The sequence below is a fragment of the Thermobia domestica genome, chromosome 9 (genome assembly GCF_964235325.1).
Source record: "Thermobia domestica chromosome 9, izTheDome1.hap1.1, whole genome shotgun sequence".
Classification (NCBI taxonomy): Eukaryota; Metazoa; Arthropoda; class Insecta; order Zygentoma; family Lepismatidae; genus Thermobia; species Thermobia domestica.
Genome location: NC_137462.1, coordinates 123570010 through 123642098, shown reverse-complemented (window position 1 = coordinate 123642098; position 72089 = coordinate 123570010). Strand labels below are relative to the sequence as shown.

Here is a 72089-nt window from a genome sequence, read left to right as displayed (position 1 = left end):
TAAGCATTACATCATCATGGCAGATATAAATCATCATAGTCGTTCAGATAACGAACGTACCATGTTCACGCAATTTGTTGGTTCAAATACAACAGGCATCATTCATGCTTTACCATCCCCATCTCGCCCTGTTTCTCAGACAACTCCTAATATAGTAATCATATCCAATACTCTTGCTTCCCATTGCACCGTTGACGTTCTATCACTACTTGGCAGTGATCACGCACCTATTAAGCTGACGTATCGTCATACCCAGGCCACTAAATCTGCTCATCTACCACCTCCACGGCCAACACTTCGATACGATAAAGCTGATTGGCACAAATACCGCGACTACATCTCTCAGTCTTTACAACATCACACACCACCTGCTACAGAAGAGCAACTTTACGACAGCATCACTACTATAAACTCGACTCTTAGCCGTGCCTCCGAACTGTATATTCCGACTACTTACTCTACTCCCTATAAACCACATCTTCCACCTCAATACTTATGCATGATTCGTCGCTCCCGTCAGCTATACCGTGATAACCTCCGTACTAGGAACCCTGAAACCCTCCATCATCACACTCAACTACAACGCACTGTTCGCAATTACATCAAAGCGTACAAACTGCGAAATTGGGTTAAGACCTGCAATGATCTCAACGAAACCAGTCACCCAACCAAATTCTGGAAACGATTCAATGCTCTCTGTGGCAAGTACACCAAGCCTTCTTAGCCTCTTCTTCATAATAATGTACCACTCCAAACTGATCTGGAGAAAGCTAACGCCTTTGCAGACTATTTGCAAGATATTTTTACACCTGCGGCATCCTCCACTCTCATCACTCCACATCCAATAGATCGCCTGAATCTCGCATCTCCTCACTTACAGCCCGACGTCACTCATTCCCTTCCGCATCATCCTCTTACTACATCTATTACTACCGCTGAAATCCTGGCTGTTTTTACTCGTAAAAGAAATTCCGCCCCAGGCTTTGATAATATTACATATCGCCACATTAAAGAAGGTCCATTAATGCTTCTCAATCTTCTTGCACTCATCTACACATTCATCCTTCGAACCGGCTTTTTCCCGACAGACTGGAAAACTTCCAAAACACTCATGTTTCTGAAGCCTAACAAGCCTCCTAGTGATACATCCTCTTACCGTCCTATTCAGCTGACATCCACTTTTAGTAAAGTCTTGGAGCGCATCATCGTTAAAAGATTACATCCATATCTCGAAACTAAACATCTTCTTCCCATTCACCAAGCAGGATTTCGCCCTTCATATTCAATTAACGATCAGCTTCTTCGCCTCACCAGTCTCATCACCTCACATTATAATTCCATCAAACCATCTTGCCTTCTGTTGTTTGACCTGGAAAAAGCCTTAGACAAAGTTTGGCACCTGGCACTTCTTTACAAGCTCAATCATCTTAAACTTCCCGTTGCTTATATTCGTTTCATCTATCACTTTCTGGTTGGTCGCATCTCTTACGTCTCCATTAATGGGCAGTTATCTCATCCCATTTTTCTTTTGTCGGGTGTACCTCAAGGTTCAGCTCTCTCACCTCTTTTATATATACTTTTTGTAGCAGATTTTCCTCCACTTCCTGCTGATATATATCTTTTTCAATATGCAGATGACACAGCATTGCTGGCCTTAGGAAAGACTATTCGCCAGATAAATCAGGACCTGCAGGAAGCTATTAACCGTTTCACTCGCTGGTGCACTAAGTGGAGTCTCTCTATAAACGCGAATAAAAAAACACAAGCCATCACTTTCATTCCACCCCGCAAACGCTCCAAAGTCCACAGAAACCCATCATTGCTTTCTCTTCACGTTCATGATACTCTCATTGCTCCTACTCGCAAAGTTACCTATCTTGGCATAATCTATGATACACATCTCACATGCAAACCATATCTTCAGAAGGTCGCGGCCAAACCTTACAAACGTTTGAATCTTCTCAAGCGCCTCACCGGCACTACCTGGGGCCTTAAACCACATACAGTTCTCAATACGTACAAAGCTTTCCTGCGCCCGGTTCTTACGTACGGTTTTCCTGCTTGGATTGCTGCACCACCAACCTTTTACGAAAAACTGCGCATACTAGAACGTCATGCATTCCGAATCGCACACCGCATACAGCTCCCCAGTCCGACTCGAGCACTATATGATCTTATCACTTTTCCAAGCATCACACACCATATTGAATCTCTTAGGCTGAAATTCATCACTGTCCGATATACCTCTCACCATCCTTTACTCATGGATACTATGCGCCATCATGAACTCCACCCTGTCCGTACTCGCTATACCCATTCTCCACTCAGTCTGCTTTTCACTTTATACCGCTACACTCTACCACCTGACCATCCGGATTTGTATCTGCTCAAAGACTACCAAGTCCATGCTCATCTACCTCAAATCTTTCCATCCTTCACTGCACAGTGACACCTCTTGTTTCTAACAGGGCTCCCTCCGTCTTCATCAGCCTCGAGATGCCCCTAGGCAGAAGATAACACACATTTGTCTTACTAACGTACCCTGTGTTGTCCTGTGTATCGCACATCGCTCCATCTCTCATTCTCAATTCCATCAATTTGGTAGTCTAACTTTCCAGGATCATTTCACTTAATCAATAATCATCTACCTGTATAGTAACGTTTTACTTTGTCTACTTATATACTTTATCTCATCCTAATTTTTGTACTTAAATTTTGTCGTGATTTGCTCTATTATCTCATTTATGTATATTTCTATGATTTCCTTATTTATGTTCAGTCCAATAACATGCTATGTTCTTTATGTTATGTTCTTTACGTTATGTTCATATATTATTGTAAAACTCCTCCTACCATTTACATATGATTATGATCGCAAAGGTCATAATGTCCTAGTTCTGGAACCAAAATAAATAAAATTAATAAATTCCTCTTAGCCCAGCCATGCCTTATTCCTCTACCACAATTCCTCCACTTCTCTCACCTCAGAGAGGGTGTAGCCCTCTAAAAGGACGCTAGCCTATGGCTAGCACAAAAAAAAAACAGGTCCCTGATTTCGCGGCGCTGCCCTAACATTCGCTCAAAACTTATATTGCATCGTCGTACCTAATTGGAATTGCTGGAATACTGTCTTTTCAATACTTGAGACATAAAAATTTTTCCTGTAATGTGTAGTGAGAAAAAATATAAATTAATGAAAAGTGCGCATTTTATAGTACTTTTTGGAATATCAATGTTTATAGGACTCGGAAACGAGAGTTTTTTGAAATAATTTCTTGTGTACGACATATACAGTACATGCATCGTACACTATTCATCTCTTAATACTTTTTGTGTAGTTAAAAGAAATGTATTAAGCTCTAATCTTTACCGTGGTAGGTAGAGAAACGTACAAAGACAGTGAAAATTTGGCACTCAAATGTTCCAAATATTTGAAACTTTTAACGAAAAACGTATTTGTGTAGAGTATTTATCTTTTTTTAAAATGTTTATTTCAACATATTCTGTGCGTAAGTATAGAACCATTTTGCGGTCCGGCCTTTGAATTTCCCGCGCTTGTATAAAGAAACAGCATACAGTAACTGGAAGTGCAGCAACGCTATACAGATTATCTAGTGCTGTGTTGTCGCGTTAAGGAAGCTTGCAGCGTGGAGTCTACTTCATAAGAATGTAACAGAAAACAACTACTTAATATCTCATAATCTTTCACATCTTAAAAATAATAATAATGAATGTACGTATGTACATTCAATGTATCGAACTAAAACATGTTGAAGTAACACATCCAAAAATCTATGGATCTGTTTATCTCATTCGCTTTCGTCACTTGTTGACTCATCGCTGCTGCTGCTGCTATTTTCCGGACATTTATTAACAATGGCTCTATTTGTACCTAGTGATAGTGAGCTCTATCACTATGTAATATGACTAAAGCATTTTGGTGAAGGGTGATTAATATTTCATTGGTTTTGGCTCAATATTTTGTAAACCTTGTTATATTAAATGCAAATAAAATTCAATCCCCAGTCTGGTGCTGTAGGTCATTCACACATGCAAAGAAATCAAGGAAGTCTCATAATAATTTAAAACTATGTCTAGTTAAAACATTCTTCTAAATAGGAAATATAAAAATATGTTACGTAGCAATGTATCAAGGAAATAATAAGACTTCCTACTTCACGTTATGAACTAACTCTAAAAATGTAATGGTAAGCGGAAGAAATGACGCTACCAGAACTAGGAAGAAAAGGTAGGTGGACGAAAAAGAGTTGAAAACTAAAGAGAGTTCTGAAGTGACCGTCTGACTGTAAGGATCGACATCTCAAAAATTTTACTCGTCAAGATCTGGGTGAGTACAATGCTGGTTATTAATTGATACCACACTTTATTTATTCGACCTTGTCTCAAAATTCGTTTAATTCTTATCCTATCTTCAAAATTCATTATGACAGCTATTATAAATTTTAACGTAAGGCCTCAGCACCAGATTTTGGGTAATATTCTGATCTGATATCTCAACTTTTATTTCTACAATCTAATTTATCCATCTTAACTAATTATTTGCTCTACCTAAATTTAATGGTTAAGTTTATTATAAGAAAACTCTTCAAATTGCCCCCTTGCTATTATGGTTATTAATACATTGAGTTATGTGTGGATAAAATTGTATATGTCAACGTTCGGATTCTCGGTCCAATATGTTGGCATATGTTATGGTGGAATAAGCCCCGAATTTTGTGGCTAGCGCCCGTGTTAGAAACACGTTATAGGACAATTTTCCGTTTAAAATATAGATATCGATCCCGAAGCCACACATATATGAGTAAGGAATTAAATCATGCAGAGAAAAATTACATGGGATATCAGATTTGTTATTATCCAGGATGGTGCTGATATATATGTTTGAATATGTGCATACCATTTCCTATAGAGAATTCTGTGGTAACTTACAACAAAGAAATATTACATATACATATAGATACGTTTTGCGTTCATGTTTGAGTTGTTTTTCATATGTCAGGCATTCTTAGGATATCGTATTGCAGTGCATTGAAACAGGAAATGCTTATGTAGACATTAGCGTGTGCGAAGGTTATCTTGAAAAACGAAGTTAGTTTCAGTACAGAAATCACGTTCAAGAATTAAATATTATTCTTATAAAACTTATGAGCAGACGTAGGGTGAAATTAAGATCAGACGTGGCGACCCCTCTATCTCCCTCCCATAATGTTTCTCAATCTAGTTCTCAGTCTGGAACACCCAACCAAAATTCACGACCTATTGTAAATGTGTATAGCAATGCTTTTCCTTTTCCTAAATATGATCCGAAAGAAATGACTATTCAGCAATTCTTTTCTGCATTTGACGATACTATAATGCTAAACAAATTATCCCCGGATGAGGCTAAAGATTTAGTAATTACGTGTTTTTCAGGAAAAGATAAAGAAAGATTACGTGTTTTTATAAATAGAAAGCAGTTAAATTCTAAGTCATATGACACATTTAAGGAAGAAGTAAAAAAGTGTTTTAAAACACCGAAAGAGAATGTAGATATCTTTGCCAAAATTCAAAACTAATTGAGAAAGGAGCACCTACATTAACGGAAGCTCAGATTATTTCTATTTTGACAAACGGTTTGAGGCCATACTTTTTAGAAAGAGTAGGTGTGCAGCAATTTAATTCATTGGATGAGTTTATTCAAGCCTTGAATAACCTCGAAACGAATAGGTATAGGGTGAAAAATAGGAAGAAACACGAGCTTCATGCTAGACTAAATTCATCAATGAAAAAGGAGTTGCGTAAATTGGGAAAATTGCGTAAATATATGTCGTCGGATTCTGAAACATCGTCAGAATCAAGTGAGGCCGAATTATCCGAGTCAGATGAAGATGAAGATAATATAGTTTTGCGTCAAAATAGGAGATCGCGTACTAATATAAGATCTAGTTCGCAGGTTGCGAAAGTGACTAAACAGGACGACAATAAATTTGAAACTAGTGGGTCGGAACGGAATAACAAAGAACATGACAAAATATCGCAGGCAATGGAGAATGTCCAGAAACAACTAGAACAATTAAAGTTTAAAATGGAAAATTTTGAGGATACACAAAAACAATGTGAGGAAACTAATGTACAGATAACACAGGAAAACAATTCTGCTAAACAAAATGTTAATCAGAACAACAGAGGTTTCCATAGAGGAAATTTTCGTGGAAATTTCAGAGGAAATTCGAGAAATTATAGACAAAATAATTATCAGTCACAAAATAGTGTTGGAACAGGTTCATATAGAGGCAAAGTTTTTAGGGGAAAAATAATGTTAAAAGTAGAGGTCGAAATAATTACTACCCACAACGGTCATTTGTACCCCAGATGTATCAAACTTGGCAATTACCAGTAGTTAATGACCCAAATTGTATGTCACAGGGAAATCTGTGCATTCCACAAATGATACCTGTACAACAAAGTTTTCCCCAATATGTAGTTCCCACTTATCAAAATATGCAGGTTTCAAACGCAAATGCATCTCAAACGCAAGGTTTAAACTGAGTTCATCCGTGCATGACGGCGGTGCATGTTCGGAGAATAACAAAGTACAGCCTAATAATCAAAACCGTCAACAGAAAGATAATCTAGTCACATATAACGAATGGCGTAAAAATGCTAGAAAATCGAAAAAGGAATTCATTCAAGTCCCTTTAAATATAGAAAACGAAATAGCTAAGTTTCCTATAGACGTAAATTCTAAGACAGTCAATGCTATTGCTGATTCTGCTTCTACTATCAGCATCATAGAAAAATCATTGTTACCCAGAAATGTAACACTTATTGAAACACAGACTAAAGTGTCGGGTGTATCTCAGAACCCCGTAATTATAAAATATATGGCAATTGTTCGTTTTTGCATTAATGGAAGGACTTTTCACCACAAGTTTCGTGTCTTGGAACATTTTAAACCGAAAGTGTTAATAGGAAACGATTTCTTAATATTTCACCAAGCTAACTTGTGTCTAGGAAAGAATCTTTTAACGTTAACTAGGTTTGGATTACCACCCAAGAATGCAGAAATTGATGTAAATAAGGAGCATAATGTGTCGAATTTCGTATTCTTTTTAGTTGAGGAAGCTCTTGCACCTAAATTTGTTGTAAAGAAGAGATCTATGCTACCAGCGAGATCTAAGGTTATCGTTCCACTTACATTAAAACAATCTAGGTCACATAAAGAAATTGTTCTTGAACCGAATCAAGAATTACCGGAAAGGTTAGGAATTTTAATTCCGAGAGCTCTTGTGTCAGATAAGTCTCCAGTTATTGAAATAATAAATCCATTAGCACATAAGGTAGTATTAAATACTAATCTTGTAGTTGGTAAGGCAGAAGACGTATATATTCAACCGACAGATGTTATTACCGCATTAGAAGATGACGATTACATAAATCATGAATTTTTGGAAGAAGGTCAAAGGTTATTTGATGCTTCAAAATTGAAAATAGGAGAAAAAACTAGTCCGGAATATAAACAAAAAGTAATAGATCTATGTTGGGAATTTGCCGATATTTTTACCTGGAATCCAAATAAATTAGGCCGTGCGAGAGGATATCAATACAGGGTGCAACTAAAGTCAGAGTTACCTACCTCTCGTAAACAATATCAAATTCCGAAAGCCTTGCAATCAGAAGTACGTGAATACATGAATACTTTAATTCACCAACGTGTTGTGGAAAGGTCTAATTCTCCTTTTAATTCGCCAGTGTTATTTTTGAGAAAACCATCGGGAAAGTTGAGAAAAATAGCTGATATGCGAATGTTGAATTCAAAAGTGGTTCATCATTCTTCGGCTTTACCACCTATACATGATATAATTTCTTCCATGGCTGGACATGTTTGGTATGTAAATTTGGACGTCTCTTCAGCATATTTTAATATAGAATTAACACCAGATTCTCGTCCATATTTTGCCTTTTCTCTACCGTCACTTGGGACATTTCAGTATTGTGTTACTCCCCAAGGATTTGTAAATAGTGGTGCTGTGTACAATAGATTCATGTCTATGGTGTTGGCCAACCTCCATCCAGAAAACATAGCCTGTTATGTAGACGATTTGTACATTTTTTCCAACTCACAGGAACAAATTATTGAGATTTTAAGAGATCTATTTAAACGTCTTAGAAAATCAGGACTTAGAATTTCAGTATAAAAATCTCAATTTTTATTTCAAGAAATTTTAGCGCTCGGACACAAGGTGTCGCGTTATGGCTACCAAATCTCAGATCGGCTGTTAAAAGCAATCGAAACTTATCCTGTCCCAAAATCGACGAAGAACGTTAGATCTTTTCTCGGTTTATGCAATTTTGTAAGGAAAGTTTTACCTAATTACGCGGAAGTAGTACAAAATTTACAAAAGTTATTAAAAAAGGGCGTAAAATTTAGTTGGGACTCTACTCATCAACAAGCATTTGAGACATTAAAGAAGAAACTTTTGGAAGCACCAATATTAGCTCCTTATCGGCCAGACAAACCTTTGTGTTTATGGACAGATGCATCCAAAATCGGAATTTCTGCAATGTGTACGCAGTGTACGGACGAAAAGTTACAAGATTGGACTCCCATTGGTTATTACTCGAGGCTTTTGACACCAGCAGAGCAGAAACTTTCAACAATAGAACAGGAATTGCTAGCCGTATTAGCCGCAGTAAAGGCATTTAAATATTATTTAATAGGAAGGCATTTTTATTTGAAAATAGACAACCGAGCATTAGTCTACCTCAAGACAGCAGCTAATCTACCGCCCAAACTACTTCGTTGGAGTTTAATTTTGTCGGAGTATGATTTTACCCCTGTTCATGTTCGCAGTGAGAATAACCCTGTAGACTCGATGAGTCGCATTTCGGTTGTTCCCCCACAACCGGGAGACCTGTTATTAGAAGATTTGGACGAAGAGAGATGTTTAGTAAATTTCCAAGCACCCGAAAATATTGAAAAAATGCAGAAGACGGACCCTTATTTTGGACCCATATACAGATGCTTACAGGAAAATAAGCAAGGAGAAGACTACAGGCTCGAACGGCAAGCTAGAGCATTTCAATTAATTGATGGAAAGTTATACCGTGCACATAGATTTGGAAATATCACGAAGCATTTATTGTGTATTCCATTCAAAATGAGAGATGAAATTTTTAACTTATTGCACGCTCATCCGTCAGCCGCAGCGCATGCAGGCCAGAATCGTACATATCAATTGGCGCTACAAAAGGTGTATTTTCCACATATGCGTAATTATTTTCGTCAGAAAATTAGACAATGTGTTTCTTGTCAAGTGAATAAAAGAGGAAGCCAAGTAGCTACTATTAAACCTCAAATATTTCCAAAAGCAGGCCCATTTTCAGTAGTCACAATTGATCAATGCGGCCCCTTTCCAACATCTTCTACATATCGTCACAAGTATATTTTAATTATGTGTGATGCGTGTACAAGATATGTCATAGCTGAAAGCATACCGGATTTAACGGGAGACACTATTGCGACTGCTATTTATAATAAACTCATCTTAAAGCACGGGGCACCATCATCTTTAATACTAGACCGTCTTCCATCTCACAAATCTAAGATCATGTCAGAGTTAGCAAAAGTATTGGGAATAGAATTGAAATTCATTCCAGTAAATTCACATTATTCTCTCAATTTGGCTGAGAAAACAAGTGACACAATTCAAAGAGCGTTACGTCACTACATCAAATCAACTGGAAATAATTGGGACATTATGTTACCGCAAATTGTGTTTGGATTAAATAATTTGAAGAATCAAACTACTAAATATTCGAGTTTCTACTTGCTCCATGGGTTTGAAGCAAAGATTGTTTTTGATCTCCAATTTAATACTCCAATTCAAGAGGAAGAAAATATCGAACGGATGGAAACGATGCGTCTCGCGAGAGATGATGCCTATCAGAATATGTATAAAAGTTATCTCAAGCAATTGGAGAAATACGAAGACCATCATGCGCAAACACAATTTCACCCTGGACAAAAGGTTCTCATTCAAAATGTAACAAGACATAAAGGAATACCAGCAGCATTTGATTTCCGTTATGACAAGCAAGGTGTGATACTATCACGTTTGCCCAGCTCAAACAAATATCTTGTTTCTTTTAAAAATGCAAAAGGAGCTGATGTCCAAGATGAGATAGAAGTACGTCGATTAAAGCCGCTGCAATCTTCAACAGCAAATGAAAATGCGAAGAAAGGGCAAGAAGAGACAAACGTCATCCTTGGAAATATGCAACCAGTGAAACACAGCATAATTGTGCAAGAAGAAGTCTATATCTAAATTATCAAAATAATTTAAATAACATAATTAGTGAAATTCATGAAAGAAAAGAGTAAATTAGAATACTTTATTTCATCCCCTTTTCCCCTCTGTAAATACGGTTTAAGTTAGGTTATATGTTGGTGTGGTCTATTTGTACTAAATAGTATTCTTTGTGGGTGAGCGAGTATAAGGCGCTCTCCTAAAACTCAACCAAACCTTAAGCTAAAAGCTGCAAAATCGAGCTGCAGAAATGTAGTTCAAACCTTCATTTTTCGAACATTGAATACGATTTAGTACTCTTGTAACATTGTGTTGTCTCTTTCATCTATCTTTGGGGTAGAATAGGACGTCATTTCGATTCGGAATCCCCTCCCATTCCCCCCCCCCAGAATAAAACATTTTCGTTAGAGACATTAGCTGAAACTGATATATATACATATACATATTGCATTTTAGATTAATTAATGTTATTTTTTGTATTAGTAAAGTAAACAACCTATTATTTCGTTTTTCTCCTTTTATTTCAGGCAACATGAACGAAATCATTAGGAAATTGATCATAGCTTCAATTATTATTTTCGCTAGTGTCGATACATACGCAAGTGTGCACGATTTAATTGAACATTCTCAGTTAACCTTACAGAAGTTCGGCGTTGCTATTCATAAAATTGGACTTTCGATTCAACATAGTGACCAAATTTTCGTTCCTTTAAGGATACATTTTGATTTGAAATTTGAAACAATACGAATTAACCATTGTTCTAATTCACATTTATTTACGAAATCTTGGATTCAAAACGACACGACATTTTACGACCAATTAGCGAATCTCATTCCATGTCATTTCATGTTTTCGGAACAAAACAACACGTTAGCATGTGAATCTAAGAAGAAACGTTCCTTATTCTTCTCAGCTTTATCTGGACTTTTAAGTCTTGGCTTTTCATCATATAATTATTACGAAACACAAAAGTTAAAGCACGTAGTTAACAATCTTAAAAATCACGATCAAATTCTCACTACTGAAATTTCAAAATTGAAGGCAGATTTTAAGAATCAAATGTCTATACAACATGACACTATTTTGGTAATACAATCGGCTCTTCATGAATTAAAGAAAGACATGTTTGAACAATATTGCAACCATCTGTCATCTGATGCTTGGTTATTAGCTAAACAAGCTTACGAAGCTTCAAAAGAGGAAACCTTACGTACTTTTAGAGATGTGCTATCAAATAAATTAACTTTTCGAATTCTAAATTCTATTCATGCCAAAGAAATTATTGCTAATCATTCTTTACTCAAGTATAGTGTGTTTCAAAAAGACTTAGGTTTATTTTATGCTATTACGAAAACGCTTCTTTTAGAGTATAATCCCAACATTCATACGCTACCTGTTTTATTAGACATTCCTTTAATTCTTCCACAAAACATAAATCCTTTATACCAAGTAACCAATTTGGGTTATTTATCACAAAATCGTATTGTTTCCTTCAAGCTTCCAGAACATGTATACTTATACCGAGATTCTCTTCACTTAATAGAAAAAGATCAGTGCCATTGGATTTCTTTCTTGTTTCTTTGCTACACTAATCAAATGTCGATCTTACCTAAAGCGAAATGTTTATCAAACTTATTGTTTCATAATTCTACAGAATTTTGTGAAATGCAAACCAGAGAAACAAATGCTAAGTTTATTTTTAAGCATACTCCTTTGGGAATAATTCTCTCCACAAATGTAAATGGTCACCTAATTAAAAGGATACACGGAAAACCAGCCTATAGCAGTGTCAACGTCAATCATGAAAATGCTTCATTTTTCGTGTACGAAGATTTTGAATCCATAACAACAGCCGATCAAATTCTTGATTCACGACGCACTTTAAATTTAACTCACAAAATGTTAATGCCTAACATCACTTATCCTCCATTTTCTCCTCATATGGATACTTTTTCGAATAAGTTGGAATCTTTAGCGCAGCAAATAGAAAATATAACTGTAAATGCCTACACTCCATCTTTACAAATTTCTAAGGACCCAATGTCGTTGCTATTAATAATATCTATTACAAGTGCTGTACTGTCACCTCTCATTATCGTATTTTTATCTATAAAATTATTTAAAATTAATAGGGAGTTATCAAATATAAACACGAAAATATATTTACATAATGAAGAAACTTTAAATGATTTTAAGCACGTGCAAACGAATAGTGTATGAAAGGTTTCCTTATACGAAAATATTATTGCAACATGATGATAGAAACATAGGTTATATATATACATATATATATATATATATATATATATATATATATATATATATATATATATATTACTGAAGTAATCAAATAATAGTCATAACACGATTTGCAAAGCAAATCCAAAGACAGACTATTATTTTCTTTGAAAGAAAAATTCCAGTTTTGAATATCAATTTCTTGCAAAGCGAGACGAAGACATCAAACTGGACAAAAAAAAGTACACAAAAAGGTATTCGCAAAGCGAATTTTTGGAAGTGTGTATGCGCATATGAAATAAATATATATTGTGTCTTATGTAATTATAAGTCTATTCATTAAACTCCCATACTAAAATTATATAGTATTTTCTTCTGTTTTCCTTTATAGGCAAATAATCAACATGAACGTCGCCATATTCTATATAATTATATTCACTGTCATTTCTCTCTTAATTCTCCTTATGTTAGCCATTTTTATTTACTTTCAATGCAGAAAATCTTCAGAAAATGTAAATCAACAGCCACAGCAGAAAATTTGTTCTATTCAAATCCCATCTTTACCTCAATTAGACCCTATATATGATGATATCTACTACGAAAATGAACAAAATCAAACATTCCTAATTTCTCTTCAGATAATATCTCTCTGCGCATTCATGGTTTAAATTACGTAATTACTTATTCCAACTATACTTCAAATATTTCTTCTTAAGTCGAATTTGTGCCGCGTCAATCAAACCAGCATGCATGTACTCTAAAACATCCCAAGAGTTTTGTAATTACAAATCACCAACCATTGACTTTAAAGAATATATTCAAGACGGCTATGTCGACATACCATATGCTAATAAATAATCATTCTTTACATCAAGACGATATTTAACTACTAAATTCCATCAATATATTTTCCATGGACACTAAAAATTTCAACAAGTACAACGGAAGAGGACACATTTGGATTCCTGCCATATCCACTGGAAATAGGATGAACCAGGAAATACTCGTCTGAACTCCCCTAGTGTGATTTCCCCTCCCCTCAAGTCTATATGTGTAAGTGAACAGTGCTAAGTGATTATGTGTGAAATAATGTGGTATCAATAGTGAAAATGCTATATATATATATATATATATATATATATATATATATATATATATATATATATATAATTATGTAAAATAGTGTGGTGATTTTAGTGCATATTTAATCTTTAGCAAAAAAAAGTGAGAGTGAATTCACGAATAATTTTGGTGATGGATATAATTATGATTATCTTCATGTTACTTATACACATATATACATATATTCACAATTATTTAGTGTAGTACAGTTAAGAACATCAGTGAAAATTCACATAACATACAATCAGTGTTTATAAAAAAAAAACGAGTGAATTTTGTTTTTATATAATGATATAAATAATTACTTACCATTATATCAGCGAACAAATCTTAAAAACAAATACATTTCACTCCATCACAGATCACAAACAATGTAAAACTGACCTATATTTCTGTTTTGCTGTGTGGAGATTTTTTTTTCTATATGTGACATTGCAAGGACGCATGCATATTCTTGTGACTGTATTACTGACCTTGCAATATGCAAACGTAATCATAACGACTTCTTTTCTATGTTTGATATGATCATCATGGACTAAACAGTGTTTTATAACTCATTCATTTCAACTTGTCACAAACTGATTTTTATTTTAACAAAACGTTTGATACATATATTCAATTTATTTATCGTTTGGTGTTACTTTGATTTTAAATATTTATATCGACATCGGAGATGCCGAATATCCAAGCGGGGAGGAATGTAATATGACTAAAGCATTTTGGTGAAGGGTGATTAATATTTCATTGGTTTTGGCTCAATATTTTGTAAACCTTGTTATATTAAATGCAAATAAAATTCAATCCCCAGTCTGGTGCTGTAGGTCATTCACACATGCAAAGAAATCAAGGAAGTCTCATAATAATTTAAAACTATGTCTAGTTAAAACATTCTTCTAAATAGGAAATATAAAAATATGTTACGTAGCAATGTATCAAGGAAATAATAAGACTTCCTACTTCACGTTATGAACTCCTCTTAGCCCAGCCATGCCTTATTCCTCTACCACAATTCCTCCACTTCTCTCACCTCGGAGAGGGTGTAGCCCTCTAAAAGGACGCTAGCCTATGGCTAGCACAAAAAAAAACAGGTCCCTGATTTCGCGGCGCTGCCCTAACATTCGCTCAAAACTTATATTGCATCGTCGTACCTAATTGGAATTGCTGGAATACTGTCTTTTCAATACTTGAGACATAAAAATTTTTCCTGTAATGTGTAGTGAGAAAAAATATAAATTAATGAAAAGTGCGCATTTTATAGTACTTTTTGGAATATCAATGTTTATAGGACTCGGAAACGAGAGTTTTTTGAAATAATTTCTTGTGTACGACATATACAGTACATGCATCGTACACTATTCATCTCTTAATACTTTTTGTGTAGTTAAAAGAAATGTATTAAGCTCTAATCTTTACCGTGGTAGGTAGAGAAACGTACAAAGACAGTGAAAATTTGGCACTCAAATGTTCCAAATATTTGAAACTTTTAACGAAAAACGTATTTGTGTAGAGTATTTATCTTTTTTTAAAATGTTTATTTCAACATATTCTGTGCGTAAGTATAGAACCATTTTGCGGTCCGGCCTTTGAATTTCCCGCGCTTGTATAAAGAAACAGCATACAGTAACTGGAAGTGCAGCAACGCTATACAGATTATCTAGTGCTGTGTTGTCGCGTTAAGGAAGCTTGCAGCGTGGAGTCTACTTCATAAGAATGTAACAGAAAACAACTACTTAATATCTCATAATCTTTCACATCTTAAAAATAATAATAATGAATGTACGTATGTACATTCAATGTATCGAACTAAAACATGTTGAAGTAACACATCCAAAAATCTATGGATCTGTTTATCTCATTCGCTTTCGTCACTTGTTGACTCATCGCTGCTGCTGCTGCTATTTTCCGGACATTTATTAACAATGGCTCTATTTGTACCTAGTGATAGTGAGCTCTATCACTATATTCATTTTCCAACTTACGAACATGTTCCACTGCATTCTTCCAAACAGCAGTAGGCACGCTCTGCAGAAAGTTGGTACACAATTGCATCACTTCAGTTACTTTGAAAGTCTTGTATTTTGCCGCAACTTTATTTTTGACGAATGCCCAAGTAAGTGCAATTGCGTTAAATTCACAATATGCAACGGACAATCGCGGGAGTTTGATTTCCTCGTCAGGTATAGTAGAGGAAGGTCGGATAAAGCGGATAACTTAATGTATTTGCCACTGTTGTGGAATGAGTAAGCAAGCGCTCAACTAAATATTGACAAGCCTACTCCTTTGGACATTGATCTTACTAATTCAGAAGACATTAAAATTATTTAGGGTACGAATGCAAGTTTGTAACACGAAATTCAGATATGTTGTATTTTATCACTTTCCAGAACCACCCGGGCAAAATGAATAATGCTTTATGATAAACAGAAACGTAAAGAAGACAAAGAAAATGTAACAGAAAATACGTTCTACCATAACATACTTCGTTTTAATGTATTATAATTTGAAAATTAATGTATCACGAACACAATATATTGATTTTTACTAGAAGATTTCTGTCCATGCCTTGGATTATTCGTACCCTGTAACAACTTGATACCTTGGTCTAAAGATAACACGGATTATAATGAACTAATTTGCACTTTCATTTTAATTTCACTATTCATGAAACAGATCACAAAATTAGGACCCAAAGCCACAGTAGGATGTGCATCCTTCATGTGCCCATGCTTCACAATCTTCCAGTCTTCAAGAAGAGGGTCACCAAATTTCCCTGCAAAAACGAAACAGTAGTAGTCTTTCTTCTTGTTTTCAGTCATCTTATACTTTGCTCGATCAGGATCTTTAAACAATGATTCTCTTAATATTGTTGAGGCTTCTTTTGGTCCAATCAGAGCATCGCTTCTCGGCCTTTGGCCCCCGCTCTGCAATCTGAACTGTGTTCGTTAGACTAGTGTGCGGCTGTTTTCCATCTTGATTGCAGAGGCCCGACCTCCACGAGGTGGGGGTTGGAAACGATGTCCCGGGCAGATTGTTACTGACATCATTCCATCTTAGTCAGTGGTAAGTCCCGGAACACGGCTAACTGAGCTCAGTTGGACGTGTTCCAGTCATCTAGCTCCTGCTTCGGGAGGGAGAGTGTGTGGTCTTTTCGACAATCTTAGTAGGTTCGAGAAGCGATTTTGGTGTATGGTAATTGCAGGCCGAGGTTACCTCACCCAGCCTCAACTCCCGTCTTTAGGGGTAGGGGTTTTATTGGGTGGGGGGACTGGTTTTAGATGTGCGTCGGTGAACTGTCTTGTACTTGGTTCTAAGGGATTGTGGTCGCAAGTAAATTGTGATGTCCTGGATTTTAATGTGTTTCTCTTTACACTGGCCTAATGGAAATGGGGAGTGATTCAGAAGATGATGACGATGTCTTCGATGGAGAAGTGGTGGAGGAGATGCAGCAGGATGAAAAATGGAATTGATCACGCGAAGAAGAAGGAACAGGTGTGGCGTTGAAAGATGGAGCCAGAACATCTGTTCGAAGACATGAAAACCCGGATACGACTGGAATGGATGTGGCGACGGGAGAGATGGCCAGAACATCCAATACAAGAAGGATCCCAACCAGGACGAACAGTGAGCCTGCCGGATCGTCTCGGATGAACTCTGAGTGCGGGGAGATGTCCAGGACGTTGCGGGGAGTTAGAAGAAATCCGATTAGGACCGGAAGCGATTCAAGGACGGATGCCAGGTCGGAGAAGAGGAATGGAATGCCGGCGGTAGGAAGTAGGAGAATGGAACGGACCGGTTGGTTGAAGAAGACTCCAGGTAGTGGAGGGAGAAGTCAGGAAGAAGAGGATGGTGCTTGGAGAGGAACCGGTAATGAAATTAACCTTTCCACTGAACAAGAAGAGGATTGGGACCTTTGCTTCGATTATCCTTTTGCAGAGCTGAAGTGTCCGCTTGACACAGGATTGTTGTTCTGGTCTGAGGTAGAATTGAGGAAACACCTCAAAAATCATAGAGTGGGCTTCCACTGCCAGAAGTGTGATAAGGTGTGGGAAAAATTCAATGCCATCGCGTGTCATCTGCCTAAATGCCCGGGTAAGATTGAGCAGGATTTGCAACACGCCCATTCAACGTGTCCGCGGTCTTTGCAACGAAGGCTGGACTGGGTCAGCATTATAGATCGAAGCACCCAGAAGAATGGAATAAGAGAAGAGCAGGTGAAGAAGATGATTTCGCCCACTTTTGGAGTAGCGAAGAAGTATCGACCTTAACTACGGTCTGCAAAAGATATGCGGGAGACCCCAATGTTAACTTCCTCGCGGCTGAGGCCTTAGAGGGTAGAACAATTGACGAGATTAGACTTAAAAAGCGGAAACTGATTCAGCAGGGACTGATTCCAGAAGAAGCAAAGGTTTTGACCCTTAAAGGTAGGAGCCAGCGGATTTTAACGCAGGCAAAGACATCCTCTCAATCGATCGGCGAGCTTCGGGGGGAGGAGGGATCGGTTGATCGAGGAGATCCTCAGCCTTGACCTAAAATTGACCGGGTGGAGTTGGAGTGAGCAACATTGGACGATATGATTGACGAATTCATAGCTGTTTACAAGGACAGACATAAAACAAGTCTGGAGAAAAAGCATGATGGCTCTCGTCGTCTTGAGCATGAGATTCGAGTCCTCAGACGGGAATCTGAGGCTAGGGAAAGCCTATTGGGAGATATGGACTTGGAGGTCCAGAAATATAGTAGGATGTGTGAGCAACTGCAAGAACAGTTAATGAGCCTACAGCGGATAAAGGAGGATCTTAAGCAGGTGATCCAGAGAAAAGAAGTAGGGGAAGGCTCCATCCAAGAAGAAACCAGCTCACTATTGGCTGAGTTGGAACGTGATAAGGAGAAGCTTGAAACGTGTAGGGAATTAGACGGATATGTGGCGGAAAGCGCGAAAGAATTTTGAACATGCTTCAGGAAGAAAGAAGAAGTTAGTGTTTGTTAATAATATAATGCACTGAATTGAATATCGAATAGTTGTTAATATGGATGCCATAGTTATTGAAGTTTAAGCCCATTGAAGAATTGTTAATTATATTAATTGTGTAGTAGGTACTGGACGCAGTAAGAGGGCGAGAGAATTATCTATGTAAATGTGGCATCTTAGAGGTAGATTTATTATATGTGGTCATATGAGGTAATGATAATAAAGATAGGTGTGAAAACGGAAACTATTCAAGTTGGACTTACTTGTTTACTGATGTGTAATTAAGAGGGAGTCGAGTCTGTGTTGTTCTATGAAACGTAATACCGCCCAAGTAACGAATTGAACCCACGTTGAGCACAGTAAAGTTTCTGTATTCGTCAACACGGGATTTAGTTAAAACAATTACTTACAATTGGCGACGAGCTGATTCTTGCACAGAAGATAGCGGAGTCTAAACATATACAATTTTTTCAACCTTTGAATCCAGAAGAGACAGATGTTGAAACATACATTGAAAGATTTGAACAGTATTGTCTTGCTAATGATGTACCAGAAGCCAAGAAAGTTTGTATTATTATATCCATTATGGGAAATGCAGTTTATAAAACATTAAAGGAACTAGCAGCATCCAAACGAGTACCGAAGCTCGATTTTCAGCACATAAAGGATCTATTGATGAAACGGTATCACACGGCAACTAATTACATAGTTGAAAGATACAAATTTCATTCTATGAAGCAAGAAATAGGCCAAACTGCACAGGATTACATTTTCAATTTTAAAAAGCAGCCTAACCGCTGCAATTTTGGCGTATTTCGAGAAGATGCTATAAGAGACCAGATAGACTGCGGTGTTGTTAGTGAATCTGCGCGAAAGAAACTCTTGTCTACACCTGACTTGACCATGTCAATAGCTATTGATATAATTAATCAATTCTAGTTACTGGAGAAAGAAGCTTCTGTATTTTACAGACAAGAAAATCAGATAGATCAGCTGCATAACAACAGAACATCGTATAATAGTTATAAAAGGAATAATGCACGGCAGTTTCCTACATGTAAATCGTGTGGACGATGTCATAAGTGAAAGCAGTGTCCAGCCAAAGGAGCGAAGTGCCGCAATTGTGGACGATTTAACCATATTGCTGTATGTTGTGATAATACATTACCATCCCACACTGACATTGCAAAACGAGTAGATGAATTCCCACAAACTGATCCCATTTCACAGAACGAACAACAAGCATCAACATCCAAGGATTATGAAGATGCTTTAGATAATTTGGTTACTTGATCTGTGCGTGAAGATTATGTATTGAACCCAGTAGAAGAATTTCATCTAAATGGCTTCATAATAGAAACAGGACAAAAAGAAGAGCCAGTGCTATCAGAGCAAGAGCTTTTTTCAGATTCGATTAACGAACACACAGTTAATCAGACAAATAAAGAAAATAACAGGGAGCAATTGGATGTATTAAATTGTAATGGAGTAATTTTAATCTTTACAACAGAAACGGAACTGCAATATTCTGTGATATCAATTTTAACATATGCTCAATTACTTAATACAATACAATTACTATCAATTCCAGAGGAAACGGTGCAATGGGGTAAACGTAATCTTACCTAATTTGCAAAATTAGAGACACCAGTGATAGCAGATGGAATCAACTATCATGGTGAATTCAAAGTATGCCAAGAATTTTTGGATCACAGTATTATAGGATGTGACTGGTTGTATACTTTCAATAATTGGAGGTCCATGGAAAATCAAAGTACTTCATCTGATCTTACTGTTTAGACAGAAGACAGCTTTCGTTCTGCTTCACGAAAGTGGATGACGAGTTCCAAACAAAGTAGACAATCGATTCCAGTAGTACAGGAGGAGGGGAAGGAGAATGTAAATGGAGAAATGACAAGAACATTACTAACCAAGTTATTGTAAAGGGTGAACGGATGAGAAATGACTTACTTTTGGAATACAGGAGAGAACACTTTTCTTTAGAGGAGGAGACTTAGTTACGGCAACGAAAGATCAATTACTGAAATTGAAGACTAATAAATATCATGACCTAGGAAATGGAGATTTGGTCGATATTTGAATGGACACAAGCAAAAGGTAACAAGTAAGGATGGTAAAGGATAACTATTTTAGGAAACACACAAAGACTACAAGAAGGTGTAGAAAAATTATTGGGAATTAAATGCTGACTGTAACAAAAAGAAGAAGGGGGAATGTTGTAGGGAATTAGACGGATATGTGGCGGAAAGCGCGAAAGAATTTTGAAAATGCTTCAGGAAGAAAGACGAAGTTAGTATTTGTTAGTAATATAATGCACTGAATTGAATATCGAATAGTTGTTAATATGGATGCCATAGTTATTGAAGTTTAAGCCCATTGAAGAATTGTTAATTATATTAATTGTGTAGTAGGTACTGGACGCAGTAAGAGGGCGAGAGAATTATCTATGTAAATGTGGCATCTTAGAGGTAGATTTATTATATGTGGTTATATGAGGTAATGATAATAAAGATAGGTGTGTAAACGGAAACTATTCAAGTTGGACTTATTTGTTTACTGATGTGTAATTAAGAGGGAGTCGAGTCTGTGTTGTTCTATGAAACGTAATACCGCCCAAGTAACGAATTGAACCCACGTTGAGCACAGTAAAGTTTCTGTATTCGCCAATACAGGATTTAGCTATAACAATTACTTACAAGACGGAGTTAGCTCTCAAGACTATGAATGTGCAAATGCTCACAGACCAACTTGAGGCCTCGAATCTCGAGCTCCGTGAATTGAGGGAGACTCTGTCCACTTTGGTCGGTTCCTTATTAAGCGGGACCGATGAAGCCACCCAGTGTAACTTGTTCCCCGGTGGTGTTGATGGAACAGTTACTCAGATAAGAAGGGACTCCACCAATGATAAGTGTGAAACATCACTCAAGTGTCCTCATGGAGACGTGGAAAGAGAACAGGATTTATCAGGAATGGAGGTAATGAGGAAACAGGCTGAGGATCTCTTGGATGAGATGGTAGGTTGTCTAGAGCGCGAGGATCATGAACTGATAGGGGGCAGTTGGACGGATGGAATGACAGAATCGTCCATCTGTGTCGGTAGTGGACGGTCCTGTCTGATAAGGATGGTAAGGTAGTAAATAAATCGGATAGTAGACAGGTTAGGAAGGTAGGGATACGCCAGCGTCTAGAGGAGTGCGGAAATTATACGAAGAACTATGTCTACCAGTGGCAGATGTGATTGTACTTTCGGTAAGGTACAATCAGAAGACGTAGATCGATTGAGTACCCTTTTCTCTCCTAACGAGCTTACATTTCGACTCTCTAAAGTGAGAGCTGATACAGCTCCAGGTCCAGATGGCCTGAGAAAGTATGATTTGTTAGGAGAAACTCGTCATAAATTGGTTCTGACTTTGTGTAATATTGTTTTGAAATCGCGTCAGATACCAAATGACTGGAGGCACCATAGAACAGTCCTGATACCTAAGTCAGAGACGGAGTTGGCCAAACCAGAAAATTGGAGGCCCATAACAATTGGTTCCATCCTGATGCATTTCTTCACTGGTATGCTGGCGGATCGTCTTCAGAGGGTCGCTCGCTTTCAAAGAGCCCAAAAGGGATTCTTAAGGGGTAGTAGTACTGCGTCCGACTGCTTCCTTCTCGGGGTTATGATCAAAATCGCTAAAAGATCGGGTGGTGTGTTTGTTGTGTTAGGTGTGCATAAGGCGTTCGATACGGTGCCCGCCGAGGCCATCCTCCGAGCGCTCGAGGGCCGGGACTACCGCAGAAATTTATCGATGTTGTACGGGCATTATATGACGGAAACACTACGACCATTGAGCACCACCAAATCTCTCTTGAAATTAGGAGAGGGGTTAAGCAAGGTGATCCTTTGAGCCCAATGCTCTTTAACATCGTTCTCGATGAGCTCTTGAGACGCCTGGAGGGTGTTCCTGGTGGACTCCAGGTTGGTGATACGGAGGTAGGTTGTTTAGCATATGCTGATGATTTGTTGGCGTATAAATCGGCTGGTAGGTTACAGAGTGCCTTGGATATAGTCCAGGATTTCCTGTCTTCTTTGAACATGGCGTGATCGGTACCTAAGTGTAAGGCTTTTGAAATAGTTGCTACTAGCAAAGCCTGGTACTCTAGAGGTCCTAAAGTTCGGATAGGGGGCCAAGCAGTTCCGAGGGTTGGAGTTAGCGATGCATTCAAGTACTTGGGGTGCTTGTTTACTATCTCTAAAGGTAGATTTTCGCATTATGATGTTGGTTACTTCTCTCTCCTTCCGAGAGGATTGGTTAGACTCAGACTTAAACCTAGGCAAAAACTTAAGCTGCTGACTCAATACTTGCTGCCAAGATTTTATTACCAATGGACGGTAGTAGAGGTGGGTGTAACTCATTGCGTGCATTTGATCAAGAGGTACGCAACTTCGTTAAGCAAGTCCTTCATCTACCTGCTTCTATTACAGACTGTCTGCTGTATGCTAGGAGGAAGTATGGTGGCTTAGCCATTCCTAATATTGAGCAGATTGTCTCATACTCAACAGTCAAAAACTGGCTGAAATTGTTGGAAAGTCCTGACGTGGTCATAGGACAACTGGCTCTTGAGGCAGGTCTGCCAGCAAAGATGGGGGACTTTGCTAAGCGAAAGAGGATAATAGGTCAGCTGTCAATTGAGAATCTTGAGAAATCTTCTCAGAGGGAGAGAGAGAGGAGGTAGCTGTTAGATAAGCCAGTCTGGAGTCCTAAGGGAAGGTTGCGGGATACTTCCGTAGATCGGCGGTCTCAAACTCCTTCCTTTTTGATGACTCTCTACTGACGGATGGAAGTTTTATTGATGATTTACAACTTAGAGCCAACACGGTGGCGGTTGGTTAGGGCGGTTTTGGCTAGGGCCGATAGCACGATTGATGTGCAATGTAGAATGATTGGTGTCATGGAGGAATCGAGACTGCTAGTCATGTAATCGGTGAGTGCTTCGTTCACAATCCTCGGCGTGTGCACCGGCATAATGAAATCGTACAACTCATCCAGGATTTTTGCCTGAAGAAGAGTTTCGGAGTGTATAGAGAGAACACCTTTAGGGTTAATGGAGAGGGACCTTGCCGTCGAGACCGAGCGGAGGAGGTTCGTGCTCGACGTTACGGTCAGGTTTGAGGATGGACGGAGTCTTGAGCATGCTGCCCGCGAGAAGAGTGATAAATATTCGATACTTTCTTCCATCTTCAAAGACGGTAAGAGATTTAAGGTCCTTCCGGTTGTCCTGGGATCTCGGGGGCGGTTCCAATCGCGACAGAAAGAGCGTTATCAGAGATATCGCTCAACGAGGGAGGCATGCTCAAGACTATGTCCTTAATATGCTTAAGATCTAGTGTAGAGATAATAAATGCCCACCTCGATTACAGGTAAAATCGTTAATCCATTCGACCTCCCTGCCTCCTCGTGGCGCGCGTTGGCAACGGCGTAAGCCGGCTGAATGGGAGGAGTAGATAGTTTCATTGTTCTATCTAAATGTGTTGATCGTTGGGTGCTTCCTGCGGGATTGGATTGGGTTTGTTGTTTAGGTAGGTGCAAATAGGCAAGTTTGTTAGTTTTAGGAGTCGCTAGGGTTTAAATAAATGTTGGGGTTTCGCGCATTAGTTAGTTGTTTCAATATTTAGTTCTTTAATGTTTAGGGCCTTTGTAGTATTACCATAATTTTAATGTATTGTAATTTTGAGTTTAGGTATTGTTGTTTCTATTTCATGTATTTAGGTTTATATATTTTTGTATTTATTGTATGTGTATGTTTTTGGTTACTATATTGGAGTTCTATGCTGAGCTGCTCTGATTGGAGTGGAAGTAAGGATCTCTCACTATTGGCAACTTCTGAGCTTGCAAGCACCTGTTTCCGATTTTGCCAAAGATTTTATGTAAATAGGTGAAACATTTCGCGTAGGTACAGTTCAACCAATAGGAATGTAACGGGAACTGACTGGAACTCTTTTCTTCTCGTCGCGAAATTTCAAAATGGGGTGCGCTTACTGCTTCCACTGCTGTATAACGGAAGTTTGTCGAAGTTAAAGGTTGATTTGATTTGCTTTGATTTGATTTTAGCGTCCCGTTCAGCAGCGAGGCTATACGAGACGTGGACCTACTGATTAACGTGGAATCCGAACCACATGAGCTCCCACTGGGAATCGAACCAGGGTCTCCCACGTCAAAGGCGAAGTTAAAGGTGTAGAGGAATCCTTGGAGTGTGTAGACGGTTGGCACATCCCTTGTTCTGCACATACATTTGTTGGATATTCTGCATTTTCTGATGAATTATGATGTACTGTTAAGGAATAAAGTTTGTTTCTGTAAATATTTTGAGGTTGTAAGGCCAAATGTCCGCTTTTGTGAACCCAGAAATTGTGTTTATAACAGATGCTAATTTCATACAAGCTAGCGTAAAGGTTTTCCAAATGTCGTACTGATTAATGATTCGGCAAGAGTGTCGTGTTTGGAAAATATTTAGTTCTTGAGCGAATGTCGTACTGATTAATGATTCGGCTAGAGTGTCGTGTTTGGAAAATATTTAGTTCTTGAGCGAAGTCTTAATTTAGCGGGGAAAACCCAGACATGCCCAGTGGCTGTAGTTTGTAGTATGAGGGGAAGAGAATAGGAAAATTGCATTATTTGCAGACGCGTATTGCAAAGCAGGATAATATTTGTTAGCCTCCAGATTGTCCAGAAGAACAATTTTTCTCATTTGTTGGCTGCCTCTCTCAACAAAGAATTTTAACCATTAATCCAACCGCTGTATATATAGGTGTCGTGTGAACCAGGGGAACCATAATCCAGAAGCCTACCCTGCATCTTCTTACAGGAAAATATAAATTATGGTGGAATGAATGAAGCCAATGCACTCAGATTCAATCTCACAAGAAGTGTTAAATTATACGGGTAAAGTCGATGCATACCCGCTTCGCCCTATTCACTTTGCCCGGCTAAGTCCATTTTTGTTCAAACATCTACGGGATTCTTATGAACATCATAGTAGTATTCGTGACCAGGGAGATTACAGGTTCATACATCAGTTCAACTTACATGACAAACACCAAAATTATTTAAAAGCAAATTACTAGTAGTTTGATATATAAGAACTTACCTTAATTCTTTCCGAACACGCATTTTTGGGTTTTTCTCACACCATGTGTTCCATACCACGATCAGAACAACGTTTGCACTGACAAATGAAACTCACTTTCCATACTTCTCACATATTTCTCGCTTTGCGCGCTACTGTATGTAACTAATGAATTATTAACATTATTATCTTTGCCCGATTTACCTCTACGTAATTCAGAAGTAGTTCCTCGGTTTAAAGTACGATCTAGCATATTCAATTAATCTAGCCTTTGTAAGGTCATCAAATGATGAAGCACTTGGCGGAACGCAATTATCATTATTTTGAAGCCATTCAATGTTATTGACATTTCTCTAGCTCATGGATGGGTTCCTCATTTCTAAATTTATCATGGTAATATATTGTCCACTCATTATCATGCAAAAACATAATTTCTCGCAATATGGAATCCCTCTGCTCTGCTATCCTGGAACTCTCTATTAAAATTTGTTTTTCTTGTTAAATGTTCTGTATTTATACCCGATTTTCATAATATGCCGCCAAAGAGATGTCTCGCTTATATCCAGAAAATCATTTACGCCGTTTTACAATTTTTCGAAAATACGCCTTATCGTAGGAAATTCTCGAACTGCATAAAAATCATGCACTTTTCACCTAATCACCCCTTGCATAAACTCATCCAATATATATTTTTCCGGTTTACCAGAATTTTTCCTTGGACAAGAAACTTCCCCACTTTCGCGTTGTTCTTTATTTGTAACGTGTTCCACTGGTCGCTCACTAGCAGCAAGACACAACTGGGCCATACGCCTTACTGGTTGATATATAAAATTACTTACACGCTGCTCTTTCTTTGCAGCAAAATAAGCTTGGGCTATATTAACCATTGATTCCTCAGAAATTCGCAAATAATGCATAATATGTAACAAAACAAACCAACTACTAACACCAATAGTTTAATCAAATGACAGACACCTGTTTAGCAACGCACCTGTCTTGCACGACACGGCTACCACGATTAAATACGCGCCAGGAAAATGTGAATGCCATCGTTAACTCCCTATGAACTGCGAAAATCGAAGATCAGAGAAAATTGTAACGTCACATTTGTCATTGTTTAAATACAACAAATCGGAACAGTTTGGTTGAAATAGGTACTTTAAAATCTTTCTATTAGTTTTTTTTATAGATTGATAACACCCCTCAGCAATTCAGACATAATGATGTCTCTCACCTTTCACTGAATAACAAGAAAATTATTAATTATTAATTTCTAAAAAACAAGAAAATTAAGTGTTGAGTAATGAAATCTTCAGGTATTACACTTAACAGATGCACCTACAGATCGTGACAGGAACTTATTTTACGTGATCTCGTTTCCAATATACGCGGGAGGGAGGGGATAAAAAGTTTTGAGCCTTGAGGAAACTATAAGAAGTATAGATTTGGTAATACCTTTATTTTTGAACATAATGCCCTTGAACAGCAACATACTTGCTTCAACAATGCTGCAGTGATCTTATCCCAGTAGAAAAATATCCTTAGGTTGTGACCACAGAACTCCTCCACGGCTGTCATGACGTCATTATCGCTTGCAAAACGTAGTCCTGCTAAAGCCTTTTTCAGATTAGTCTGTGGGGACCAGATCTGGAGAATAGGGTAAAAGAGGAACGAGCTCAAAGCCTCATTCGTTAATAGTAGCCATGGCAACTGCTAATGTGTGGCCCAGAACATTGTCGTAATAGTAGAGAACGCATATGGACGTTTGTGGACTCTTTTTCTTGAATATATACACAACGTTTTTTCAAAAGGTCACCAAAGTATTGTCCTGTGATGGTATGGCCTCTTTGCAGGTAATCAATGAATATCACACCTTGGGAATCCCAAAAAAACAGAAGCCATCACTTTGCCAGCGGAAGGGATCACCTTTGCCTTCTTCGGTGTGGGGGAAGAGGGATGCTTCCATTGTTAGGATTGTTGTTTTATTTCTTCCTGGAGATGGTGTACCCAACACTCGTCCATAGTGATAAATCGACAGAGAAAGTCATCCATATCACGTTCTAACATTTTCAAGTTGTCCACGGATAGGAGGTAGCGAGTGCGTTTTTGTTCGGGAGTCAGAAGACGTTGGACAATCGAGCAGAAACTTTTGATAAACCAAGTTCATTCTTCAGAATATGATCTGCTCGCTCCTCTGATATGCTCATCCTGTCTGCTATCTGTCGAGTTGGCAATCGGTGATCTTTTATGATCATATCAAGTACCATGTCAATGTTTTCCGTGGTGGTAGCACTTGATGGTCTCCTAGCTCTCGCCTCATCTTCAACATTCTGCCTACCACGCTTAACTTCCTGCACCTATCGTTTGATGGTGGTCTATGAAGGAGTAGATTCATCTAAGGTGTTGACCATATCCTGCTGGATCTCAGACGCGGACATTTCTTTTAATTGCAGATACTTGATGACTGACCTGTACTCGATTTTTTTTTTCATTTTCCCAAATTCTGTCATCTCACTCACTTCAAGACTCTGTAAAAGACAAAATAAATTATTTAGAACCAAGAGCTTGATACACATTAATATCAAAGGTTGTACTATTCTAATACATATAATTATTCTATTCTAGATTCTCATTTTCTATGTTAGGCTCAAAACTTTTCAGTCACTCCTCGTATAGTCCTATAAACATTGATCTACCAAAAAAAGTACTATAAAATACGCACTTTTTCATTAATTTCTATTTTTTTTCTCACTACACACTAGAACGAAAATTTGTATATCTTGCAGTGTAAGTATTGAAAATACAACATTCCAACAATTCTAACCGGATACGACAATATAAGTTCTGAGTGAACGTCAGGGCAGCACCACGAAATCAGGAGCCTGTCTTTATGAAATGGATAGTAGTCGGTCCGGTATCACAAACCGCTGAACACACTGAACACAATTTATACCCAATAACATTTCAACCAGGAGACGAGAGTTAGAAAGCATGTGAAGCACTAAATCAGACTTTTGCTGTGTAGTTGACGCACGGAACATTTTTTGGAGATCTTGATTGTTTGGAGCATGTTGTGCAATGAGTGCCAAATATCAATGGACATTATGATGTACGCATGTGTAATCTATTGTACGTATAATGTATTGTTTCACTGCATGCTGTATGTGAGAAGAAAGAAAAAATACTAATGATCTATATTAGTACAGAAAATGTATGAAATAAAGTGAAATTATCAAATCTGCAATACTTGAAGAAAATACGTTTGTAGTTTTTTTGTTTCCAATCATGGTCCTACTCCACTTCTACGTAGTTCTCGTAATTCCAACAAACTTTTCTCTACAGCAGATCTTGGCCATTACACTGAGTATGGATTGAAATTGAAGTTAAACCATAACCATTTACCCACGCCAGGCACGTAGCCAGGATTTCGTAATAGGGGGGGTCCGAGACATGAAATACTGTGGTTATCCACACCACAGTTCGATTATTCTAAACTATTTTACTGGTAACATATATTAGTTCGTTTAGTCAAGATTTCGTAATGCGGGGGGGAGGGCAGAAATATTGTGGTTATCACACAAGGGGCTTGATCACTATTTGTTAGGACAATAAAATGAGGACATGATAGTAAGTATTTTAGTAACAAACTATGAAGAAATGTCGAATAAAGGAATATTAAAAAGATTTTAAAAGATTTTACAATATCTACGTTCCTTCTTCTGTTCATCCAAATATAACAATTTTCCTTTCATTATGACCTCAACTATTTTTAAAGAAGTACGTATCCAATAATGTCTTGTAAAATATTTTACAATACTTGCGCTCCTTTCTCTATTGAATCAAGTGTTAACGGAACTTTCTTCCACATAACTTTTTGTTTTTAATATCCGTCAAATACTGTCTGTTCCAAATGACAAGTTAAAGGAGCAGTTGAAAACCGTTCCTGAAATAACATGTTTAATACTACAGAGAAGCGATGATGAAAAATTATTTTTATTTTTAGCTTTTTATTTTTAACGGCGACTCTTCTTATTTCTCGTTTCATTTTGTTTTATCCTTCCTTATTTTTTATTTCTGGTCTCGAAGGGGGGGGGTACGGACCCCCCGAACCCATCCCTTGGCTACGTGCCTGAGTAGGAGTACCGCCATAATTATTCAGTGAAAGGTAGAAGAGATCTTTGGTAAGGTAAAAGTTTGTTTCCTTCTTGTTATAAAATGTGTCATTTATAAACTTAAATATAATACAGATCTGTGAAGCCATAGTTCTCACTTAACACTTGTGTGGAATAATGGAAAATTCTTAATTTAACCATCACGACTGCAAGTTTACAAGTATTATAGTATATACTCAAAGGGCATGTATGTAATCCTTAGGAAAAGACCTACAACAATCCGTAGTTAACAGCGTATTTTGCCATATTTACAGTATAAAAATAAATAACTTCTTAAAAAAATGAAAAACTATTAGTTATTATTGTAGAATTTGTGTAATTCAATAGTCATATAAAGCAATAGCGGTTCTTGGTCTGCAGAAGAGAAATTTCGTTTTTAATATCCATGTATCTTTGTCAGCTGCTCTATTGTAAAGAACCATGAAATCTAAATTTTTTGCCTTCGAGACATCATTTAATAAATAATAACATTTGAAGTGATTTGTTGGTCTTCAATCAATTGGCCCCCTCCATGTAGCGGACCGTCATTGTCGGGGATGGAGTGAAGCTGAGAGGGTAGCTACATTTATCATTTATGTATCACCCATCATCCGCATGTTTTTGTATGCCCCCTCAGCCTCGAATACCACTACTGGACTCACGGGTGGTTGGTGATAACATTGTAAAGTGGGTGGTCTGTGGATGTCTTTTTTCATCTGGAGTGAACGTGCACCTATCATAGCCTGCTGTTGTGTTAGTGTTGTACGGAATTCAAATCTTTAAAAGTACAAAAGATACACAAAAAACTAATAAAAATAAAAAGCGCAAAAGATAAAACAATCGTCAGCTTTCGTTCTCTTGGGTTGGTGGGGTCTATGTTTTCGGTTTGACAGTTTAGTTCCTTTTAGTTCTAATTCTTCTTTTTCCGGGGTCATACGGTTTCGTCGACAGAAATGGTTTTCTTGTACACTCATTCTCCTTGACCGCGTCGGCCCCACGCTGAATATACGGTGAGTGCCTGCTTATGGGATAGCCAGTGAGGGTGTCAAGTTAAGGCGTTCATACGTATTTTCTATTTATCAGTGTATATATAACATCAGCATTTCATTGGTACTAAAACTATAATCAGTTCTGGGCTCATCCTCTCGTAAGAATCCTAAACCAAACGAAAGCGGGACAAAATCTCAAGTTTTTGATAGTGTGGAAAAGAAAAGTAGCGTGATGCCTGTATTCCTATTTCTTGTAATTAAGTAGATGCTTATAGTGCCAATGCCCAAGCTAACCATTCAAGTGCTATTAAGGGTTTGTTCCATTTTCTTATTAATAAAGTAATTACTTATACTGCCGGACAGTTAAAGATATCAACAGATTACGGATTGGTATTTTATTGGTGGAAGTGGTTGATACGGCAACGAAAATATGAAATGACACTTTATTAGTTGAACGAGAACCAAACAGCAGAGTTATTAAATTGACTATCATTAGACCAGTTAACGCGTTGGTAGATCTCATCGTCTACTGAACATCTCTCGCGGTATAGTATCATGTTGAGACCTTCTAAATATCACCGAGAGGAGATTAAATTGGTGTTGGTTGACCAACATGTTGTAAATGTAACTCGTACCAAAAGTAAGAACTCAGGTGAACTCATTGTTGCTTAGTCACTAATTCTTAGTTTCGTTCGCCTACACTTCCGGACTACGTGAATTCTGGTTATTATCGACTTAAAGTGCGTCTCTATATTCCCAGGCCCCTGCGTTGTTTCAGCTGTCAACACTTCGGGCACATCAACACTTCGTGTAATGCAGTGCTGCTCTTTGTGCTCTTTGTGGTAGGATAATCATTGTATGGAACCCTGTGCAGCGACCACGCATTTTGGATCAACTGCACGAGGGAGCATTCTGCTTGGTCTCCTGACTGTTCAACCTTTCAATATGAGAAACACATCCGAGAGCTAATGGTTATTGAGAAGATCTCTGCTGCCGAAGCTATGCGTCACTTAAAAGAAAGTATCCCTCCCTCTCTTTCTGTGTCCTTTGTTACCGTTTCAATTACCTCTCGTAAAAGTGCGACAACACAGACATCCGATGTTTCTACTCAAACAGATCTTGTTCCCGACGAAAGTCCAGAAATTCGGACTCTAATCGCATTCACTAGCGAATCTCCCAAACCTTCACGTGTTTCTGTTAGTGTTGGTCTTCGGCGAACTCCAACACTTCGCCACTCACCTTATATGACGGTCTAAACTTAGCCAGTATACAGGGTAACTATAATTAAAGTTCCACTTCAAAATGCTGTAAAAAAAAAAAAAAAAACACTGGTCAGAATGTCTTCAAATTTTAATTGAATATACTTCAAGAAGGAGGGGTTGAAATGGTATGGCATAAGAAAAGAAAAGTTCCAAATTGTATTAATGGATGATGCTTAAGCGGCATAACGAAAGAGAATTCGGCTACAAGTGAAATTTTGAAACGAAATTCGACAGCTTTCGCATAAGTTGCACATTAAATCAACTGTACTGTTTAATGTGCATGATTGTTTCGGTTTTGTGACGGAAAAAATGACTTAAAATAATCATTCAACAGCTGTGGTACTGTTACTGGTAAGCCCATAAACCACGGCGTGTCACCCTGGATGGGAAAATCGAATTTTAATTATCCTTAGGCCAAAAACCGCATGGAGAGCACATAATGATTCGGTGTTTAATTGTTCTAGGGCCAAAAACCGTATAAAAAGCACATAATGATTCGGTTTGTAATTATAATTATCCTTAGGCCAAAACCGCATAAAAAGCACAATGATTCGGTTTGTAATTGTCCTTACGCAAAAACCATCATAAAAAGCAACAATGAAACCGCATATTAATTATCGGTAGACTTGCGTAAGACATGTCCAATATGCTGTCCACCATTTTCCTTCCACAAGTTGAAACCGATAAACAGTATGCTCCACAACAGATCATAGTGCCTCAGGCATCACGTTGTGAATGAGTTGCGTAATCTATGTCTTCAATTCAGCTAAATTTGCAATCGGGCCACTGGACACAGCATGTTTAAGTTGACCCCACAGCCAGAAGTCACATATTATGCTCCAGCATCACAACTATGCTGTTGTTAATGGGTTTTCATTGTTTTTTTAATTATATATTTATTTCATGTTTCAATTTATTTGTTCTTTTGTTCATGAATCATCAGTTCACCAATATAAATTTTGATGTTGAGAAACATTAAGGATGTAACCAACATATTATCTATCTGCACCGATAAAAACTCTAATGGAAAATACTACAGGAATTTGGTTGTTGGTCTGTATCGTATTGAAACAAAAACACAAGAAAATCGATTTTCATATATAATACTTCACCTTGAATACTTCTGATTAAGATGAAGTGAATGTTATAATTTAAATACAGGATAATTTAATGTTTGAATACGTTTTGGTTGTGCTAATGACTCGGTAAAGTTATCTTTGAAGAAAATAATATTTAGTGGCTCTTTTCTAAGTAATATTAATTTTAATTTATATATTATCTGAAAATATTTATTTTGTGGGTTACGAAGATGGATAAGTTGGCAAGATGGCGTAGAATGTTGTACATCATAGAGCGTCATGCTCTTTAATTATTTCAATTTAATTATTAATAACAATTTCCATTCTGGACATAATATAGTGCATTACAATTTTTATAGTGTTTTACATAATTTTTTGTATGTTCTACGCTTCTGCCTTCCTTTTTCAATAACAAACTAGTGTGGAAACAGAACTATTTGAAACAGGCCAATTCGTCCATTTTGGAACGGGCCATCTTTTTACAATTATAATAGCAACAAGAAGATTTAAAACAATTTTAGTGAAGCAGTCAACTTGGCCTTAGTGCTGTGACTTTAATTTTAAAATCTCCCGCAAGGGAGGTGAATAGATAGATAGAAAGATGGATAAAATGTTGAACTAAGCAAATCTTCGGGAAGCTTTGCTTCCCCTTTTCCTATGCTACTGCATAGCCATGCCACTAATTAAATCTAGAATTCGCAACTACTAACTCGAAATGTTTTCAATAACCCAAAATTGCAAGTTTCTTGTTTTCATGTTGGAATTTTACACAAATTGATATGTTTATTCGTATTCTGCTTGTTGTACATGACGATAAAGCATGAGTCAGAAGCAGATAACAAATTAACTTCAAACACGTTAATTACCTACTGTGGCATAGCTACATTTACAATATTATTGTGCTTATGAGGATCCTGTTCTACATAATTCTTTGTAAGCCTATACTTTAAGCCTTTTCATTACAGTGACCGTAGAATCTGTGTGTAATAACAGGAAAGAATGTTGCCAATTGTTAAATGAAGTTAAATACTATATTAATAGTTATACAGTAAATGGAATATGTATAGTGGATACATATTTTGAGCTAATGCATATGGCAAATAATTTAATTAATTATTTAATATAAAGATAAAAATTTTATTTAGATTGCACATTCGCCTGTTATGAAGACGCCAGACCTAACTGTATGAAGAAGGATTGGATTATACTAGGCTTCTCAAGCAAATGATACATTAATGACATATTACTATCTAAAGGTAGTTGTATTTTATACCACATCTACAGTAATCTAACGAACTAACAGCTTTATATTTGCATGACATATATCAACAGTAATCTTTTCAACGTTGTGCTAAACAACCTGCATCAGGAGTTTCCTAAGAGGAGGATCGGGTTGGCAGGTACCGATAAACTGGTCACCATGCCCTGTGGATCTAACGCAACTGGACTTCTACCTGTAGGACCACCTATCTTAAGCCATGGTGTACATCATCAGATCAAAAATTTACAGCATTTTGTGCTGCAAATGGAGCCGCGTGCTATCCTGAGTTCAGGAACATTGCTGACTACCGTGCATCCGTGTGTTATACACCGTCGCTGCAGAGGGTGGTTATTTCAAGCATATGCTATGAGTGACCAACAGAACAAACACAGTAAACGGTTAGTGTTAATACAAAATGGTCAACGGCATTGCACTCTTGTGAAAATTATGCATATAAAACATGCGGCGCAAGCCGACTTTAGTACTTAAAGCTTAAGATGGTGGTCTCCAACATGGTGGACATAGTGGTTTCTTGTGTTTCTGAGCCTGCCAGATCCCCCAAACATCAAATACGATCAATGTAGACCCTGATCTAACAGCCTTTTCAGTGTCAGGTTGCCATCTGACTTTCGACTCATACTGTAAAACTCATGATTGTTTTGCGGATGTTTCAGGTGGTAAAGTTTGGAGACAAATTTGTCAGAAGTGGTTTGCTGAAAATCAATTCAACTTTAGTATTCAATTAAGCATGTTAATATAATACATACTTTATGTTCAGAATCATTCAATTTCCCTCATTTGTCGGAAAGTTAACGGCGATTTTCTCGAATTATTTTTTGTGTTTGGAGATTAGCTTTCTGAGTTTGATAGTTAGTATGATGAGGACTATCTAACGAGTTAATTGGTTCCGATGTCTCATTGACTTCTTGTGAGGTTCCCATGTTAGTATGATAAGAATTTTGTAAATTGTTGTTTTTCATCATTTGTATTAACCGGCCTAAAGTTTTCTTTCTTTGGCCGCTTCCTAAAATATTTTCTTGACTTTCTATATATTTCACAACACACATCAAAACACAACAATTATCAGTGTGATTGCAAGTTTTCCTTAATACTATCAGTGACCATGTAATAAGCAGAGTCTGAAAACAACAAACTTCCCCAATCTTGAGTTTCTCGTCGATACCAACAATCGGATGAGAATAACTACTGATAAAGTAAAACACTCATTTACAAATAAAAGATAAATATTTAAAGTCAAGTTAGTACAGGCACGTGTAAACATATCAATTTCCAAGTGTAACACAAAAAAAATTGCAACCTGTGCGTATAAAAAAAAACTACGTTCTGTAACGGTCAGGCCTAGTAATAATCCGTCTAGTACCGGAAGCATATTGTGCAGAACTCAATAATGGAATCTATCGTTCAATTATTACTTTCAATCCTTGTATTGACAGTTTTAGCTCATTGTATCATTCTAGAAAAGGGTAAGTAACATGAAAATAGCATAATTGAATAATAAGTACCTTAATTCTATAACTCAATGGGAATTTATAAAATGTGAATTTACTTTTTAAATGCAAAAAATAAATTAAAATATTGATATAAAGTGTTCCTGAAAATATTTCTTCACTTTCCAACATGTAATAGTATCAAGGAAACAAATACCGTTTGAATTCTATTATAACAAGAATTTTAGGAATGAGTTTTAAAAAATGGATCAAAAGATTGCGATCCTGGCCAAGAATTTTAGGAACGATCGAAAACAATGCATCAAAACATTGCGATCTTGGCGAATAATTCGTTTTTGGATCAGGGGACACAACATTTTTTAATGGCCCTTGAATCAAGTTTCCGTTTTTTCTTTATCGGAATAAGCACATCATACAGAGTTAGGTGGTAGTTTGGGTTTGGCTGCTCTATATGTAGCTCTCCAGATATAAGGCGTACAAGAAAATTTTTGATTGGATGAAGTAGCTATATTGGATTTTTTGGATCAGAGCCAAAAAATTTTTGAACGGCTCCAAAATCGAATTTTTCTTATTTTTTACGGAATAAGCACACCATACTGAGTTAAGTGATAGTTTGGGTCTAGCTACGCTAGATGTAGTTCTCCAGATATAAGGCATACAAAAAAAATTTGATTCCATGAAATATATTGGATTCTTTTGATCAGGGACCACAAAGCTTTTGAACGGGCCCTAAATCGAGTTTTCGTTTTTTTTTTTCGGATAAACACATCATACTGACTTAAGTGATAATTTGGGTTTGGCTACTCTATATGTAGTTCTCCAGATATAAGACCTACAAAAAATTTTTGGCCTGAAATATATTGGATCTCTTGATACCCCCCCCCCCCCGGCAAAGAAAGAAAAAAGAAAATGCACTTTTATTGGTCCTCCTCATAAGATTCTATCCAGTCCACGTCTGCCTTTGACCAGGATAGAGAGAGTGCGAAACGGCATTAATTATATCAATATACGATACTACCTAGGTGCACTCAATGAATATTTATATAGTTATTGAAGAAGGATTTCTGAAAACTGATCCATCTTAATATCGATTACTGTGAAGCTTAAATAAAAGGAGAAAATACAAAAAGTACTACAGCATTTGTATTGGGTTCTTACCCACACGAAGAGCCTCTCATAATGTGAGGGAAATGAACAGAATGAGGAAGAAGTAAGCCTCCCCGCTGGTCTAGTAGCTAGCGCGTGTGCCTTTGTTTCGATTTTCAATGGGAGAGCACAAAAATTTAATTTCATCCTTATTCACTTTCAGTAACCATACGTCTCCCTTAGCCTAAAGGGCATAATCCTAGAACGTTAAACTAATTTCATTTTGTTTTATACGAAGAGATAAGTGAACTGCTCGTTGCTACTTGAGTGTAGAGTTTTAGTAATTATATTGATTATAAATCTCTGTAAGGAATGGCAGTGGATCAATGATAGATAACTCAGGATCAGTCAGCTGGTGTATGGAGTCCCCGGCTCGACCCTAGCTCGCGCCAAGTGAGCTTTGTTGTTGGACAAATACCATGTGCGTTGCTCTTTTTAGTTTTTCTCGTTTTCTCCCACTTTCATTACGCCATTTCATTGTTCTTTTTCTCACCAAATGTTCCAAATGTTCATTCCACCATTTTATTCGTTCTCTTTGTCACTTTTTTTTTAAGCTTGCACAGCACAATTGTTGGATGAAACTGAAAATTTTCATTTAATTTCTCGAATATCGAATGTAAATAAAGGTATTTAAGCACAAATCTAGTTTTATTTGATTTGTGAATTAGGTTAATATCATTAGAGTTTGCAATATAAAATCAACTGTATGTTTCAAACTTAAAACATGCGTTGTGAGTGTCCTGTATATTTTACGCATAGTGTAAAGTAGTAGTAATATTGGCTTCATTATTTAAATTGCATTTCATGAAATAGCAACATAAAGTGGAAGTCAGTGTAACTTAACATAGATAGTGGAAGCTAATTTGCAGATAAATCGTTCGTAATAAATTTGATTCCGTTACGATTTGATTATCATTACACTTTGCATGATAAATAATTACATATTGGATACAGTGAGGAAATTAATAAGTAAGTAGTAACATAATTGAAGTAGGTCTCTGTAATCGTAGAAGCAGGAGAACATAGTGTCTATCAAACTCGTCTAATTAAATCATTAGTGTTACGGTTTACACAAGAGTAACTTTTCTTTAATGTAACTGGTAGGTAGCAAATTGAAGACTTTGGGCAGAAAACTATCAAGTCCAAAAAATGAAACTGTAAAGGAGATACCTGCACAAGGGTTTCTCTTCATGCCATTTTCTTCAAACTTGGCACACGTATACTAGACCGAAAACAAATCAAAACGTATTTTTGTTCCCTTCGGAAAGTAGATTAAGAGGGGCAAAGGGCTTTTTTAAAAAAAGGGCCCTTGATTAAAAGGGCCATTTTAAAGAAACGAAATTCTGCCGATGCAAAGATAATTTCAAAGTAGGAAATATGGGTTTTGTTGTTTTTGCGAGAAAAGGGTTGCAGGGGCAATGCCTCCTTCGAAATGACAAAGGACCCCGCACAATCCTTACGGAAATTGAATTTCGGTAGAATTGCCTGAAACCGTGATATGTTGTAGGTATGGTGTTCCTGAGAAAAAGGCTCAATGAGCACAACCATAAATCACCGACCGTTTGGCCACTATAGGGCCACTTTTTTTAAAACAGTCGAAGATAACGACGTTTTAAATTTCGGTAAAACTGACTAAAATTGTGATATGTTGTAGATATCGTGATCCTAAGAAAAAGTCTCAATGGGCATAACCACCAATCACTGATCGTTTGACCACTACAGGACCACTTTTTTGAAAGCAGCCGAAGGTAATGATATTCTGGATTTCGATGAAAATGACCGAAACTGTGATATGTTGTAGATTGTAATCCTGAGAAAAAGTCTCAAGAGGCACAACCGCGAATCACTGACCGTTTGGCCACTACAGGGTCACTTTTTGAAAGCAGCGGAAGATAGTGATATTCTGAATTTCGATGAAAATGACTGAAACTGTGATATGTTGTAGATATCGTGATCCTGAGAAAGACTCTTAATGGTCACAACCACCAATCAGTGACCATTTGGCAACTACGGGGCCACATTTTTAAAACAGCAGAAGGTAAGGATATTCTGGAATTTTGGTAGATGTGTATGAAAAGTCCTATTCCACAACCCGGAAAAGGGATGGGGATAATAGTTGTCAATATCATTTAAGCATAGAAACCATTCAGATGTTCATCCTGCGGGTCAAATGGAAACCCTGGAAAGGCGTAGACTAATTTTTCTCAGGATCACGAAATCTACAACATATCAGTTCCATTTATTTACACCGAAATCAAAAATATCGTTATACCCGAATGTTTTTAAAAATCTCGAACTGTAGTGGCCAAACGGTCAGATGAGAAGATCTTCAACGTATCTTAGTTTTACTCACCTTACCGAAATCCAGAACACTGCTATACTCGGCTGTTTTCTTGAAAATAGCCCGGTAGTGATAAACGATTACTGATTTGTGGTTGTATCCATTGAGACATTTTCTCAGAATGACCACATCTACAAAATATCACACACAGTAAAAAATGGTTGTGTTAATTCAACTCAATTTTAGCACACGGCAGTGGTTCCAGCGGGACTACCACTATGCGGTGTTAATTCAACACATACCCCGCGGTGTTGGCGTTTAACACAGGGGGTGTGTTACGTCTTTAACACACAACCGGTGTTGAGCCGTGCCGTAAGCGTTAATGAACCACAAAATTACTCCCCCAAAATATGTTAAATCACCTATATGAGTAATGTGTTTACATTATGCTGAGTCAAAAAAAAAAAAACATTTTAAACAAGTAAAAAAATGTACTCCAGTGGCGGGTGGGGCACAAACCACCAACCTTTCAATTACTAGCCGCGTGCTCTTCCGACTTGGCCATGGATGCGATGAAGAATACGTCGCTTGTAGAAGGATAAATTGTTGAGATCTTTTGAATTTGGCTAATCAGAGTGCTCCTTTAACATCATATATTCGACGATAACCGTTTGGGATAAGATAAAATCTACTCGCCATGTAATTTTATAAGAAAATGACGAGTATCCATTTACTTTATTTCATGGTTCTTCCATATTCACTTTCAAATGATCGACGCCAATTGCCATATAATAAAGTTGATGCGTTTGTTGCTTCTAGTACACATTCTCTTAGAAAAAGAAGCAATAAATGCATCAAATGTGGAAGATGAAATTTTGCGTATACCTGAATTTGTTTAAGTATTTCTTTCTACTGTATTTTTCTATAGCTTCAATTGATAAGGCTTTATAATTAGACGCCCAACATATTTGGCAATCACGCAGAAAACAACACCGAAGATTCCACACTTATGTTAATTTAACACACAGGTTGTGTGTCATTTCAACTACCGGCATTTGACACACAACTCCAAATGGAGAGTGAGTTGTTCTAACCACTTGTTTGTGTTATATTTTAACACAATCGTGTTAACACCAGAGTTGGCGTGGGTCAATGAAAACTTGACCCACGACCCACTGACCCACCACCCACCGTGACCCACGATCCACTGACCCACCACCCACCGTGACCCATGACCAACCACCGCGGTGACCCACTCTGACCCACCACCCACACTGACCCACCACTCACCGTGACCTACTCTGACCCACCGTGACCCACCACCCACCATGAACCTCTCTCATCCACTTTTACCTATTCTGACTCACCAAAATCCATCGTCATCAACTCTGAACACGGTCCACGGCCTCTTCTGAACTGACTAAAGAGTTTACACTTGTAATTGAACAAGACTGTGAAATTGTCACTAATCGGAGTTTGAATTTCTAGTCAATCGCTCAAGCACCACTCGGATACAATGACGGTGGATCTGACCTTTACGATATAAAATGGTAATGTTTGTCAGTGAGGAAATTGAAACAGTTCGAGGTGGGGGGGGGGGGAAATTAGTGTGTGCCTAAAATATACTTGTACTAAGAGAGTATTCTTGCAAGTGTTAATTTCTGAACGCACTCCACAAGAAACTTCTATTCGCAGGGAAAATAACCCTGTACAATATGGAAAAGATTATGGTTTCTCAGTTCACAGTATTTTTCTCACAAAAGACTTAAAAAATCAGTTTTTCATAGTGTATAAAGGTGCTCGGGTACCCTATGTGAGAGCATCTCCATAAAGTATGCTCATAATTGTAATTTGTGTAATCACTAAAACACCACGTTAAATTTAAGTTACAAATATTCATAATTGCAACTATTATGAACATGAGACTTATGAGCAAAGATGAGACTTACTAAAAATTAGGTACAAAGTTGAATAACACAAATAAGCCATTAGTAATACAAGTATACACTTTCCGTAACTCGTAATTTTCCACCTTAAAACAAATCTGAAATCGGATTTATTTCCTGTTGGTAACTTTTTGGTGGTAAATCATCCGCAGTGGAATGATGTCCATCCTTCAGCCAAGAAATAACTAGCTCGTCTACTTTGAACTTGTCTAGCGGTGGGCCATCAACAATGATGAGCAACAAGTTAGACAATGTTTGAGCACTTAGTCTATTTCTAATATCAGTCATCTGTAAATCCATAAGGGGAAATCCCCGTTCGCACTCTGTCGTAGAAATTGATAATACTTCTACCCGATTTCTGCGACTTCTCATCGACAATCTACTTGTTAGACTTAAGTCTGATAACGATTTTTCTTAGTCAGGTTTGAAATACTCAACAAGATATATCATCTCTCTATCACCATACATCTTCTTTCCCATATCGACTATGTCAGTCGACCCATGTAGAACAGAAACTTCATCTACCACACCTTCCATAGGGAATCTTGTGAATAAATTATCAATTAAAGCCTGATAAACTGATGATTTCTTATTTGTTTACAAATTTATTTTTTGTAATTTCATATGAAGGTTTGATACCATTATCAAGTTCCCTCCCCCGTCTAGAAAGCGAAAGGGAACGAGGTTCCTGGAAAGTGTTCAGAGGTGAATGAGAATTTCCCTCCTTCTTCAACTTCAATTACCACACTGCTGTTTGCCATGTGCCAAATTAGGATGAATTTCAATTAAATTATCATAGTATAATTATTTCTTTGTTGAATTATCAATACTTTTCAGTGGAAAAAAGGATGAAATTTCAAAGTTCCAAATCAAAGTAAGTAGACCAACGTAAAGGGGAAAAAAGTGTAAAATTTTCCATACAATTATGCGTACAATCCAAACTTAAAATTTCCGTGTAATTAAGCTTACAGTACAAATTTTATGCCTATTATTCTCACAACTTTATGGGTTGATTGCCCTGTGCTGTAAGCGCTCCATATAATAAACATAAGCTTCAGCAATTATTATAGCAGAAAACAATGGATATATGAAGCCAAGCACTGTATTTGAAGGGTAAGGGGAAACAACAAGGAATGTCCATGTATGTGCTTTTTCGGGTGCTTTGTCCTATCTGTTGGCGACTCTTGGTACTATTTGACTGTATATGCCATGCATGCCTAGATGTAAAAATGTGGGGCGAAAGATTTAATAATCCTATTCTTTTTACACGGTTTTCAATGTTAAAACGCCGTTTTCTCGAAAATGTAGTTTTGTGACATTCCTTCTTTTTCCCCCTTACCCTTTATTTTTTGTTTCTGATTTTTTTTTCTTAAATAACATCGATCGTTTTCGATCACTTTTACAAACCAACTCACTACCAATTTTCCATATATAGAAAGTCCCCCCCCCCATAAAGGAGAATTTTTAAAAAATGCTAAGACACATTCTGTTTATTTTCAATAAAGAGTTAATACACTGAATTTCAGCTCCGTAAGTTTAACGGCTTGCGAGATACTCATTTTTTTTTTCGCAAAAATTCGGATCCTCACTACCTCCTTAGGATATTATGCATTATAATAAAAGCAATATAATATCCCAGTTTGGATTAAGGCCTAACTATATACCAAAAGTAATTTCATTTGACTTTGCAATTTGACCGTGATGATTCGGCACACATAGTTACATTCAATCTTTTATATAATAATTTATATATTACAGTGATTCAAAAATGTATTTTTTCCAGTAGTTAGCTCTAAAAACTCACAGGTCTCGAAAGCCAAGTTGTAGTGTAAGTCCTATTGCTATTATTACTATTAGAAATATCAATACCAAAAGTGCCTGAAGTTCTTTTTTCACTTGGTTAGATATACTCACCTCAGGTAAGTAGACAGAAACAAGTGGAAAAGGAAGGGAAATGAAGGTCTTGAAAGTAAAACGAAGACAAGTTTACCAGTCTTCAGAAGATCCTGTCTACAATGCAGTGAGCAGAGAGGGTCGGTAGATCATACTGAGTCGGTGGGTCGCAGTGGGTGGTGGGTCGCAGTGGGTCATGGTTTGTGGTGGGTCACAGTGGGTCATGGTGGGTGGTGGGACGCAGTGAGTCTCGGTGGGTGGTGGGTCGCAGTGGGTCACGGTAGGTGGTGGGTCACAGTGGGTCACATGCTGTTGACCCACGACCCACTGACCCACTCAGAAAACTTGACCCACTGACCCACTCCATCTCTGGTTAACACATATGCATGTCGCTGAAATAACAACGATTTTTTACAATGCAGTTTCTGTCATTTTGACCGAAGTCCAGAATATCACTATCTTTGGCTCGCTGCTTTTAAAACGATGGTCTCGTAGTGGACAAACGGTTAGTGATTAGTTGTTTTGCCCATTAAGACCTTTTCTCAGGATCACAATATCTACAACACATCACAGTTTCAGTTATTTTCACCGAAATCTAGAACATCACACTCTTTGCTTGCTTTAAAAAAGTGGCCTCGTAGTGGCCAAACGATTAGTGAGTGGTAGTTGTGCCCATTAAGACTTTTCTTCAAGGTCACAATATCTACAATATATCACGGTTTCAAGTAATTCCACCAAAATCCAGAATACCGTTATCTTCTGTTCCCGAAAAAGCGACCCTGTAGTGGTCAAACGGTCAGTGAGTGGTGGTTGTGCCTACTAAGACTTTTTCTCAGGATCACAACATCTAAAACATATGTCTACAACATATCACGGTTTCAAGCAATTCTACCGAAATCCAGAATACCGTTACCTTCTGTTTTTTTCTTTTTAAAAAAGGACACTGTAGTGGGCAAATGGTCATTGATTGCCGGCTGCGACTGTTGAAACTTTTTTCAGGATTACAATATCTACAACGTATCAGGTTTCAAACAATTCCACCGAAATGTAGAATATCGTTACATTCTGCTGTTTTCAAAATGCGGCTCTGTAGTGGCCAAACGGTCAGTGATTCGTGGTTATGCCTATTGAAAGTTTTTTTTTTTTTCTCAGGATCACATCTACAACACAGTTTCAGTCATTTTCATCGAAATCCAGAATATCATTATATTCGGCTGCTTTCAAAAAAGTGGCCTTGTAGTGGTCAAACGATCAATGATTATTGGTTATGCCCATTAAGACTATTCTGAGGATCACAATATCTACAACGTATCACGGTTTTAGTCAGTTTTACCGAAATCCAGAATGTCGTTGTCTTCGGCTGTTTTCAAAAAAGTGACCCTGTAGTGGCCAAATCATCAGTGATTTGTGGTTGTGTCCATTCAGACTTTCTTAGGAATACAATATCTACAACATATCACGGTTTCAAGCAATTCCGCCGAAATCCAATTTCCGTAAGGATTGTGCGGGGTTCTTTGTGATTTCGAAGGGGGCTTTGCCCCTTGTAACCCTTTTCTCGCAAAAACGACAAAACACGTATTTCCTACTTTGAAGTCATCTTTGCATCGACAGAGTTTTATTTCTTTAAAGTGGCCCTTTTAATCAAAGGGACCCTTTTTTGAAAAGGGTCCCTTTGCCTCTTTTAAGCTATTTTCCGAAGGAAACAAAAAAAAATGCGTGTCGATTTATTTTTGGTCTAGTATATGTGTGCCAAGTTTGAAGAAAATTGCATGAAGAGAATCCCTTGTGAAGCTATCACCTTTATACTTTCACTTTTTGGACTTGAATGGTTTTTCCCCAAAGTCTTCAATTATCATATGTAGTTTTGCAGTATGTCCTCAAATTCTTGGGTACTACTACATCACTTCCAGAACAACATACGCGGAGTCATTTTCACTATACGAAGCTTGAAGTCAATTTAATTCGTTAATATTATATAGAGAAAAGAAATATGCTTATTTATTTATTCCCCACGCTGTTCTTTTATTTTTCTTAATTAGTGGAAATCTCTATTAATCAAAACTTCCATCTCCGCGAACAAACCCACAGTAGCAAATTATATGCTGTATCAACCTAATCGAGAAATGATTGTTCTTATAATCCAGGGGTGGCCAATATGTCGATTGGAGTCTACTAGTCGACCGGCTAATCGTGAGAGGTGACACGCCGTCGTTCGAGTCTTACTCGTATTTTATTGATTACTGTTATTATTTTATGATTCCTTGAGGAGCTACAGTAGTATACAGGTTAAGTACAATGCCAGTGATTTCTGAAATGAAAAGTAGCTCTCAAAGCTACAAGATTAGCCACCGTTGTTAATCTACTTTCGGTTATTAAGGTTTGAATTATAAAAGTACCCGATGGTAAACAGGTCCATGGGACGAAAACGTTTCTTCCAGGGAAGAGGGGCATACAAGTATTGTCAATATATACAAATTGTTATCAAAATAATGGAAACACCTGCAGCAAATGTAACTTAAATTCGGTGCAAATAGGTTAGAAATATCCCCATTTCTAGGATTAACTGAGCTATGAAGACAATTTTACCTATTTGTCTGCAGTTTTCCGAAGGACCGATTCCATTGTGTAGCTAACAGTTGCATCCCAATATGATGTTGGTCAGGTCCCATGGTACTCATTTTCTAATGTAGAGGCCGCGGGCGCTCAGTGGTAGAGCGTTCACCTCTGGTGCTTGGGGTCCCGGGTTCGATCCCAGCAAGTGAACTTTGTGGTGGACAAACACCGTGTGCGTGGGTTTCCTCGGGGTTCTCTCGTTTCCTTCCACTTTCTTCATTTCACCATTTCATTCATTTCTCATCATCATCGTCTCCTTTAGCCTAGCCGGCAAAATCGTGGGACGTAAAACTTAAAGGGATTTAGGATTTATATTTCTGGGCTTTCGGCATCTAAGGCCATTTAGCCCTTCGCGATTTGAGGGATGACGTCAATTGGCGAGCACACAATCCGGGGAAAGGGAAGGAATAAAGGATTGGGAAAGGAAGGAAGTGGCCGGGGACCTATAAGTTAGGTACCACCCCGGCATTTGCCTGGTGTGAATGAGGAAAACCCAGGAAACCCTCAGTCAGGGTGGCTGGCCTGAAAAAGCTGTTACACTTTTTCGACCGAGTGACCCCACCGGGAATCGAACCCGGGGCCGCTCGCACCGAAGGCGAGAGCGTTAGCCACTACGCTACGCGGGGCCACGTAAAACTTAAAGATTTCTTTTCATTTCCTAATGCTGTGCCACCGGGACGACATTTGGGAAATCAATGGCAAATGATACGAATGGTCCAAGTGCACTATTAATATTTTTCGGGTTGCTTTGGAGAATGTTAGAAATTAATTTGTAAAGAAAAATTTATGTTCTCCATGGTACAGGTATGGCATATTTAAATAACCTGGGTGGATTTGAAGATGGTAGCAATGAACCACAAACATACTCAAATACATAGCCCCAATTGCGATGTAGAATGGTGAACTTCGTATGAACTAAATTCCAAATTACACATCAATGAACTACTACTTAACTTACTATGAACTGGGGGCAAAGTTCACTATTGATTTACACCAAACTATGTCGCATATGTTTATCAATAATATAAATCTTGCTTTATTTTCATATCGGAAAGAATTGTAGCTCATTCGAGTAAGAGAAAACCCCTACAATATGATAAATAGAAAAGACTATTCATTCTATCAATAATATTTCTCTTCATATAGACCCTAATTTTAATGTTATTTTCCTAGAGAAAATGATACAACCCAATTAAGATAATAATACAAAACTATTATTTTTGGCAAAACTATATAGGACATTCTTATAATATTTAGCCTATACAATTGAATCGATGATTACAGAAACAACCTGAGTCCACGTTGTGTAGTTTCGAGATAGTTAGAAAAATCTATTGAAATCAAGGTGTACAATCCTCTCACGTTCTGTACTTACGCCGTTCCAATACATTTGACACTTCCCCTTTTTATTCAATAAAATTACATATATCCCCAGAGAATCGGAGAACTTCATAAACCAAAATCAAGAAAAATGTGACTCGAGTTATTTCTGGAATCGTCGATTCAAATATAACAAAAATAAATTACGACATTGCATACTTTCGTAGTTAAAACTTAGTAGTAGTTAATTAACAAAACTGAAGTAACTTTGATAGTATATTAAAAGTGTTTAACAGTAACTTAACTTTTGTCTTTCAAATACTATTTACAGAATCGACAATACAAGACATCACGAACTCTGGGAAATCTGATTCCATTACTGCATCTGCAAATTGCAATAAGAAATATGAAGAAGAAGAAGAAGAAGAATGTCAAATATCAGATAATGATCTTATTAATACTAAACATTCAAGATTAGCTGAAAATAATAAAACATCTACACTCAAGATAATAGGATTTACAAAACATTATGACTTTATTATAATCGGAGCTGGAAGTGCTGGATCAGTTGTTGCTAACAGACTTACAGAAAACACTAAATGGACTGTTTTGCTTTTAGAAGCAGGAGGAGAAGAACCTCAGGTAGCCGAAGTTCCTGCGTACCAAAATTCTTTACGAGGATCCTATATTGATTGGAAATATCAAACTGTACCTCAAGATAACGTATGCTTGTCAATGCCAAATCAAACATGTCCATGGCCTAGTGGAAAAGTACTGGGAGGAAGCAGCACTATTAACGCAATGATTTATACTAGAGGAAACAAGAAAGATTTTGATGGATGGGCAGCAATGGGAAATATAGGGTGGACGTACGAAGATGTTCTTCCATATTTTATAAAATCTGAAGACAACAGAGAATATGCAGATTCTCCTTACCATGGCACAGGAGGATATCTTCCTGTTCAACGGTTTGATTATACTGACTGTAATACTGCTGCTTTCATAGAAGGTATTGAAGAACTCGGTGTTCCATACAGAGATGTGAATGGAGAAAATCAATACGGGGTTATGCTGGGACAATTTACTAGTGCTGGGGGTGAGCGGTATAGCGCAAATAAAGCTTTTCTCGATCCTATTAGAAAACGAAGAAATCTTCATATCTCGATAAACTCTTTTGTTACAAAAATACTCATTGATAAGAAAAAGAAGCGTGCCCAAGGTGTTAAGTTTCAGAAAAACGGTAGAACCTATGTAGCAATCGCTGACAAAGAAGTCATTCTCTCTGCTGGAGGAGTAAGTTCACCACAAATTCTTATGTTATCTGGTATAGGACCTAAAGATCACTTAAAGGAATTTGGTATACCACTAATCGAAAATCTTCCTGTTGGTGATAATTTACGAAATCATGTTACTACAATAGGAGTTCTTTTTCAAATTGATGAAACAGCAACATATCCTCCATCATCGAAAAGAAAAGCTTGTGACAAAACCAAATACGAAAGTCATCGCAAAGGACCTTTGACGACTACTAACAAAGGCACTATAATAGGGTATATAAATTCTCAATATTCAAAAGAGTTAGATTATCCTGACATTCAGTTAGTGGGAGTTCCACTTGTAGATGAGTATGAAAATAATTCGATAAAATATGAAAGTTCTGAACCACTAGCGTACTTTAACAGAATTGCTATAAGTCCAGTTCCAGTGCATTTGCGTAGCGTGGGAAACATTCGACTTCAATCTACTAACCCTTGGGATCATCCTTTGATCTTTGCCAATTACTTTGACGACCCATATGATTTAGAAATAATATTAGAGGGAATTAAATTCTGTCTAAAACTCGAGGATACAAAAGCGCTTAAATCTATTGGAGCCCGGGTAGTTAAAGAGCCTTTGCCTGGTTGCGAAAACTACCAATTTGGTACTCGTGAGTACTTCATTTGTGTTATACAGCATCATACATTTGCTACAAACCATTATACAGGAACTTGTAAAATGGCTCCTAGAAGTGATAACGGTGTAGTTGACAGCAGGCTTCGAGTTCATGGTATTAAAGGTTTACGTGTAATCGACGCGTCTATTATGCCTATCTTTACCAGTAGTAATACTAATGCTCCAACAATAATGATAGGTGAAAAGGGTTCAGACATGATTAAAGATGACTGGTCAGGATTTTAACTCTCAACTTCATGTTTTCTTGAATCAATGTTTATTCAGATGTTCGTAAGTAACGGAAGACAAGAATCCTGAGATACACGTACTGTAACTCATTTTGATACAAATATTATTATCATTAGTATTTCGAATATATTTAAATATTTTTAATTACAACAAGAACACATTATGAGGCAAATCAATCATGAGTTCATCTTGTCCTTAGGAATTCAAAAACTACTTTAATGTAGGTTTTCACATTTTAATTCAAAATGAAATTTTCGATCGGTATCGATTCTCGTGAGTAAAACTGTTTACATAAAACTTCTGTCCCTTGCTCCACAGATACAAATATAGTTATTCAGTGTGTAAAAGGCAATTACAAAGGATTACAAGAGACGTCAGGGAATGATGAATATTAGTTATGCACGTGTAAAAAGTTGGATCCTACTATGCAATTTGTAAGAATTAAGAGTCAAAATGTGAATAAGTTATTGTGAATAGATCTTTATCGCTGTTGCTTTCATGATGTAAAATGCATGTCAGAACTACTTAAATTAAGTCAGAACTACTTAAATCAAGTTACAAGAGTGTGCTAACATGAAGAATCTTGTTCATGCTGTAGGATAATATGCAATAGAAACTGAATCTTCACCAGTTATAGTATCTCAAGAGTAAGAATTGGTATTTTAAGAGCTTTATATAAACTAGTTTGGTAAGAGATGTAATAATACAAAACCAATGACGTGATTTTCACTAATAATTTAATACACGAATACAAAGACAATGTTTTTTAATGTCTTTGTTCGGCAAGTGTACTTTCATTATAAACCAATATTTTGTACCATCAATCACATAAATATTTCCGCCCTTGAGTACTGTAATTCCATTAGGACGGATCCAACATTTTTACTGGAATTACAAACCCATAGACAGAAGCAACCCAATTTACACATAACATTTAAACCAGGAGACTGGAGTCAGAAAATCAGACCTGTGGAGTACTAAATCAGACTTTTTTGTGCCCATCCGAATATCATATGGATAATAAAATCGAGATAAGATAAACAGAATACGTTGCTTGCATGGAAAATGTGATTGGTGTGTATAGAGTTCTATTCGAATCTTAAAGACTTTTGGAAACACTAAGAATACGGATATATTACCAGTATATACGCGATATCTTCGTGAATTGTGTAATATTTATCCAGATGTGACTAGCTCATCACCAAATATTATGTAATGGCAATGTTTTGTTTCAACGATAAGAAACCTTCGAGCTTCTTAAGGTAGAGTAATTTCGTAGTCAAACTGCTTCTGCGAACTCTTTTTGCACACGAGTAATTTTAATTGTGGTTCATATTGCACGTAACAGGACATAACTATCAGCCAAACTATTTTTATAAGAACAATAACTGAGACTAATGTTTTAGTCCAGAAACTGTTTTGTGCATAAAATATATTACGTGTATGTAGTAGTAACAAGTCTAGTTTTCTGTATTCTCTACCTCTGATTTCAGTACTAAAATTTTAAGTATCTATATCAAATTTGTTGAAGGAAGAGATTCTGAAAATGTTATATTTGAAAAGTTTAGGAAAAAACATCAACGTCATTTATCTTTCAAACGGTTAAAAATGAACTTTAAGTTTTCACACGCCATAGTCCTCTTCAAGCAGACCAAAACTTCGACCTGAAAAGATCTTTGCCGCGAAGACTTTCTTTTTTATTTCTCAATTTTGGATCAGCATAAGGTTGCGCTGCGCAAACTGAAGCAAATAACTAAATTTCGAAGAAAATTACTGATGGTTTTCTCTGTACCCTTCATTTATTTTTAAAATAATACATTAACATGCTGCATATTTGAGACTAGACTTGGATGACAATTCCGATTTTTTCTGATTTCAGAAATGTTTCCTATTTTACTTTTCAGATTCCGGAAATTAAAAATTTCAGAATTGGTGATCCCTAGTAGTATCCTGAACGATGATGAGTCAGCCACTTCTACTCTTCTATGTAATAGTATAGATTATCTCGAAACAATATTAATACTAAATCTTAATATAGGATTGCCAACAAACACATACATATCCAGGACTTCTTTATTGGGAGTAATCCGAATTCCCAAGTTGCAAACAGACTCAGTCTTTCTTCAAGTTCCTATTTCTTAATAAAATGCATTCCGTTGTGTCACTTATTGGTATGTTTCATGTAAGGAGTATGAAACTATAGGATATTATGAACTTATACGGCGTTAAGTGGTGTCATACATGTTACTTAGTAAATAGTAGTAATAAAAATGATAATATACCTAATAGGAAATAATTGTCTACAAGATAAAAGGTGAACTAAAAGATTGTGAATTCACAATACGAACTGAAACAATGTAAAACGGAAGGTAATATTATTTAATTTGTCTCCTTAAATGTGAAAAGTTGGCTAATGTAAGACACTATACGCATGGATTATTCATCAATATCCAATTCTATTTCGCCTCTAGAATGAAGATAAAATTCACGAAATGAAGTATCATGGCCTCTAGAGTAAATATTGAGAGTGAACCGCTGCGCGAATAACTTGATTTTACTAAACATTTATTAATCTAACATATATTTGAATTTGACGTTTACGTCCCATTACAGTTCACAAGTTGCGATTCTAGTGAAGAGAATTGAGTCTCTAACCCCAAGAAAATACAAGTTTTGAGTTGTTGTAACAAGTGTAATAGCGTAGTCACAAAGGCATCTCCTACCAACTGGGCGGACTAGTGTGGGTAGGATCATTTTATCATTCTACCTTCGTTCCAATGCGGATCTGAGACTCACCCAACTGCATTTAAAAGAATCCCCTTCACGACCTAGGGAGATAAAGATGCAAAAGTAAAGTGTTGACTACTGTAAGAGAGTGGAAGCCAAGTTTGGAAGAGGTATGTTCGAGTAAGCAATGTTTGACGCAGCAATAGGCTTTGGGTAACCAGGAGAGAGCGGACAAGTTGCACAAAACAAGGAGGGAACAAAATAAGCCGAATTAAATAAAATTGATATTGTCAGAGTATTACAATTACTACAGTTATTCATGAACTCTTTGATAAATAAATACAAAATATATTATCGTTGAACTGCTCTCCGTCCCAAATAAATCTTGGCCAGAGAGTTCAACAGTTAGAAGGAAGTTGAAAGTAACGTACAGGGATAAAACTTAGATTCATTATATATTCGCCCGAATTATAAGCCTTCCCTCATGAATTTGAACTGAATCTTTCTTACCATTTTCAGAATGATGTTATATTGTTATTATTTTCGTGTGTTATAACATAGTTTTAACACTGAAAGTTCAGCTGAAAGATATTTAATTTTTCCGAAAGAGCAATGTGTATCTTTTACAGTGAGTTCACTGATACGAAATCACTAATATTTGACCCCCTAAAATGTAACTCAGGACCATTTCCACAATAACATTTAATTTGAATTTGTATTTGTTTAACTGTAAAAAAAATTTAGTAGAGCCGGTCCATTGATGTGGATTAAATAATTTATTCGAAGAAAAAGATTCTTTCATTTGCGAGATGCAATTTTGGAACATAAATGTATCTACAATACAGAAAGTGAGAAAACATCAGGTATTCTTAAAAGGTATTGAATATTTTGGTACAAGATGGCATTAGTGAATCAAATTTCAGTGTAGGAGTCGCAGGTAAATCACCATTTGACAGTTTACAGTTGACGATAGTCACCTTGCAGAATGTGTTGGAATTCTTTCCATCATATGTGGGACATTGCTCCGTAAAAATGTGTGAACTTCTTGCAAAACTGCGCTGCATTTTACAATTTTACTTCGATAAAGACCATATGCTACGAAAACTCGTGAAGACATTTTGTTGTTTATATGAAGGATAAGTTATCAGAAAGCGTTAGCGGAAGGATACATTATGCTGAATTTCATTACTATCTTTATGTCACGTATAAATCATATCATTCTAAAATTATGAGATGTATAATATCCTTCAGTTTCTACGTCTCTTCCGATTTATGGATACTTACGAGTAAATGACGACCTATTGAACCAATAGTCATACGTCTCGTAAAACGGTAACTATGTAGGTTAGATGGAAATGTCCAAAAAACTCTTTGCGAACGTGTTGATAAACCACATGGAAAAATGTGGCAAGCAATAGTATCTTCAATACGTAGATGATCGATAGTGTTTCGGGATCAAAACTCTACCTCACCCAAATTACATACCAGACTTTTCTCCCACTTAATTCTAAGTTATAGCATATTTTCTTAAAACTGATAGTTGAAAACCTCAATTATTTTTGTTCCAGACTGATATCTTACATTCTGTGATACAAAAGGACAAATTATTATGAAGATAATTTTTTAATAATATGTAAAGTTTGTCTTTTACAAATTGAAAACAATAAAAGATAACGAAAAAGTGTGAGGCACTTATTTCCCTTAATGTCAACAACAAAAATTGTAGCAGTAACTGAAGTAAGTTCTATAATAATTCCCTGTACGTGAAGGTAAGTTTATATTCCGCAAGTGTAATTATTACAAAAATGATATTAAACATCCTGAGTTAATTAATTTTACGAGCTAGGATTGTATTTCTTAAAGATCTTAATGTAATTAACCAGTCAATCACTGATTTCATATCCTGCACTCAATACAATACATTTGTATTGGTGTTAAACTTTCTACTTATGAATAACCTAATAAAACTTTCCTGAAATTTTTCCAATCAAATACACGAGAAACAAAGGGCAAAATATTCGTTATATAATATGATTTTCCCTTACAGACTACTTCCAATGCTGACTGAAGTTTACTTTTACGACATGAATATTGGCGTTGCACAAAAGTAGTTCTTGCCTTATATAATTGCACAATAATGTTGACTCTAATGTAAAGAAATTGCTAGTTCATCCGTATACTGATGGTTGTTACTTTGAGGGTCCTTCGTCTGTTGCAAAATTATATGTAATTGAAACTTATTTTTAAGGTTTGAATCGAAACCCGCTTAGTTCCACAAAGAATCGAGTCTGATGTCTCATATACAATATAGTTTTCTAGAAACTTATCGAATCTTTGAAACTCAAAGCTTCTTGAACTTCCTTCCTTGAAAAGCTTACTACAGTTTAGATAATTCAAATCACTTTAGTGAACGTTCCATACATATATTCAGTAAAAAAAAAAAAAAAAAAAAAAAAAAAAAAGTACTAAACGATAAATGTTCCAATATAGAAAGGCGAATCTGTAACAAATAAAATAGAATCAATTCAAATGATCCATTACATGAACAAGTAGATTTAGATATAGCAAGTCCTTCCATCTTGAAAAAAGTTGTTTCTCTATACTAATAAAGAATAGAGCATGGTTAAGCAACAAAGAAATTCCGAACAGTACTGTACCTTCATCCTGCTCTTTTGAACAAAATTATTACGTAAAACGTCATATATGAAGTTCGTTCGGAAAGTAGGTTCCGTTTAGTAATAATAATAATAATAATAATAATAATAATAATAATAATAATAATAATAATAATAATAATAATAATAATAATAATAATAATAATAATAATAAGAAGAAGAAGAAGAAGAAGAAGAAGAAGAAGAAATCGAGTGCAGATAAAGAAAGCAATGTATTGCACAAAAATCAGTAATACTTACAGACTACTTTTCCACATAACTCCTGTAATTTTCCAAGCATTTTTCATAGCGTGGTATAAGTTTATGAATTCCTGCATCATAAAATGTTGCCGCCTGTGTTGTCAAAAATGTGGTAACATGTTCGTTTAACTCTTCAATGTTGTTGAAGCGCTTACCACCAAGGAAACATTTCAGATGCAGAAAGAGATGGAAGTCGCTAGGAACGAGGTCGGGACTAAACGGAGGATGGCCAGAAACGTCCCATCTAAAGTTTTCAAGGATTTGTTTGGTCATATTCGCAGTATGTGGTCGGTCGTTGTCGTGAATGAAAAAAACATACCTTTGGAGAGCATGCCTCCTCACTTGTACTGTATTACGTGACCGTTTCTTAAGCGTCTAGCAATAAACACTTTTGTTCATTGTTGCACCTCGTGGTAAAAATGCAATCAGTAAAATGCCTTGTCTGTCCTCTGTTGTGGACGAAATGTGCCTCTATTCATGGATTGCCGTTTCGTTTCAGGGGTGTCATAAGCAACCCAAGTTTCATCCCCCGTGAGTATCTGCGAGAAAAAGTTCTCGCAATCATCATGATGACGTGTCAGAAAATCAAGTGCGTTGCTCATTCGTTGTTTTTGCGAACATGCGAAAACATGCGAAAAGTTTACGAAAACCAAGGTTTTCACTAAATTGTCGTAATGTACTGTTCGTGAAATTTGTGGAAATTCAAGACTAAGAGCATCAATCGTAAACCTACAGCTGTTCTTAATACATCTTTCTTCGACTGCACTCACCAGTTCATCAGAAACCACAGATGGACGCCCACATCATTCTTCGTTATGCACTTGATCACGCCCTTTCTTAAATTGCTGGACCCACTTTCTCACCACTGAATCAGTCATTGCGTTTTCTTCGTAAACGTCGCAGATTTGTCGATGAATGTCATTTGATTGTATGTTCTTCGCATTCAGAAAACAATTTCACAAGTGGCGGGATTTTTGATCAACGCTGCCATTATACGCAATCACTACGAACGACACACAACACAGATCGATCTCAGAATGGCGTCATTCGTTCTGCCTGAATCAGAGTAACTACTGCGCATGGACAAAACTGCGATCGTAGCGCTGTCACGGAGAAAAATCGAAACGAAACTTATTTTACGAACTTCCTATCGTATAACAACGTCTATCATACATCTTGTTAACATTAAGTTTAAGAACACACAAAGAAACAAAAAACAAAATCGAAAGTCATTAAAATTGAAAATCACTCTAAATTTAAAACGCCGCAGGAAATTTCTTAAGTTATATGATGGAAATACGTAGAAAAGTATGAACAAATATGTGCATTCAATTTTGGAAATCGTGCTAATCAGAACAGACTTTATGTAGTTTCAGCGGAAACATGGAACCTTTGTGCAAGGTATATACGCTATAAAAACCGCTGTGTTATTTTAACGACATGCCTACGTGTTAATACAATTGTGTTAAAATATAACACAAACAGGTTGTTGGAACAACTCACTCTCTATTTGGTGTTGTGTGTCAAATGCTGGTAGTTGAAATGACACACAGTCTGTGTGTTAAATTAACAAAGAACCTTTGGTTTTATTTTCTGTGTGATTGCCAAATATGTTGGACATCTAATTATAAAGACTTATGTACTGAACGACATACAGTTGCTACAGTCAAACACAGTAAAAAGAAATACTTAAACAAATTCAGGTATTCGCAAAATTTCAACGTGCAAACCGCGCGATGTGTTCTTGATTGTTTTACATAATGTTTCTGAAGAAATATTTCAACAGCGAGAAACAACACCGTATTACCGTCACTTCTACACTGCACTAGAGCTCACCAGTCAACACCGGAACCTATGTTTCAAAAATGGCGGAAAACCAGTAGAAACACGATTAAGAGGCAAACATACTACAAGGATATAGGTAAGAGTTTCCTATCATTCTTGAACAAGTTGTTGGTGAAGGTTGTGTTTTAAACCATCAAGAAATACTTCGCAATAAGTGTTGGGGAGGAAGACAAAAAGGTTTATGAAGATTTTCTAAACGAAGTGTTGTCTAGTTTACTATTCTTATTTTAAAAGTAGAATCTTTGGTAATCGTAAGCATGCACAACACAAGCTTTCCCAACACAGAAAAATGATTCCGTCAACACCGCACACGGAGCTATTTCAACACCGAAATAGATGTCATAGTAACATAGAACTGGACTCGTACTAACACCAAAAACGGTGTTAATTTGTGGTCTGACCTTGAATTTTAACACAGGGAGTGTTGAATTAACACCATAGCAGTGTTGCTTATACGGCTTTGACCTTGAATTATGACACAGATTGTGTGTTGAAATAATAAGAAAATGATGTTGAAACAACACAGGGACTCTGTTATATTCATACTTGACATGGTGTAATATTAACACAAAATAATTAACACACCTGTGTTACTTTCTTCATGTTGGTGCAACACCGCCACAAGTAACACTCAACATTTTCCCGACACTACCGACCCAGACTTGGTGTCGAATCAACACCGAAAATACTAACACAGGTCCGAATTTAACTCCGCTCAACACCGCCTGTGTTAAACGCTAACACAGCAGAGGCTGTGTTGAATTAACACCGCATAGTGGTAGTCTCACTGGAACCACTGTCATGTGTTAAATTTGAGTTGAATTAACCATTTTTTACTGTGTACAGGGCGGTAGCCAGCCCAAAATGTAAGGGGCCCCGGTAGAAGTTAGGGAGGCCCCAATCCAACGTATTATAGTTCATGATCATATTATAGTTAATTTGCAAGCCTACCATGAAAATTTTAGGGAGGCCAGCAAAACTTTAGGGGGTGCCCGGCCCCCTAGACCCCACTTGGGTACAGGCCAGGTGTATATATATCATTCATGTATATGTTATTATACACAAAGAGACTTGTCAGGACTACAAGGTAATTTTCTTCACAAATAGATAAAAATTGGTAACTAAATATCGCATAGATACTTAAAGATTAAATGTGTGTAATACAGTAATTTCATCAAAGAAAATATTTTTACATTCGTAAAATAGATGCACTGACGCTAATCCCGGGGAGGATGCGGGGGACATGTCCCCTCCAATCTTGGAAGTAGAGGGACTGCCCCCCAATAATCCGATTTGATTTTTTTGGGGGGGGACTAAGTAGAAACATACCAATTATAAATATGTATATATTCAATTTTCATAATGTGTTCACAGCACTGATTTGTAATACTGGTATGTACCATTACAGAGCAGTAGCTAGAGGGGCGTGCAGGGTGGTTGCCCCGGGCGCTGATAGCAAGAGAGCGCCAAACCATCAAAGATAAAGGAAAGTATTGGAAATTAGTAAACGATACGTCGCCCCGAAAAAATATTGGCGCCCTATTAAATCAATATTATTGCCAGTTTGCGAAGAAATAGATTTGATAAGAATTTTTTCGCTCGCTGCGCTCGCAAGTCAAGTGTTTCAGAAAGTGCTACAACACGTTTTTACTCTTACTTAAAGAAAATTATACATATTATGATGTAATACACAAGGTGCCGAGTAATGACTTATAGTATACGCTGGAGCGTTTTCAAAATCAAAAGGATCAAAATCTGAAATACGTGTTCGGTGTTTTGAAGGTGAGGAGTTTGGTGAGTCACTGATGCTTTTCTACCTAATCCGATTAATCACGAAAGTGAGAATGAAGATATGACAATGAGAAGAGTAATGAGACACAGGCAAGCTGCTGTTTGCGTGGGAATTAAATATAAAAGTAAACAAGGGGAATAATATAATTTTCGAAGTTCAAGCAGTTGTAGAATAGGGGCTTAAAGGGATCAGAGCTGAATCCAATGAATTTCGTCTTTTTCAAAAGACTGTTCACTACCAGTGTTTCTTTTCTTAAAATTCCATTGACACATGAAATGCGTCCATTTTGAATTAATTAACCATAGTTTGGATTTTAAACGCAAACATCAAACATATTCTTCACTTCCATCGATCAATATTGAGAAATTCACAAAGAAGGCTCCTTCTGAATTTCCATTACATTTCACAAAATATTTTTTACCGTAAAAGAATCGAAATTAAAATGCTATTGTGTGTTCACATACAGAATAAAATTACAGAAATTTACAATTATTACTAGAAATTAATTCTGTTACTCATTTGGAACATTTTAAAAACACATAGTTTCAAATGTATTGAAATTTCATTTCTTATCGATATTATGAAACGTTGTAAATAGTTGAAGTGCTTGGAGGATAAAGGTGCTATGATACTGTACATTTTTTTTAACGTTTCATTCTGACGGTTCATGCACGTGCTATGTGTTAGTCATGCTACATAACACATTATTTAGTGAGTGCTCGTCTGAGTTCAGATATTTAGAAATGATGATGGCGGTATGTTAACGGACAAAGTTGTGAAAGTCAATTTTCCCGTCATATTCAGTTTGTTATATAGTACCTTTATCTTCTAACCGCTTCAATTGTTAATTTCCAAAACTGTTTTCCAAGTGGATTTGTATGCAACCAAAGATAGTTTTGTCAAGTTTAACAAAAAGTCCAAAATAAGCCTCTTTGTTAAGAAAAAAAAAACAATTCTTTTGGCTGTTGGTCAGCTTAGTGTAACAACAAAAGCTGTTTATCTTACATGTTAAAAAAAAGAAAAGCTTCATAAGGTGAGTATAAGGGGGGCGACGAATTCTACTTCGCCCCGAGCGCTGAAATCACTAACTACGACTCTGACCACTACTTCATCTACATCACCTGATATATAATATGCAAGAGGTTCACTTCAGAAATCATATTCATCTACTGCAATATGAGTCTCATATATCTCCCCCCCCCCCTCCCAGAACAAGCCTCAAATCTGCCCGCCTCCCAATGTTGAAGACTGTTCTGCTCCCCTGATCCTCCACAGCAGTGTTTTCCAACTCCATAAATATTTTGGACATCGCTTAAAAAAGGAAACATTATGGGAACCGTCTTATCTCCCTCCTCCAATGTTGAAGACAGATTTGCGCCACTGAATAGACGACACTATTAAACATCAATTAAAGGAGTTACAATAGAAAAGTAACAGCAATATTGCATACAACTTTTAATACATAATGATGTCTGATTTACGAAATATCCATTTAGAGAGATGTTTTCCTATTAGTCTCAAGAACAGACACGTTTGTACAGTTTCACAAGTAAGAGTTAAAGAAACGATCTAGAAGGCAAATCCAATTGATCCCTTATAAGCTGACCAGTGACTTGTAAGTCCAAGAAATCTTAAATATGTAACATACATTTGCATTAAAATACAGTAACACTCGCAAAACAAATAAGCATGCTAATGAAACCACACCATTGTTGTTAAGTGCAATATTTCTTTATCTGGCTATTGTGTAGCACTCCAATTACTAACAAAGAAATTTAATATTCGATATCTAAATTCAGTTTTACTCATATATCTTAATTTTACTATTTCACGCTCGTAAATATATTGCATGCAGAACTACAAAGATCAAGTAGATGTCAATGTTTCTTCGTTCAAGCTGCTATGATATTTTGTACTAAAAACTATGGATATGAAAGTCAAGAGGCATTAATTTTTTTTTTAATACAACTTCTTTAGAAAATGAGTAATGAGTCAAGTATTGAAAATACTCGTAAATAATTAAAAGCTAAAGGTAAATACTCGTAATTTCCTGTACACGCACAGAGTCATTCTGTTACAAACAGAACATGGAGGGTACACTAAACATTAATTGTAGTTGAATTAAACAGAAGATTTGAGTCAAAGTTTACTGGTTAAAAATACCTCGGACAGAATACGAAGTATAGAATATTTGAGACTCAACTCTAACAGAGAATAAAATGCAAGGCTATAGGTACAGAAAATAGAGAAGTAAAGATTTAATTTGATTGTACTTCGAAGGTCCCAGGACAATATATATTTTCCTGTAGGTGATACATATAATCTTCTGTCTTTCTGTAACAGGATTTGAGAAAAAATTAAATACTGCTATATATATTTCCCGAACTACTGAACAAGCAATACTAAATTATTAAGAACATGAAGAATATTTTAAAAGAATACAACGTAATTCACTTAATAAAGGACCTAAATGGTCTTTCTCCAATGAAGTAGGTTATATCTCAAGTAACCATTTTTAAAAGTAACTTTCAAAGCACCTTTTAATTGATTTGTCGTTCAAAGCTAAGAAATTTCTCTTATAATGGTAATTTTCGCAAATACGCTAAGTGTTCCCGGAACAGAAAAGAAGAGAAGTTACATCGTGTTACTTCGAAATTATTACATGTTCATTACAAGGTCAAAATAAATTACTTATAGCTTAATTACAATTTGCAAAACATATGTAAATGCATGCAAATGCTTCCTCCTTATAACTAATTAAAAGAAACGTACTTTAAGTATCCTGGAAAGTTATAATTAGTTGACCGGCTTTCATTTCTGGGAGGGATTTTTTTTTTTTTTTTTGGCCATTCATGTATGACCACGAATGCCTATATATAGTTGCAATTGAGTCTAAAATAAGCATCAAATCTTTGATAGCATAACTACAATAACTTACAACATGAAGATCTTCGTAAGTATAACATAATCTTATACAGTAACAATTATTTTCTAGGAACTCGTTTGCCAGATATAACTTAAACTTTAAAATTTTAAACTTAATTTATTCTGGCAGTGATCTACATATTATGGTAGGACTATATGAATAATAAACTTTGAATAGATCATAAATGGATCTTAGCAGCAACACTATACAATAGTATTGATTGGAAGTAACGATAACCTAGGGAGTATTACGTATTTTGTGTAATACCTGTCCTATTACAATTAAGTTAATTAAATAGATAAATATCAAACCCACTACCAATTTTTAACGACCTCTTTCAAAGAACAGAGAGGACACATCTCTACAAATACAGACTATTTCAAATAAAATATGAGAAATATTATTTAAAATATATATAATCTAACTTAAAATTTGTCATTAATACCTTCAGGCTCTTCTCGCCCTCTTCGCCCTCGTGGCTGTTTCTTTCGCTGAAGAATCTGCTAGAGACAAGAGAGCTATTGGTCTTGGTCTAGGATATGGTGGATACGGCCTAGGTTATGGAGGATACGGACTTGGAGGTATTGGATACGGAGGTATTGGTGGATACGGACTTGGACGTATTGGATACGGAGGTATCGGTGGTTATGGACTTGGTGGATTCTACGGTTAATCTTCCTATTACTGGTAAGTTTAAAACATTAGAAACTGTTATAAATACTTTAAGCCAAAATTAATGAACAGATACTAAAATTGAATCTTCTTACAATAGTTTAACAGTCAAATTTACATTAAAGGCATGACAACAAAACAAGATTTTCAGTAAACGAAGTCGTTTAACAAAGACTTTCATGATCCTTACTACAATTGTTATATACTGTAATACCATTTGTTTGGATATCACATTACTTTGCTTCTTCCAATTCCATTTTCCATAAGATCTTCTTTCCAGAATAACCTGTCTTCATATAGAAGGCCAAATGCCATAGCTATTTTATGGTTATTATCAGGGCCGAATTAAGACCCTTCGATGCCCTAAGCACATAAATATTTCTTGTGTTCTCATTTATGTATAATTCAAAATATAAACAATAATAAACTATGAAAAAAATTTTACTTACCGAAATTAAGCAAAAATTACAGTAAAATGGAAAATTATGTTTATTTTTGTACTTCCACTTTAATTATATTTCAAAAGTGTTTTTCCATTTTTTCTTTTTAATTGCCGTCTTGTATCAGATCCTGTATAATTACTTCTGTCATTACTATTATTATTATTACTTCCGCCAAACAGTATGGGCATGTTTTCTTTTTTTATTAACGTTGTACAGAAAGTATACAAGTTTCACAGACTGTATACAAAGTTTCACCTGGTTTTATCTAGGCAATAGAACTTTTCTTCTCTTCCATTTCACGACCTTTGGCAAGGGTCAACAATCTCTGAGTGTTCTTATAATTATATATAGAATTTGCATGCAATTTTTCATTTAATGTGGTATAGCTGTACCATTTGCAGTATTGCACCATATGGAATATGACCCATGGCAAATATCGGTAGGGAAAATTTCTGTGGTACCCTCTTTCCTTGATACCCTAAGCACATTCTTATTTTGCTTAATGGTTAATCCATCCGTTGTTATTATTGTATATTAATGAGAAATTTAATATCTATATTAATAATTTCCTTTGAGATATTCAATTTATCTTTAAGTTAAAAAAAGTAGTAAGTAGTACCTAAAAACAAAGTATAATAAGGGATTTAGAGTGCATTAAAGTTACCGTTCCCTTACATTTTCAGACTTTTTAAAAAAAAAGATTCTTCTTCTTCTGTTTCATAAGCGTGAATGCCACGATAGTGCTTATTTGTTTATACAGCTGTGTTTATTTCAAGCTTTTTTGTTATTTTAATGTATTATTACATTACTATGTTATATTTCTTTTATATTTTCAGAAGCAACTCACCATTGGAAAAACCGTTCTTCAGAACTGACTTCAGACCTTCCCCTTTAGTGACAGTTCAACTGATGACCAAATTTAAAATGCATAATAAACATAATTAATCAGCAATCTTGTGTTTTCATTTTCTTCAATTATCCGTTTTCCACGTAACACATCATTCGAAGAAACCAGTGATCGTTCTTCAGAGAAGTCATATCGGTATTTTTAACTATTGTGAAAGTAGTCACTAGAATAAAAACTGTTTTGTAATCCGTATGCCTTGTTTCTCAATTTCCTTCAGTAGACAAATATATAAGAAAGTACATTAGGATATGTATGAACATATCCTAACTACACCATACGAACATAAGAACATTATCACTAAAAAGCAATGAAGGTTCATGGAGTTTAAACGAGGCAGAACATATTCAAATTATCTATATTTTAGAATAGTGATATGGTCGTACTTTTGAAAAAAGTTACTATTTTATTTTTTGTATATCAGTTCTATTTCTTATTTATAATCGCAACAAATTCTTCTGTAATACGCTTCTTGAAATCAAGGTTTATGCGTACCAACTATTGATAGCATTTTGAGAGTATTCAGTTTCTCATTTTCCATGGAATCCTGTAAGAATGTATTTATTCTATTCAGCATGGAGAAGGATTTTTCAATCTTCTCGATCATAAATCTAATAGTTAAAATTATTTCTAACATAATCCTATACTGAAAATTTTCGCAACTGTCACAGAATTTCCGGAGGAATGTTCAACGTATCATAGGTTATAGACTCCTTCTAATTTAATTCGTAATTTAAGATCATCAGATCATATAAACTATTATACAATATTGCTGGTGGATAGTTGTCTGAAAAATAATTGAAGACTGATTGTAATCATATCACAAACTTACAGACCTGCCAAGGATTACAAACAACTCATGTTATTATTACATCCAACATATGTTGATTTTTTGAAACCGATTTTAATTTCGTACAGTTTGAGCACATTACCAATGCACTAACAAAACGTTTTGAGCTGGTTTCAGCAGCGTCAATATTTTTTTTATTAGATGGAATAAAGAAAGATTCCAACCTATTGAAGCAGCAGAATGTGTGTTGAGGGCTGTACAGCAGATGATGGAAATAGTATGTTGTGGTAGTATATTTCAAGTGCTAAGGTGGGTCAAATGGTTGAAGGATCTAATACCAGTGGACTTACCGCAAATTTTGGATAATAGGGTATTGCTCCTTTTTAATTTGCCATTTCAGTCGCAGGATATCAAGATAATAAATGAGGTAGATATTGCACATCTCACCAGGCCCTCCACTTTGCCTGTCCTCAGTGTTATTGAGAATATATGAGAATGAGACATGCTGAAACATCCCATTATGAAGGATCATCAACATCTTCCCAATGGAATCGTCTGTGGAATCAGTTGTTACAGAATACTCCAAACTTAACATGAAAGTCATTCTTTCCAATTCTGATATCATGTCAAAGAATGTCAATGCTATGATTCGAGCTTGTGATAATGTAACTCCACATTAACCAATGTACCTAGTATTATATAATACTTTCGTCCGATGTTCATATATAAGAGTTAGTGGTTCAGTTATTGACAGTGATGTAGCGTGACATTTTCTGAAGTGTTAGCCTACTCCGTACTTACAGTATTTAAAATATAGTAAAACCTGTCTTCAGTGGAATTGAACAGGACTCGCAAAAAAGTTCCGCTGAAGATATGTATGAATACAAAAAAGTGAATTCATGGACATGCTGAGATAAAACAAGATGTTGTACGTACCTTTGTTAATTTACAGTATTTATTCTATTACGAATGAACACACGCAAAACTTACAATGAACAGAAAACAATACTGCACACATATTAACTTTATTTTTCCTCAATAGTCAAGGAAGATTTAGTATAATTAGTGCTTTCTTTCAAATAGTCAAGGAATGGTTTTCTGTACATATTACTGCTTAGCTGCTCGAATTTTCACAAACACTTTAGCCTGAGGTACCACACTAAGCATATCAGTTCCATTTCGACGTAAGACAAATTGTTGTAATTCCTTTAAACTTTTGCCATCATCTTGATAAGTTTTAGCCTAAAATCTTCTAACTCAATGCTATATTTATCTTCTTTCCTCTTCTCCTCTCAAACTTTCCGTATAGTTCTCAATTAAGGCATCTATATCCCTTGTGTCTGTTTAATTTTTCTCATCATTGTATGCTTCGTTTACAATGTAGTTTATTTTGTATACCTAACCTCTCATAGCATGACCAAAAGGTTTTTGAACGCTGTATTCAGGAACTTGAAATTTTCCGTTAAAAGCTTATTTTGATTTCGGTTGTCCGCGTAATACAGTTTCAGTTGAATAAAGAGAATTTAACAAGTTTTCCACCCCTAAATTCATGGGACTGTGAAACATTTCTGTTTATGACAAATATCCGTTTAATTAACGGTCTGTTGAAGGCAGATTTTACTGTGTATTGATTTATTTGTTTAGCATGTGTACTGTCTTCATTTCCTGAAATATCTATGACATAAGGTATTATTTTCATGAAAATGTCATGTTCACAGCAAACATATTGTATGCTACCTTGGACGTTAAAAGGACGTCCAGTCTGTTAAAAAAAATGTAATCTTTCTGCAATTATGAAGTTTAGTATAAGCTAAACATCTGTAATTTTTAAAATCACCAATGTACTGATACTGATACTTGGATCACATAAATTTTGTTAGATTCAGCAACTTTATTTAAGGGAGTTACATTCTTTGTTGGTACATGTTTTGTTTATTTTTCGTCAAGAGTTTGGCGTGGATTTGAATACGTATCTTAATTTTATACACACATACATTCTTTCTTAGGTTTAATAACGTGTAATGCAGACTGTTCGTTCATCGAAATCAAAATACTCAGTTCAGCTGATGGACATACTTACTTTGCCTATTCAGTTTATGGAAATAATTATTTACTTATCTTTTATTGTATAATAATGAGTTATGCCTTTTTTCAATTAGAATAACGCCTTCAATAAGATGGCAAATTCAGCCATTTAAAGGCAAATACTAGTTGGTCTTGTACAGTTTCCAACTTTCTAAAAGTTTAGCTTTACTTTTGCTGTAAAATTATATATTTTTTTCCACCAATTCTTCTATTATGTATTACAACTATGCAAAGGTCGCAAATAAAAATTTCACAAATGAATTCTAGCGATAAATAAATATACACCAAAGAAAAATATTTTCTCCGTTTCATTTATTTATTTAATATTTGGTTGCAGGCCTTTTTAAATTTCATCCTTCAATATTTTTTCATTACTACGAGAAGTGTTGTGTTTTATGCCCGGGCATTCCACTATTCATCGCCGTGATAGGTTACAGCGGTGTGGGAAACAAAATGAGTAGAACCAATGAGAGTAGTCCAATCAGATATTCCGAGATCAAGTGGTTTTGGACATCATATGGTATAGAAAGAATAAGAAACAAGATGTGATCCACAACACTCCGAGTATTTGATAGGTATGGGGGTTCTGGTTCAAGAGGTATAAGCGAGTATAATGGAAGAAGACACCTTCCATTATGTATATCTTTGTAGCAGGATCCGTTGCTGGAGAACTAAGATCCTGAAAGATATTATGCTCGTCTTTTCCGCAGTGCAGTCGATTGTGACTGAACTTAAATAGATAACAATGCGCTCCCACATTCAACTGCACAATCCACCAAGTGCGAACATGTCATATTACATATACCTTAATCTCGTTGAACACATCAAAGTTACTCTCGGAAAATAAATTACACAGCGGATTCCATTACCACAAACCCTTTTAAAGCTGTCCTTAGGAAAAAGTGGGGCAACATACCCATTGAATTTTTGGAAACATTAAAGTTCAGTACACCACTTACTGCACACCAACGAAGCTCCTACGTTAATTTAAGAACTGAGTCAATTGTCTATTTTTCTTTCATTATCAAGAAACAATGTGACAAGAATATATGAAATAATGTAATTTTAAAGAAATAATAAGATTCCCTTAAAAAATAATTTAGTTACTAGCTACAAGCTCATAACAAATAGGTTTCAGCTCATATTTCACATACTGACACCAATGATCAACTTTCTAAGTAACAGACATAAATTCTCAAGCGACTACAAGGACTGGAGTAATAGGATAGCTAGAACTACTACTGTAACGAAGAAATGGACAAACAAAATGAAACCAAAAATTTTCCTAAAGAGCAAATAATGATAATAGTAATAATTTAAAAAGCAAATAAAATATTTTCTTTTTAAAAAAGATAATCGACTGTATAAAGAGTTAAAACCAGAAAACAACTAAAAAAATCTCTTAAAAAGCAGAAAATGATTTTAAAAACACTTAAACAAAAGTTATTATTACCAATTTTAAAAAATCAAGTCCGTGCAAATCCAAAACAAAAAACAATAGTGCCTACACTACTGAAACTAATGTGCTTGAGTTCACACAGATTTCATATTTTTATTGAAAATAGTAACTTTTAAGTGCTTTTTATAATTATTTTTTGTTTTAGCGCTTGTTAAAATTAGATTAAAGCCCATTTTTAGCCTATTATTATTATTATTATTATTATTATTATTATTATTATTATTATTATTATTATTATTATTATTATTATTATTATCTCTTTAGAGCTTTACAAAAGTCTACTATTTTCTTTATTGCTTAATATGCAAACATACATTGAGCTACTCCAGACCAGTATAAAAATTTGCTCAAGATGGTCACATTCCGTAATATTATGTCTAGTGTGCTTATATAGATCAGAAGATCTGCTTATGGTCATTATTTAGTTTTTCAACTGTAACATTTTCCTAAGTAACTGGTGTTAATGCAACAAAGTTTAGTTTTCCAGCATCGTATATGTTCTATCTTACATTGTTTTTACCTGGCCTGTTATTTGATATATTTTCCACGCTTAAATTCAAATGCAAATTACATATACGTTTCACCTGCTGCAATTTTATGTGATGAATCCAGTTATTTTATTATTAATTATTTATTATTATTATTATTATTATTATTATTATTATTATTATTATTATTATTATTATTATTTTGCTGAAGTCTGTATGCAAATGTTTCTGAGAAATATTCTATGTACAAATACTAACTTCTAATTCTACTTTCTATAATTTTCTGATTATAATTTTATGCATTATTAGACGTCCTGGAGGCTAAATAACAACGTACTGTAGACTTGTGACTATACAGCCTAATGTGATGGAAAGATAGGCCATAAAACAAAAACGACGGATAGACTGGAGTTCTACAGTTACTTCCTCCTGTTGCATCCATAAAATTAAAAATGCACTTTTTATACCAGAACTCGCTGTTATTCATATTTTCTGGCCTCTTACTACAGCCCAATACTTTGAAAATGTTTGTTAAATATTGTATTGTATTTTTAAAAATTTATTACAAAAAAAGTAAGTTCAAGAATAAAACTATTTGTTCACATTTTCAGAGATTTTTAATCATGTCTAACTTATAATAGCAGGAACTATAAAATGTGAATAAGTACACTGCACATAGATACAATTTTGAAACAAACAAAACATTAATGTAAAACGGAGGCCTAATTCTCAAAAAATAAGTATATGTTTAACTTGGTTTATACCTCATTAATAAATTATTACACAAATGTGAAAAGATAGCCATAAAAGATTCGTAAGTTACATTTTATAGTTTTTTGAAAAAAAAAGTCCCTGATAGATAACTCTTTCTCCTGGGAAAAGTCGTGTTTTTATGAAAGCGTTAGAAGTCGAGTAGATAGTTGAAGAAATTTATTGCCTCATTTTATAACGGATCTTTTTCTTTGGATCAGGTTGTCGAAATGAAAATGAAATGAAATTTTTGAGTTTTACGTCCCACGTTTATGCCGGTTAGGCTAAAGAAGACGGTGATGATGAGAGATGAATGAAATGATGGAATAAAGAAAGTGGGAGGAAACGGGAGAACCCCGAGGAAACCCACGCACACGGTGTTTGTCCACCACAAAGTTCACTTGGCGGAGCAGAGTTTGAACCCGGGACCCCAAACACCAGGTTGTCGAAAGTTTACTGTATGTATCACTAGCAAGCAGACATATTAGTTCGATCGTAAACCATGTAAGCTAGTGGTAAACATTATAGCTGTAAAGTGTATTAAATATATTCGTTCCATTACCTTTATTTTCCCAATTCTTCAATTATCATTTAGTTACATTTATCACCTTTATACAGGAAATTAACGCAATTACGAGATTTACTTCGTTTGAATTTGAGATAAAACCAACTCTGAGGCAATACTGACTGTGGACTAAACAACTGAGATAAAACTGTAGGACATTTAGATACTGTATTTAAATCAACAGTGAATATAGATCTTGAACTCACAACTACGAGTATGAAAATCATGAAAGAAATGTGTGAAGTTATTGGTTACTCGAAACTCTCACAGCAAAATTATTTTTAAATAATAATAACATTATTATTATTATTATTAATAATAATAATAATAATAATAATAATAATAATAATAATAATAATAATAATAACACTGGTATGAAAACTGAAAGAATGATTTCATTTCCCGTTTCATTGAACCGAATTAGCATATCACTTAAAGACGTATAAAAAATAACTGATAATATTTTGTTTTAAATGAATATAACACAAATAAATTAATTTACGTAAAGGTAATCAATGTTGTATTCAACAGTGTTTCAATGTTTTAGATTATATCTCACATTCAATAATCATAAGATTTTAATTCAATTGTCGTACAATGCTAATAAATTTCTTCTAAAATAGCATATTCTTTTTTTAAAAAAATGATCGAATTCCTTCCGGAAGACGAAACAGGAGAAATCCCCTCATGTTACTTTGTAATTATTATATATTCATTACAAGGTCAAAAACTGATAATTCACAACTTAATTAAAATTTGCAGGACATACGCAAAAAGCTTTCCAATTAAGAGCAACAAGAGAAATGCATTTGAATATCCTGGAAAGTTATAATTATATATGCAGTTTTCCTTTTTGGAAGAGGGGTCATCGTACATGTATGAGCGCGAATGCCTATATATAAGTCCAATAGAGGATACAAGAAGTATCAATTATTTGACATCATAACTACATTCACCTACAAAATGAAGATCTTCGTAAGTATAATATTATACTTTTGCTTATTAACGATTTTACTTAATTTCAGTCAAATGTACAACAGACGAATATTCAAGATCAGGGTGTAAAAGTACTATTCTCTTTAAAGTCCGTATTCTTCGTTCATTTGGTTTCTCTTGCATAAACTAAACCACATGACTATACATCCATGAAGGATAATATGTTCTTTAAGTCTCATCTGTGGTAATTCTATTTTTCACTAATCCCCATACTTCAAGAACTTCACATATTTATCAATGCTGGTGAACGTGATAAATTCTGACCACCAAGCAGAAATCAAACCCGGCACTACGCAAACCAAAGACAGGACCACATTAACTATTCAATTACGTGTAAGTACTAACTGAATTCCGTGGTTTTTTAACAGTAGTAATCTTTGAATGTAAAACTGAAATAGATGTTGTATATTGCCTCTTCAATACAAATCGTTTTAGTTTTTTTCAACATACAGTATACAACCGATCTTATCTTCCTGCACTTAAAGAAAAGATTAATTTGTACCCGAAATTTAACGTTATGGACATATATAATGCATTTAAAATTGTATTTATGGACAACTATTTTAGTAAAGTATTTAAACCTGTGCTTAATGATAAAAAGTGTTGAACGAACATTATTAGTAAAGAGAACATACAACTGATGTGCAGTTTTTACCTCGCTCACGACACAACATATTTACTAGAATAGAAAAATCCCACTTGTATATAGGTATTTCGATAATTATAGACCAAACCTAGTGTCAATATTATGATATTATCAATAAGTGATAATAATATTCAAGTTAGCAATTCGTTTTCTTCAGATTTTGTTAGTACAGCAGACTCTCATTAATTCGAACTTGGGTAATTCGAACAGAAGTTTATTCCCTTTGAAAACTGTTCTGAAAACAATGGTAAAAGATCATAGGTAAATATAATTTTCGACCCTCCTGTTTGGAGAATTCAAAGTAGTACAGTGCAATGGACAGAATGCAAACAGAAGAACGCAATTTCAATTGCTTTCTAGTCACCTATAACCAACAGTATGGAAGAGTGATATTAAAACAAATCTATCTGATGATGAAAAAGATAAAGAAGACAAGATAGGTGATGAAGAAAAAAGGTAACCTGTGCCAATCTCATTTGAAGTTGTTGAAAATCTGAACAGAAATAGTTGAAAAATTCAGATATACTGAAAGTAAACCGAATTTTAATAGTAATGTATCCTCACGCAGTAAATGAAACTGAAAGTTTTGTTGACCGTGTAAAAACGCTTAAATCAAATCTAACGAAGTTCACAAACTTCTTTGAAACCGGATAATTAAATTTATTAGTCCTATATGTGGTACTGTGCTTAAGTATGTTCTCCATGGTATGTATAGCTTAAT

At 35.9% G+C, this 72089-nt stretch overlaps 1 protein-coding gene, 1 long non-coding RNA gene, 1 other non-coding gene and 1 pseudogene across 3 annotated transcripts in view; 3 read left to right on the top strand and 1 right to left on the bottom strand.

Annotated features, from left to right (window-relative positions):
- Positions 1-23752: 23752 nt before the first annotated feature.
- Positions 23753-51939, top strand: LOC145660981 (glucose dehydrogenase [FAD, quinone] pseudogene; annotated as a pseudogene).
- On the bottom strand, positions 46418-46492 carry TRNAR-UCG (transfer RNA arginine (anticodon UCG)). Its single transcript has one exon. It is a non-coding gene; the product is annotated as a tRNA-Arg (tRNA).
- Positions 51940-62027: 10088 nt separating the features above from the next.
- LOC145694084 (uncharacterized) lies at positions 62028-63637 on the top strand. The gene is made up of 2 exons (XR_014132917.1): positions 62028-62257; positions 63522-63637. It is a non-coding gene; the product is annotated as an uncharacterized LOC145694084 (long non-coding RNA).
- A 6958-nt stretch (positions 63638-70595) lies between these two features.
- LOC145694083 (uncharacterized) overlaps positions 70596-72089 on the top strand; it is a 16986-nt gene continuing 15492 nt past the window's right edge. Inside the window, exon 1 of the mRNA XM_081770213.1 lies at positions 70596-70701. Coding sequence (XP_081626339.1) covers positions 70615-70701 — 87 coding nt within the window. The 5' untranslated portion in view covers positions 70596-70614. The remainder of the gene's footprint in view (positions 70702-72089) is intronic.